Below are 70,163 nucleotides of genomic sequence, written 5' to 3'. Positions count from 1 at the left end.
CTCTTCTATAAAAACTACCCCTTGCCTATTTAAATTGAAGGAAAGAGAGTGGGACTGTTCCAAGATTTCAGGAATCCCCCAACAGTGTCTTTTGATTACTTCTGGCAGATAAAACAGGGCTGACTTATCAAATTTGCAGGCCTTGAGATTTGTAAGAAAAATGCAACATCAAATGAACCAAATCACATTTTAAAGAACAACAAACCCCCAAAGCAGACAAAACAGATCTAGACAATCAGTTCTCTCTCCCACACACTGTCTCCCCATCCTCCTACATTCCACAATATCTAGTTAGCCAGCCACAAGCTGTGCCTGTAGAGTAATTGCCTTCAGGATTCCTGGCTCAAGCTCCCCTGCCGACATTGTCCCACCCACCCTGTGTCACGGGGCCTGAGTCAGTGGCTCATCCTGGAACATTTGGGATCAGGACTGAAGGGACAATGATTCCACCAGGTGCTTTGCTTGGCAATGCTGTGAGGTCAAGTGTGCCATGGTTGGGTTTAGCTATCTATGAAGTGCAGAGCCTAAAGGAGCAAGGCTGGAGGGAGGGGAACAAGAAGGGCTTGCAAATTTCAGGTGATTCTGAGGGCTGGAGACGGTAAGCCTTGGGGATGGTGCAAGGGGAAGAGTGCTTTCATCTGATGACATCAAATGTTTTCATACATGCAGAGGGAAGGGCGGTCACTGAACTCTGAGGCCACTTGCATCTTGGGAACATTGTATTCCAGTCTCCCGGGCCCAGCGGCATGGCCTAGCGGCTAAAGTCCTCGCCTTGAATGCGCCGGGATCCCATATGGGCGCCGGTTCTAATCCCGGCAGCTCCACTTCTCATCCAGCTCCCTGTTTGTGGCCTGGGAAAGCAGTTGAGGATGGCCCAGAGAATTGGGACCCTGCACCCTTGTGGGAGACCTGGAGGAGGTTCCTGGTTCCTGGCTTTGGATCAGCACAGAACCGGCCGTTGCGCTCACTTGGAGAGTGAATCATCAGATGGAAGATCTTCCTCTCTGTCTCTCCTCCTCTCTCTGTATATCTGACTTTGTAATAAAAATAAATAAATCTTTAAAAAAATATTCTAGCCTCCCTCACACCTGCAGGAGGGCCTGACTAACACTGGGCAATCAACAAGCATGCATGGGTATCTGAGGGAATGGAAGGAGTCCACGTGAAAACAAGAGACCCCTCTCACGTAGCCAGCAAGGAGATTCCCAGGAAAGGGAACCATTTTAGGAAGTATGGACATCTAATAGGAGACTGATCATTTTGCTCATGAAACATGTGAGAGATGTGTATCCCAAGACAATTAGCTAGTAAATTTTCATAGTACAAGGTGAAAAGAAACAGAATAACTATTTATTTTTATTTACTTATTTAAACTTCTATTTGTTTACTTGAGGAGTGTAGAAACAAAGAGAGACAGATCTATCGAGAGTATGTTCCCTACTGGTTCACCGAATGCCTGCAGTGATGCACAGCTGAGGCTAAAGCTGGGTTTGCAGGAAACTCAATCCAGGTCTCATATTGGAGGCAGTTATTTATTTGCTTGAGCCATCACAACTGTCTTCTGGGGTCTATATTAGCAGAAAGTGGAAACTGGGAGCCAAAGACATGAATCCAACCTGCACAATTTCAATAATGGATGTTGGAGTCTCGCCGAATGTATTAGCTGCTATGCTAAATGCCTGCCACTAAACAATGCTTTAAAAAAAAGATTTATTTATTTTTATTGGAAAGGCAAATCAGATTTACAGAGAAAAAGAAAGAGAGAAAGATCTTCCATCTGCTGATTTACTCCCTAAATGACTGCAACAGTTGGAGCTGAGCCAATTGGAAGCCAGGAACCAGGAGCTTCTTCTGGGTATCCCATGTGGGTGCAGAGTCCCAAGACTTTGGGACCATCTACTACTGCTTTCTGAGGCCACAAGCAGGGAGCTGGATGGGAAGTGGAGAAGCCCGGACATGTACCAGGACTTACATGGGATCCTGGCACGTGCAACATGAGGATTTAGCCAGTGAGTCATCGCGCGGGGCCCTCAGCTGAACTTTGTATCCTATCGATTGTTCAGGAAAATTCTTACAGGCAGATTGAGACCATAGAGACAGTGACTTCAGAGGGAGTATGCAAAATTCAGTCAACTATAAACAATATTTCTACAAAATGCTTATGAATAAAATATTCCAGGTACTGTGATGAGAAGGACAGGGTCGTAAACATGTCCGTGGTAGTCCCTGAACCACAGATTTCAGCCTAGCGTAAAACACAGATGTTGTAAAAACAATGCAAAATTGGTCATGTGTTCCAGTAAACAAGAGTTTGGTGTTACACGAGTATATGGAAAGAGATCAGTACTACGTTATGGTCCCCATCCCTACCATGAAAACTCCTTAATATTCTGATTAGGTCTTTATAATTATCCTCATTCTACAGATGAAGAAACTGCAGTCTTGAGAGATCAAATGCCTTGCTCCAGATTACAACATCTTTATTTTTTTAAAAAAAGATCTGTTTATTTTTATTTGAAAGACAGATTTACAGAGAGGGAGAGACAAAGATCTTTTATTTGCTGCTTCATTCCCCAAATAGTTGCTTTGACCAGAGCTCAGCTGATCCGAAGCCAGAAGCCTCTTCAGGTTCTCCTACATGGGTGCAGGGGTCCAAGGGATTTGAGCCATCCTCTGCTGCTTTCCCATTTCATAAGCAGGGAAATGGATTGGGAGTGGAGCAGCCAGGACACAAACTGGCACCATTCTGGGATGCTGGCACTTGCAGGTGGAAGATTAGCCTGTTAAGCCACAATGCCAGCTGCTATGCCATCTTCAAATGGTAGAACTAGAATTCAGAGATCTGTTGGATACTCAAATATACCATCTTGTCAAAAATTATAAAAATTTAACTCTTTTTAAAAAAATATAATAGTTCAGAAGCCCAACATGATGGCTCAATTGGCTAATCCTCACCTTGCAAGTACTGGGATTCCATTCAGGCACTGATTTGAATCCCAGCTCCTCCACTTCCCATCCAGCTCCCTGTCTGTGATCTGGGAAAGCACTGGTGGATAGCCCAAAGCCTGTGACCCTGCACCCTCATGGGAGACCCAGACGAAGATCCGGGCTTCTGATTTTGGATTGGCTCATCTCTGAGCATTGCAACCAATTCGGGGAATGAACCAGCAGATGGAAGATCTTTGTCTCATTCTCTGTGAATCTGCCTTTCCAATAAAAGCGAATCTTAAAAAAGTAGCTGAATTATTTGAAAAGTGAAATCATAAAGGGAAAGATACAGATACCTCTGTCTGCTGGTTTACTTCCTAAATGGCCACAGTAGCCAGGTGTGGGACAGGCCAAAGCTAGAATCTGGGAACTCCAACCTACTCTCCAATTTAGGTGCCAAATGCCCAAGTGCTTTTATCAGCTTCAGCTGTATTCTCAGGTATTTAAGCAGGAAGCCGGATTGGAAGCAGAGCAGCGAATATCCAAAGTAGTACTCTGACACAGAAAGCTGGTGTCACAGACAGCAGTTCTTATCCACTGTGTCATAATGCCAGCTGTAAAGACTATCTTTTTGTAAAAATAATTTTTATTTATTTATCTTCATTTCCAAGGGAGGGAAGGAAGATGGGGAGGGAATCAGAGAGGGCAAGAGAGAGTGAGAGAAGAAGGAGAGGGAGAGAGAGAGAGAACAAAAGAGGCAAAGATCTTCATCTGCTGGTTCAACACCCAAACACCAAAGCCAGAGTGTGGAACTCACTCTGGGTTTCCATATGAGTGACAAGAAGCCAAGTAATGGAGTTATCACTCACTTCCTCACAGGATACAGATTATTAGCATGAAGATGGAATTGAGAATGAAGCTACAACCTCTTAACAGGAGGTCATATGCACAGAGCAGGGGGGAGGGACCCCAGAGTGGAGCAGGCAGACAGGAGGAGGCTTCTATTCCAACCCTGAAGACTCCCAGATCCTCACCAAGGACTATCAGTATGGGCACCAAGGACTACACCCCAATTGCCAAGGAGACTACGGGAAATTGGAGTGCCTTCGGAGGCCAAGAACTCTGAGGTCACCCATCTTCCATCTGGATCCACCACATGGGATGGAAAAAGTCCAAATCTTCCTCGCAGGATCCAAGGGCATCAGAACAACAGCTAGGAGCCAAGAGCGGCCTGCAGAAACAGAAGAACAGTAAACTTCTTTCGGGACTAGGGAGGGGAGCTTTCACTGGTCCTTGCTTGGTTCCAACTTTGGGTCCCCACCCTCTCTGGCAATGACCATCAGGATTGCTCCGGAAACCCCTCAAAACAAACAAACAAACAAACACAAAAACTAGAATAGCTAGACAGAGACCAACAAGGAAAGCTTAGAATCAGACAGGAAATGGTCAGCGTGGATTCACATATACGTTACTAGGTAGGACACAAAGATTAGTTACTCCTCACTGGGGTATTGAAGATTTCTCTGCACACCCCTCCTAAAACTGTTCTGCACCTAAACTGTTGACATATGTCTTGTTAGAGTTACAAGTCAGTCTAGACTACCCGAAAAAAAAGCCAGGTTCAGCAAAACTATGCTTCAATGCTATAAAACGCTAAATACTAAAATGAAAACAGACATGAGACAGCTGAAGAGTAATCTATAGCCATTTTAAGATGTATAGAACCCAGTTGTATATAAACTAAAATTGAAATGTCAAAGAAGGCACAGGATGTAGTTAAGAACTTGCATTTTTTTTAACATATTGGTTACTTAATACTATGTCAATTAACTCCATAACGTTATAAATTGTTGCTGATGTTATGTTGGGGCTTTAAATTGATCAGGATGATACCCTGCTGGCTCTACCTTCAGACCAGAGAAGGTCTCCCCAACAAGCCGTTGAACTTATCTGGACGATAAGATGCTGGACTCTATGTTTGGTATATGCTTGCAATGAAAGAATCTCAACTGAACTTGAACTGTGGTTATGCAACAAGGTGGAGGAATCCACCATGGGGGGAGGGTTTTGGGAGGGGTTGGGGGAATCCCAGAGCCTATGAAACTGTGTCACATAATGCAATGAAATTAATAATAAAAAATAAATAAAAATTTTTTTAAAAAAAGAAAATGAAGCTGAGACTGAAGCCTAGGTTCTACAGGACGGAATGCAGGTATCCCAAGTGGCATCTTAAATGCTAGGCCAACACTCACCCCAGAAGAAAAGCTTTGGGGTCACAAAATTGCAGTTTCCTTGTAGGCTCCAAAACTGGCTCAATCCAGAGGCTACTATGGTTGTTATCTCTGTGTCTCCATTTGCTGAAAGGGCTCTCCAGAGTTGCATGCTTCATGGCCATGCCAGCAGAAAGACCCTGCTTTGGGTAACCTGGAGATAGCTTTGTCTCACCTGCTTTTGGTGACATGCTCATCATTAAGGCTGTCAGGGAACCTTTAGGAACATGGGCCTAACCTATGACCACCTTTGGGTGGGCGTCAGTAGCAGCCCCATCTGAACCACACAGAATGAGCTCCTCATAGCAGAAAAAGGATTTTGTGACCACAAGAAAGGGAAGAGGTACTGAGTGGACAAAAACATGCCCACTGTGCTTCTCATTCACTCCACACCATTCTGGCTTTCCAGTTGGCCTACTCTCTGGTGCATACTTGAGGTCCAATGAATACTAAGAATGAATACTGAGGCTGGCGTGGTGGCTTAGTATCCTAAGCCTCTGCCTGTGGTGTTGGTGTCTCATAAGGGTGCCAGTTCGAGTTTCAGAAGCTCCACTTCTGATTGAGCTTTCTGATTATGGCCTCGAAAAGTAGTAGAGGGTGGCTCAAATCTTCGGGCCAATATCTACGCTCCTAGCTTCAGATCAGCTCACCCATGGCTGTTGCAGCTATCTGGGGAGTGAACCAGCAGATGGAAGATCTTTCTATCTCTCTTTCCTTCTCTCTCTGTAACTATGCCTTTCAAACACAAATAACAAATCTTTTTTTTTTAAAGAGTAGATCCTGTTTTGTGTCAAAGGATCACTTAATAACTAATATTTATGAAGTCCTCAAATTATTTGCTACACATCATTTAAGCCATCCTACATGAGGTCCTGTTCCAGGCTCAAGCATTAGAGCCTTTTTAAAAGACATTAGAATACTGAGTGGCCATTTTTTTTCTAACAGTTGAGACACAGCTTGGGCTGTCTGTACACCTTAATTGGAGCACCTGGGTTAAAACTCTAGCTCCATTCCCAATTCCAAATTCCTTCTCATATATACTCTGGAAGGCAGCAGGTGATGGCTCATGGACATTCCTTGCCTTTTATGTGGAAGATCTGAATTGGGTTCTCAACTGGTTTTAGCCTGGTCCAGCCATGGCCATTGTGGTTTGAGGAGTGAAGCAGCATCTAAGAACTCTCTCTCTCTTCCCCATCTCATCTCTCTTTCTATCTTTCAAATAATTAAAATCTTAAACCAAAAGGCATAATTCATGCTTTTAAAAAATTTATTTATGTGAAAACAGCAGGAAACAGAAGAGAGAGTTTCCATTTGCTCGTTATACCCCAAATGTCCTCAGGTCCCACTGGCTGGGGATAAAGCCAGGATCTAGGACTCAAGCCACGTTATTCACATGGTTGGAAGGGACACAATTACTTGAGATTTCAGCACTGCCTCCCAGGGTTTGCAATGTCAGAAAGCTGCAGTCAAGGGGTGGAGTTGAAATCCAATCCAGGTACTCTGAGGAGGAACATGAACATCTTAACCTCTAAGCCAAACACCTGTCCTAGGCCCTGTTCTTAAGGCACTCTGTTTAGCAGAGGAGACAAACATGTATTGGAATATAATAAAAGTATCAAAAGCATCTGAGGTCATCCAGAATAGGAAAATAACACTTAAAACTCAGTAACAACAACAACAACAACACGAATTAATTTAAAAACAGGCAATGAACTTGCATATTCCTTTTCCCAGAGAAGAAATACAAGAAACCAACAAGCACATGAAAGATGCTGAAAACAAACCTAAAGTGAGACACTACCTCACACCCAGTAGGATGGTTACAATATACAATCTAGAATGAATCTCCCTCCCCCGCAAGAAGTTTCAGTGAAGATGTGGAGAAATTGGAACCCTTGTACATTTCTGGTGGAAATGTAACATGGTACAGTCACTGTAGAAAACAGCTTGAAACCCTTCAACAAGATAAACAACATATTGTTTAAACCCTTGAACAATATAAACATAGAATTATCATATGACCCAGCAACTATACCTATAAGGGTTCTTTTAAAAGATCATGGAAAATATGCATTATGAAGAAAACCACGCATGGGTTCGAACAGTTTTTGCACCAAAATAATTGTACTTTTCAATACCATTTCCATGAACTTTTTGAACTATCCCATTGCCCCCAGAGAGTTAAAGGAAAGCAGAAAAATCAAACAGTGTATACCAATGCTCATAGCATTGATGTAGACAGCATGCAAAGGAGAAAACAATCCAAATATTCATTAGACTGGGTAAACGCACAGTGGTCAATCCGTACAAATCAATACTACTCAGCCATCAAAAGCCGTGACACACTGACACAGGTACCACACGTCGAACTTTAGACTTAGAAAATCTTAGTGAAAGAGGCCGGAGGCCAAATGTCACATGGTGTATGATCTCCACTGACATGAAATGTCCATATTAAGTAAATGCCTAGAGTCAGAAAGCAGATTGGTAGTTACCACGAAGCCAGGGGGCAGCGAGGTGTGGATAATGGAGAGTGACTACAGAACAGGGATGGAGTTGTGTTCTGAGAGAAAATATTTGACAAATAGAGATGATGCATGCACAGCATGATGAATGTATTAAACGCCATGATGCCTTTTAAGTGGTTACTCTTTTGTGACTCTCACCCCCTTCAGAAGCAAAAAAGGCAAATGAAGTTGTACATGAGCTAGAGCAAGCATATGAAAGATAGGCCAGAGGGGGGTGGTCATACATGTGTGGGGTCAGGAGAGTCTCTCTGGGCATTCAGATTGCCCCATGACAGATTTGGTCTGAGCTGCTGAGGCAAGTGCAGCTGTGTGCAGGGACCTGGAGTTCCTGTTTCATTTGAGTGCACAACCCACAAGAAGGCTCGAACTTCTGCTTTTCCCCACGGTGGTGGGCCTTCTCTTCAGGTTCAGGCCTCAGAGCACTGGTCGTGTTGGCTGGAGGTGTTGTCACGGTGTTTGTTACTTTCAGAGGCTGGGCTGAGGGTGATTATCAAAGGACTGCATGCTCCCTGCCTCTAGGGACCCTACAGGCCTGAGCAGCAGCCCAGAGACGACCAGTTTACTGGACAGAAAAACAAAGGTACCATTATCATATGGATAGAGCAGTGAAAAAGTAATTTTTTTTCATGCTGGCACAGAAAAACAGGAAGAAGACTTATTTCCTTTCTCATCTCAAATCCTGTCTGAGGGTTCTGTGGGCAACCGTGTCCACTGAACGCCACAGCAGTAAGCAGGGATCCCTCGAGGCTCCAGAACCTCTGCCTAGGTTTATTGACTGTTCATCCTCACCCTAGCTTATCCAGAGCTCTGCTGCAAACACTTGATGGCTGGTAGAAAGTAAGGGAGCAAAGTCCAAAAGGAGGTGGGGTTGTCGAGGATTTCAGCTCGCGGCTACCCCTGAGAGGAAGCCATTCAGGCTTGGCAAGTCAGGCCAGCTGGTCCGTAGCCAGGGCCAGAGTGTGCGGCAAAGGAAGTCACTGCTTGGCAGCACCAGAGTCTGTGTCACAGCAACAGCTGCAGTCCCTCTGCTTCGTTTCCAATCCAGTTCTCTGCTAATAATAATGAAAGTAGCAGAAAATGGCTCAATGCTTGGGTTCCTGCTACCCACGTGGGCAACCTGGACTGAGTCTTTGACAGCAGCCCAGACTATTCCAGCCTTTCAGGCATTCCGGAAGGAAACAGTTCCTGCACTTTCATCCCTCTCTCTCTCTCCCACCTCTTTTTTCCATCTCCTCTCACTCTCTCTCCCTCAAATCTCTTCCTCTTCCTCTCTGTCCCTTGGCACTCAAATAAGCAACATGTTTTTTTTTAAAGATCTATTTATTTCTATTGGAAAGTCAGATCTACAGAGAGGAAGATCTCCCATCTAATGATTCACTCCCCAAGTGACCACAACAGCCAGAACTGCGCTGATCTGAAGCTGGGAGCCCAGTGCCTCTTCCGGGTCTTCCATGTAGGTGCAGGGTCCCAAGGCTTTGGGCAGTCTTCGACTGCTTTTTCAAGCCATAAACAGGGAGCTGGATGGGAAGTGGGGCCACCGGGATTAGAACCGGCACCTACAAAGGATCCTAGAACATGCAAAGCTAGGACTTTTGCCACTAGGCTACTGTGCCGGGCCTGCAACTTTTTTTTAATAAAAAAATCACTATTTTGAGTTTTGGCTAGGTAATAACTGGGTAAACAATATATGCTGGCTCACTTAAAGTAGGCATTACTCAATCTATTGTATGGGGTCAATTGGAGTTTGGTCAACGTATGCGGTTGGTAGCACCACAGAATGCAAGTAGAAATGCAGATTTAAGGATTTTTTTTTTTCTTAAGCTTAACTTCAGTGTTCAATCAACAGATCCCTACTGATAAACAAATCATTAGAAATATTATCACTCCCTAATGAATAACGCCACCATAGAGTAAACAGAAGAGGTTTCTATGGTATTAGTGTATATTTGTAACAAGAAAGGATGGATTTATATCTATTGGGGAGGGGAGTCTCCCAGGAACCCCAAAGCAGCAAATGTGGCTGCCAAATCTGCACAGTTAACAGCTACTTATATAGTTGCAATTTACCAGCTTCATGTAACTAATGGTCTTCAGTCATAGTACTTACCCTTAGAACTGACATACAGGTGACTATGAGCACAAATGCAATGAGAACATTTCCTTCACTGTCCACTGAAGTTGCAAAAGGGAATCTAGAATGATTTGTAGCTGAAGTCCTGGTGCACAGAGGAGTGCCCACGGGTTCTACTTGTGTCATCTTTGAAACCCACCCAGACTTCCTGTCTCTGGCATGCATTGCTTCTTACCTGTGTTTATCTTATGGACTAGGCTGTGAGATCCTGAAGTGCAGGGACTGTATCAGCTTCTCCAGTGTTCTTTTTTTTTTTTCTTTTTTTAAAGATTTATTCATTTTATTACAGACAGATATACACAGAGGAGGAGAGACAGAGAGGAAGATCTTCCATCCGTTGTTTCACTCCCCAAGTGAGCCGCAACAGGCCGGTGCACGCCGATCCGATGCCGGGAACCTGGAACTTCTTCCGGGTCTCCCACGTGGGTGCAGGGTCCCAATGCATTGGGCCGTCCTCCACTGCTTTCCCAGGCCACAAACAGGGAGCTGGATGGGAAGTGGAGCTGCTGGGATTAGAACCGGCGCCCATATGGGATCCCGGGGCTTTCAAGGCGAGGACTTTAGCCGCTAGGCCACGCTGCTGGGCCCTCCAGTGTTCTTTTAGTGAGAGGAGGGAGGGAAGGGAATGAATGGGGAAGGGGGACTTGATTCTGGAGAGATTCCAGAAGACTTGCAATTCCATATAAAAAAGATAGTGGGCCCAAGAGCAGTAGTCTAGCGGTTAAAGTCCTTGCCTTGAACACGCCGGGATCCCATATGGGCATCAGTTCTAATCCCGGTGATCCCACTTCCCATCCAGCTCCCTGCTTGTGGCCTGGGAAGGCAGTTGAGGATGGCCCAAAGCCTTGGGACCCTGCACCTGCGTGGGAGACCGAGGAAACTCCTGGTTCCTGGTATTGGATTGGCTCAGCTCCAGCTGTTGCGGTCACTTGGGGAGTGAATCATTGGACGGAAGATCTTCCTCTTTGTCTTTCCTCCTCTCTGTGTAACTGATTTTGCTATAAAAATAAGTAAATCTTAAAAAAAAAAAAAAGATAGCAGGGGGTGGACAATTGGCACAGCAGTGAAATGCTACTTGGGATGTTCATATCTCCTATCGGACAGTGTGGGTCCAAGTCCTGCCTCTGCTTCTAACCTCAACTTCCTGCTAATGCATACCATAGGAGGCAGCAGGTGTCTGCTCAAGAGTATGGGGCTCTGCCATCCACATGGGAAACCCACACTGAGTTGGAAGGTAAGTGTGCATGTGTGTTTCTCTGCCTTCAAAAAAGAAAATAATAAAATAATAAAAACATTTTTAATAAACTCAACAAACGGTATGGATGTGAAAAAGTCAGAACCCTCACATACTGCTGGTGAGAATGTAAAATGTTGTAGTGGCTATGAAAAATAACCTGGCAATTTCCTCAAATGATTAAACTTCTGCACTGGGGTTATTTATAAAACAGTTGTCATATATGATCCTATGATTTTACTCCTATTTTACAAAAAGCACATTTCCACATAACAACTGGTAAAATAATATTTACATATATAAGGCTAATCAAAATAGTTAAAAGATGAAAATAATTGACATGTCCATAAGCTGAGAGGCATCCATACAGCAGTACATGATTTGCCATAAGAGAATAGAAGAATACATGCTGAACATGGATGAACTTTGAAAATTATGTTCTGAATTAAAGCAGAGGAATTAATGAATTAATTAGTTAATTCAGGAGTAGATATTTGGCCTTGTAGTTAAAACATCTACATCTCATATGGTTTTTCTGAATGATCAGGATTGCAATTAGATTTGAGGAGATTTGAGGAAAAGATATATCAAGGGGCTTCCCTGGATGGACCTCCAAAATGGGGAAGTAGTTGTACCTCTTGTGGATTTCCACAAAAAGGTATTCTTATTAATTTCATAATCAAGAAGATAGAAAGTCATATTTGTAATTAACCAGGAGCATTTCCTCTGGAGCCTCCCTCCTGGGAAAATCTCTTTCATAGGGATGATTATTTCCCAGGAGGGGCACTTCTCATCTGTGCTCAGTGAATGACCTGTCGCAACGTTCTCATTCCAGGGTGCTTCCCTGCCATCTCTCCTGGGAATGCTCCTTTGGTGCTGACAGAAAAGGAACCCAGGGCATTGGTTCCATCCTGGGTTCACCTGAAACAACACGAGCGTCACAATGCACAGGGAATCTTCCCTTCTGATGCACTGCAGAGGATTCTCTTTGAAGATCCTCCCATGCTCACTCCATCTCCTCCTGTGCTACTCCCCCGCAAAAAAATCCCACTGGATTGAAAAATCTCATCTAGGTAAGTGACCTAACAGTTGTCATTGGCAATCCGTTAGACATGAGATGATTCTCCTTATTGCTGTTGGACTGCATCTGAGGACCTGACACAGCACAGAGATGCTCTGAATGGTGGGATCACAATGGCCTGGGAAGGCAAGGGAAATGGTGCCAATATGTGAGCCTGTGAAACCTACCTGAGAGACCCTGAAGGTGTTCAGCTCTTTGCTTCAGCTTGGTCTAGTCCTGGCCATTGTAGCCATCTGGGGAGTGAACCAGTAGACTGAAATTCTGTCTTTTTCTTTCTCTAACTCTGCTTTTGATAAATATTAAAAAAATATTTTGAGAAATCTTTTAAAAACCAATAAAGTTGAACAACTTTTCAAAATTTATTTTTTTCTGGGCCCAGCGCGGTAGCCTAGTGGGTAAAGTCCTTGCTTTGCACGTGCTTGGATCCCATATCGGCACTGGTTTGTATCCTGGCAACCCCGCTTCCCATCCAGCTCCCTGCTTGTGGCTTGGGAAGGCAGTCAAGAACAGCCCAAAGCCTTGGGACCCTGTCCCGTATTGGAGCCAGGAGGCTCCTGGCTCCTGGCTCCTGGCTTCAGACCGGCGCAGCTCCAGTCACTGTGACCACTTTGGGAGTGAATCATCAGAAGATCTTCCTCTCTGTCTCTCCTCCTCTCTGTATATCTGACTTTCCAATAAAAATAAAATCACTCTTAAAAAAATGAAAAAAAGTATTTTTTCTTTAAATGTTAATGGAGACCACTGTCACACAGCCTTATAAATTGTTACTTAGTTTTCTTCTCTCTGTTGCTTTTTTTCCCCACTTCCCTTCCATAGAGTCCCTTTGTTAGGGTTTCTGAGAGTTCACTTATGAGTAAGTAAGCTAAGCTTGTGTTACATGCTGCAAATGAAATATTATGTTTATTCCACAGCTCCGATGCTGACCCCATGATCCATCTAATTAACACTTCAGCATAGTTTTTAAAAATCACTATGTAGGTGTGAGCATTTTAGCTATGACCAGACAACTGCAAATATATACAAGAACCACTATTTCGTACGTAGACCTTGAGAAGTCATTTTACCTTTCCAAGCCTCCAACAGCTCATCTGAAAAGCTAACTTACTTATTAGCATCATGTCAAATGGGTTTTGCGCAGGCCTGCTGTCTGAGGTGGACGGGAGCCCAGCCACTGGGTTTTGTCTCAGTTCCCCATGTGATTCTGAAGCACATTCAGAGCTGAGGCTTACTCCATTAGTGTGGATAAGTCTGTGAAAGAACAGTCGAGAAAGAGGTGTGATATCCATGAAAGAGATTATGAGCATTTGTAATGAGGCTGAAGAGATAAGTTAGGAAGAAAAATTCCACACACTTGTAACTGTTTATGATGACGCTTGCTCAGTGGGAAAACATCTAAGGCAGCCTTAGTTTTTACGTTGGTTGATTACCTCAGGTGGATATGGGTAACAAGTCTCTTTCCCAGTTGCCGCTCTCACTCTTTCTGCCAGATGCTTTTCTGTAAACTCAGAGACACAAAATGTGTGTCTGCTATAACAGTAGTGTTGTTAATGTGCAGGTTTTATGCAAGCACCAACTCATTGAGTCAGCCAGAGCTGGCTAAAGTCTTTCATATTCTTCAATTCCCCTTTTTAGATTTGTGCCTCTCAAGATCCTCTCATGATTGTGTGAGCTAAGTTCCACAAATAACTTCCTTATTAATAGTGGCTGTGCTTCTGCAATTGACTCTTCACCAATAAACCTACTGATTTCAAACATCTGAGGGTTAACCCCAGCGCAGTCTTTCATCTGTAGTGGTCGAGTTCAGATGGAGCTACTTGACACCATAGCAGAGTTGCTCTGTTGCAGCAGTCATCTGAAGTTACTCATTCAGTTTCGGTAGGAGAGATAGGCACCTGGCTAGAGAGCACCACCAGAACCCAGGCAGAAGCTACACTGACCTTTTTCTTCCTCGCAATTTTTTTATTTGTTTTTGTATGGTGACTTTGTCCCTGGCATATTTTCCCACTTAGGTAAGGAAAAAAAGTAATTATTTTTGTATTGCATTATTTAAGAGAGAAAAAAGGTCTGTATTTTCCTGGTGGAATGAAACACCTCAGAATGGCATATAAGGCAATTTAAAAACATTTTTTACATAAAGACCAATTATGGGGCCTGGCGGCGTGGCCTAGCAGCTAAAGTCCTCGCCTTGAACGCCCTGAGATCCCATATGGGCGCCGGTTCTAATCCCGGCAGCTCCACTTCCCATCCAGCTCCCTGCTTGTGGCCTGGGAAAGCAGTTGAGGATGGCCCAATGCATTGGGACCCTGCACCCGCGTTGGGAGACCCGGAAGAGGTTCCTGGTTCCCGGCATCGGATCGGCATAGCATCGACCCGTTGCGGCTCACTTGGGGAGTGAATCATCGGACGGAAGATCTTCCTCTCTGTCTCTCCTCCTCTCTGTATATCGGGCTTTGTAATAAAATAAATAAATCTTTTAAAAAAAAAAGACCAACTATGATAAATCTGTTCTCCATAGTATGGGGCTGTCACATTACTTTTGCAGATAATGCATATAAAAAATTCTGGAACTACTATACACTAGATAGATTTGCAATTCAGCCATTTAAAAAATAAAATGAAAGCATCCTGTGCATAAGAGGGCAAGAGGGGAATCCTGATTTCACAGCACTTTTCAGATAAGGTAACTGAGGCCCAGAAGGTTAGAACTGGCTTAAGGTCTCCAACATACTAAGGGTGAAGTTGGGGATTTGATCTCACCCTGTGAAGTACACATTCCCAACCAGGATGATATATAGCCTTTCATTGAACACACACACACACACACACACACACACGTAACCTTGATGCCTGAATGCAAACTATTACATTTCCTTAACCTAATCAGACTTATGTTTAGGTAGTAAGTCATTCGTATAATTTCATTTTCATAATACTAACTGTCCCCATTCCCTTACTTTCATTCCTAGAAATGAACTGCAGTGAGAGTAGGCTATGATAGTCCTACTTTATGTACAATGAATGTAACTTTTCACCTCCCCTTCTGATCTGTGAGCTCTTGAGGGAAAATGCCATGCGTTATTCATCATTCTCTCCTCTGTCCAGAGACTTTCTAAATTAGAATTCTGGTTCCTGACAAGCCTGATTTACTGCTTGAATGTCTTGGAAATTCTCTAAGAATGACCACAGTGGATATTCAAGGCCATTCCCATTAAGTTACATAGGCAGAATTAAATCTTAACTATTCTCACTGAGAACAAACACAACACTTAAACAATTCAGGTTCATTTTACTGTTAAAATGAAGTCTTTTCTTTGAAACAAATCAACTCGTCACCTGGAGAAAATGAATTTGTCTTTTTTTTTTTAATTGAGGTCATATGCATGGAGCGGGGGGGAGGGGGGGAGGGACCCCGGAGTGGAGTGGGTGCACAGGAGGCTTCTATCCCAACCCTGAAGACTCCCAGATCCTCACCAAGGATTATCAGTATGGGCACCAAGGACTAAATCCCAATTGCCAAGGAGACCATGGGGAATTGGAGTGCCTTCAGAGGCCAAGAACTCTGTGGTCACCCATCCCCCGTCTGGATCTACCACATGGGATGGAAAAAGTCCAAAATCTTCCTTGCAGGATCCAAGGGCATCAGAACAACAGCTAGGAGCCAAGAGCGGCCTGCAGAAACAGAAGAACAGTACACTTCCTTTGGGACTAGGGAGGGGAGCTTTCACTGGTCCTTGCTTGGTTCCAACTATGGGTCCCCACCCTCTCTGGCAATGACCATCAGGATCGCTCCGGAAACCCCTCAAAACAAACACAAAAACTAGAATAGCTAGACAGAGACCAACAAGGAAAGCTTAGAATCAGACAGGAAATGGTCAGCGTGGATTCACATATACCTTACTAGGTGGGACACAAAGATTAGTTAATCCTCACTGGGGTATTGAAGATTTCTCTGCACACCCCTCCTAAAACTGTTCTGCACCTAAACTGTTGACATATGTCTTGTTAGAGTTATAAGCCAGTCTATAGACTATCCGAAAAAAAAAAAAACCAGGTTCAGCAAAATTATGCTTCAATGCTATAAAATGCTAAATACTAAAATGAAAATAGACACAAGACAGCTGAAGAGAAACCTTATAGCCATTTTAAGGTGTATAGAAGCCGGTTGTGTATAAACTAAAATTGAAATGTCAATGAAGAAGTCACAGGACGTGGTTATGAACTTGCATTTTTTTTTTAACACATTGGTTACCCAATACCATGTCAAATTATTCCATAATGTTGTATTGTTGTTGATGTTATGTTGGGGCTATTAATTGATTGGGATGATATTCAGCCAGCTCTGCCTTTAGACCAGAGATGGTCTCCCCAACAAGCCGTTGAACTTATCTGGATGATAAGATGCTGGACTCTAAGCTTGGTATATGCCTGCAATGAAAGAATCTCAACTGAATTTGAACTGTAACACTGCAACAAGGTAGAGGAATCCACCATGGGGGGAGGGTTTTGGGAGGGGTTGGGGGAATCCCAGAGCCTATGAAACTGTGTCACATAATGCAATGTAATTAATAAAAAATAAAATAAAATGACAGGACCAAACTGCCCCTTATGCACAATAATGCTGAATGTAAATGGCTTAAACTCATCAGTCAAACGCCATAGATTGGAGGACTGGATCAAAAAACAAAACCCATCTATCTACTGCTTACAGGAGACACATCTCACCAACAAAGATCAGAGGAAATTGAAAGTGAAAGGATGGAAAAAGATATTTGAAGTAATTGGTAAGGAAAGATGTGCAGGTGTAGCCATTTTTATATCAGATGACATAGATTTTGATGTAAAGAGCATCAAAAGAGATGAAAAAGGATACCACATAATGATCAAAGGATGCATTCAGCAAGAAGAGATCAGCATAATAAATGTAAATACGCCAAATGCCAAAGCATCTAACTACATGAAATAAATATTAATGGGTTTAAAGGGAGAAACAGACTCCAATATGATTATAGTGGGAGACCTTAATACCCCATTAACATCAATGGACAGATCACAAAACCAGAAACTCAGCAAAGAAACAACAGAACTCACTCAAACTCTAGAGCAAATGGACTTAGCTGACATCTACCAAACCTTTCATCTTACGGATGGAGAATACACTTTTTTCTCATCAGTACATTGAACCTTCTCCAGAATTGATCATGTTATAGGTCACAAAACAAGTCTTAGCATATTTAAAAACGTTGAATTCATACCATGCATCTTCTCAGGCCATCAAGGAGTGAAGCTAGAGACCAAGAAGTCAAAACACCAAGACAGACCTGCAAACACATGGAGACTGAATAATATGTTACTAAATGAGCAGTGGGTTAGAGAGGAAATCAAAAGGGAAATTAAAAACTTGCTTGAAACAAATGTAGGCATCAACACAACATATCAAAACTTATGGGACACAATCAAGGTGGTGCTAAGAGGAAAGCGCATTTCAATCAGTGCTTATGTCAAGAAACTAGAAAAGCACCAAGTAAATCAGCTAACCTTACAGCTGAAGGAACTAGAAAAGCAACAACAAAGCAATCCCAAGATTAGTAGGAAAAAAGAAATCATTGAAATAAGGGAGGAAATAAACCAAATAGAGACCAAGAGAACTATGCATAAGATCAATGAACCAAAGAGCTGGTTCTTTGAGAAAATCAACAAAATAGACTCTCCACTAGCCCAACTAATCAAAAAAAGGAGGGAGAAGATACACATCCATAGTATCAGAGACGAGAAAGGAGATATAACAACAGATACTTCAGAAATACAAAGAATCATCAGGAACTATTACAAGCAACTATATATGAACAAATCAGAAGACCTAGAGGAGATGGATAGATTTTTGGACACATACAATCCACCAGAATTGAATCAAGAAGCAATTACTCTAAACAGCCCAGTAACATGCACTGAGATTGAACCAGTAATTAAAGCCCTCCCAACCAACAAAAGTCCTGGACCAGATGGCTTCACTGCTGAATTCTACCAAACGTTTCAAGAAGAACTTACCCCAATCCTACACAAGCTTTTTCAAACAATAGAAAGCCAGGCAATCCTTCCAAGCTCTTTCTATGAAGCTAGTATCACGTTAATACCAAAACCAGATAGAGAAACAACAGAAAAAGAGAACTACAGACCAATATCCTTGATGAATATAGATGCAAAGATGCTCAAAAAAATACTAGCCAACAGGATCCAGCAACACATCAACCAGATCATTCACCTGGACCAAGTGGGATTCATCCCAGGCATGCAGGGATGGTTCAACATTCGCAAAACAATAAATGTGATACATCACATCAACAAATTGAAAAATAAAAACCATATGATCCTCTCAATAGATGCAGAGAAGGCAGTTGAAAAAATCCAACACCACTTCATGCTGAAAACCCTAAGCAAGATTGGCATAGAAGGAACATTCTACAATACAATCAAAGCAATTTATGAAAAACCCAATGCCAGCATCATACTAAATGGGGAAAGATTGGAAGCCTTCCCACTAAAATCTGGAACTAGACAGGGATGTCCACTATCCCCACTCCTCTTCAATATAGTATTGGAAGTCCTTGCCAGAGCTATTAGGCAAGAAAAAGCAATTAGAGAAATACAAATTGGAAACGAGGAATTGAAATTATTGCTATTTGCAGATGACATGATTCTCTACATAGGAGAACCAAAAGACTATTGGAACTCATAAGAGACTTTGGCAGAGTAGCAGGATACAAAATTAGTGAACACAAATCGATGGCACTAGTGTATGCAAATAATCTCATGGATGAGAAAGAAATTGTAAGTACAGTCCCCTTTAAAATAGAGGAGAGGAATCTTAAATACCTAGGAATTAAATTAACTAAATATGTGAAAGACCTCTATGATGAAAACTATAAATCATTTAAAAAGGAAATAGAAGACCTTGAGAAATGGAGAACTTTACCATGTTCCTGGATTGGCAGGATCAACATTATCAAAATGACCATATTACCAAAATCAATTTACAGATTCAATGCAATCCCAATCAAAACCCCAACAACATTCTTCTCAGAAATAGAAAAGATGATACAAAAGTATCACGGAATCACAAAACACCACGAATAGCTAAAGCTATCCTGGAAAATAGAAATCAAGCTGGAGGAATCACAATTCCAGACCTCAAGACATACTACAGAGCAGTGGTTATCAAACCAGTCTGGTAATAATACAGAAACAGAGAAGAAGATCAGTGGAACAGAATAGAAACACCAGAAGGGAGCCCACACATGTATGTCAACTAATCTTTGACAAGAAAACTAAAAACAATCCAGGCAAAAATTCTGCTCTATTTAACAAATGGTGTTGGGACAACTGGTTAAGAAGCAAAACCCACACCTGTCACATTATAGAAAAATTAGCTCTAAATGGATCAAGGACCTAAATCTACACTCAGAAACCATCAAGCTATTAAAGGAAAACATAGGCAGCACACTCCAAGATATAGGAACAGGGAAAGACTTCTTGGAAATGATGCCCTAAGCAAAGGCAATCAAATCCAAAATGAACAAATGGGACTACATCAAACTGAAAAGCTTCTGTACAGCAAAAGAAACAATTAACAAAGTGAAGAAGCAACCAACAGAATAGGAGAAAATTTTTTGTGCACTACACAAGTGATAGGGGACTAATATCCAGGATTTACAAACAGATTCAGAAACCCAGGGGCAGAAAAACAAAACAAAAACAAAACAAACAAAAAAAACCCCTGTAATAAAATGGGCAAAAGAAATGAACAGACATTTCTCAAAAGAACAGATTCAAATGGCTAACAGACATATGAAAAGATGCTCAGGTTCCCTAGCCATAAGAGATGCAAATGAAAACCACGTTGAGCTACCACCTAACTCCAGTGAGACTGGCCTACATTCAGAACTCAACTAACAACACCAGCTGGCATGGATGTGGGGAGAAAGGCACCCTACCCTTCACTGCTGGTGGGAGTGTAGGCTAGTGCAACCACTGTGGAAATCAGTATGGAGAGTGCTTGGAACATTGCAAATAAGCCTGCCATATGACCCAGCTACCCTGCTCCTAGGAATATACCCAACAGAAGTGAAATCTACACGTGAGAAGGGGATCTGTAATCCTATATTTGCAGCAGCACAATCTGCAATAGCAAAGACATGGAAACAATCCAGATGTGTGTCCAAAGAGTGGTTAAAGAAACTGTGTTACATCTACCCCATGGAACATTATTCAGCTATTAAGAAGAATGAAATCATTCTATTTACAACCAGGTGGTCCCAACTACAGACCATTTTGCTCAGTGAAATGAGTCAATCACAAAAGAACAAATACCATATCTTCTCTCCTAATAATGAAACCAACATGGAAAGTGTAACTTCAATAATCTAATCCATACTGTTTTTTGTTTGTTTACTTTTTTGGTGGTATCCCATGTCATGTGTTTTGATCTTTTTTTTAATTTGTTTGGTTTATTTCAAATAATCTCTTTTCTCTAGTCGAAATCATCACGGACTCATGGATTATACAATGGCATCATTTTTCCCAAGAGACATTTGTGCTTCCTTTTTGTCACCCATGTGTTGGTTACTCAGCGCCGCATTTTTTCACGGAGCTGTAATTTGTTGTTGATGTTGTTGTTGTAGCTGTTCTAACTCACACCAGTTGTTGAGCTTGCTTCATGCCTTCTTACTTACGGAAATGTATAGTGATGGAGTACTGGGGTCTATCATATACAGATATGGGGGTAAATGGAAGATGCACCCGTTTCCAGACGAAAGATGGATCCCAATGAAATTGTTGGACATGCGTAGACAACGGGATGCTGGACTGTCTGACATTGCACCAACAATGTCGGGGTACACTTAAATAAGAGACTGAGAGAATTATGATTCCTTATGAAGGACTACACTGTTGTAACAAAATGGGAATAATCTGATGGGGGGTGGGAGTTTGGGGGGAAATCCCAGCCTATATGAAATTGTACCACATAATTCAAAACTCAAAATAAAAATATATTAGAAAAAGAAAAGAAAAGAAAAGAGATTGAAGAGGAGAACAATGGGGGAAGGGAAACCCCAGTGCCTATTAAACTGTGTTATAAAATAAAACATTTTTAAATAAATAAATAATTAAAAAAAGAAAGGACACAGGGAGAATAAAATGGTGTGCAAGACCAGGAATTAAAAAAATATCTTTTAGTTATCTATTTATATCGTTCATTCACGTTTCTTCATCTGCCTGTGCTTTTATGTAACTCCGACATCGGCTCTCTGAAATAATTAACTATTTTCCCCACCTTGCTTTTTTGCATTCAGCTCTTCAGCAGCATATTTATTGTTTCTAAATAGACATGCCTTGCTGGGAGAAAAGAGTTGAGAAATAGAGCTTTGTAGTACATATAAAAAATACTTCGTGCCTCGGGGCTTCATTCCATGCCCCATCCAGTAGTCAAGACGTATGGGAAGGGGTAATTAAGAGGTTCACGGTTACTGCCCCAGAAGAATAAAAATTTAATGGCATAAGTGATAAGAAATGATACCTTCACTTCACATGAACACAGACCACAACTGATGATGTTATCTTAATGGGCAATTTCATGACACACTTTCAAGCCTAAATTTATTGCCCCACTTTAAAAAAATATTTATTTTTATTGGAAAGTCAGATATACAGAGAGAAGAGAAAGACAGGAAGATCTCTGTCCATTGAACACAATGTGGCCACAATGGCCAGAGCTAAGCCAATCTGAAGGCAGGAGCCAGAAGATTCCTCCAAATCTCCCATGTAGGTGCAGGGTCCCAAGGCTTTGAGCCATCCTTGACTACTTTCCCAGGCCACAGGTAGGGAGCTGTATGGGAAGCGGGGCTGCCAGGTTTAGAACCAAAGCCCATAAGGGATCTCAGCAATTGCAAGGTGAGGACTTTAGCCACTAGGCTACTGTACTGGGCCCTATTTCCCCACTTGTATCTTGCCAACCAACAGGGCCAGTCAGTTTCTGCCTGAGGAAATACAAAACACTTCTTTCAAAAGTGTCTAAATTTTTTCCTTTAAAAATTTTATTAATTTGAGGTAAATATTTAACTGTATTTAACTGGAAGGCAGAATGAGACAAAGAGGAAAGAGGGTGATAGGTATGGACATAGAAGGAGAGTAAGGGGGAAGACAGGAAGAGAGAGAGAGATACTCAGAGAAAGAGAGAAAGATATTCTATGTACTGGTTCATTTCCTAAATAGCTGCAATATCTTGATCTGCTCTCAGCATCAGCCAGGAGCCAGGAACTCCATTGGGGATTTCCATATTGGTGGCAGGGCCCAAGAACTTGGGCCATCTTCTACTGCTTTCTTAGACACATTAACAGTGAGCTGGATAGAAAGCAGAGCAGCCAGGACTCAAGCCAGCACTAAATTAGGGACACAGCTTAACCCATTAACACAATTTAAGCCCAGAAGACATATCAGTAGTAATCAGCAACAAAGCAAGCACAAATGTAACTCAATTAAAAATAACTACAGTCACCAAAGGTTTTAGTTATCTGTTTCCACTATTTGGATGTTGATAATTTTTCCAAGGGAATAAAGGGTTTTGGGGAGAAAATGGATCACATGATTCATAAACTGCAATTCTTATACTTACCTGCAATGTTTTAAAAAGGATTTGTTGGGCCCAGTACAATGACTCAATTGGCTAACCCTCCCCCTCCAGTGCTGGGATCCCATATGGGCACCAGTTCATCTCTCATCTATTCCACTTCCCATCTAGCTCCCTGCTTGTGGCCTAGAAAAGAAATGGAAGATGGCCCAAGTCCTCAGGGCCCTGCCCCTATGTGGGAGACTTGGAGGAGGTTTCTGGCTTCAGTTCAGCTCAGTTCTGGCTATCATAACCATTTGGGGAGTGAACCAGTAAATATAGGATCTTTGTCTCTCCCATATGGGTTCCCAGCGCATGCAAGGTGAGGACTTTAGCCAGTAGGCTACCGTGCTGGGCCCTATTGCCCCACTTTTATCTGTCTTTCCAATAAAAAGAATCTTTCTTTAAAACTAATAAAGAAAAAGGATTTCTTTTTTTTTTTTTTTTTTTAAGATTTATTCATTTTATTACAGCCAGATATACACAGAGGAGAGACAGAGAGGAAGATCTTCCGTCCGATGACCCACTCCCCAAGTGAGCTGCAACGGGCCGATGCGCGCCGATCTGAAGCCGGGAACCCGGAACCTCCTCCGGGTCTCCCACGCGGGTGCAGGGTCCCAATGCATTGGGCCGTCCTCGACTGCTTTCCCAGGCCACAAGCAGGGAGCTGGATGGGAAGTGGAGCTGCTGGGATTAGAACCGGCGCCCATATGGGATCCCGGGGCTTTCAAGGCGAGGACTTTAGCCGCTAGGCCATGCCGCCGGGCTCAAGAAAAAGGATTTCTTGATCTCAAATTCCAACTATAGCTAGAAAATTGTACCCATATTTCCTATTCTATATTATGTCAAAGGTATTAATTTAGGAAGAAATTAATGTCTTAATTCAATGTACTGTCCCAAAGGATAAAAGTTTTCCATGAGATCTGCATATAAGAAAGGAATCTGTAATTCTGTATTTATAGCAGTACAATCTACAGTAACAAAGGCATGGAAACAACAGAGATTCCTGTCCAAAGAAGAGTGAGTGGATAAAGAAACAGAGGTACATCTACTCCATGGAATACTACTCAGCCATTAAAAAGAATGAAATTCTACCATTGTAATCAAATGGTTCCAGCTAGAGTCCATTATGCTCAGTGAAATGGGTCAATCCCAAAAGGACAAATATGATATGTTCTCCCTGATTTAAGGCAACCTTCATGGAAATATAATCAATAATCCTTTCAATATGCTTTTGCTGCAGTTCATGGGTTTTGATATTTTTATTTTCATTGCTTGAAATTCGATTTTCCCTTGTTAAATTCTTCAATGACTTCCAAATTTCCTCATATGGGCAGATAAATCTCTTTAGATCTACTTCTTGCTATGTTGTAGGAAATTTGCTTTTTATTAATTTAAACTAATGTGCAGGGTTTGCATTGCGAATGGCAGTGTAGAAGCCAGTTAAGACGCTCATGTCCCAGCTTTAGCGCAATAGCCTAGAGGCTAAATCTTTGCCTTGCATGCGCCAGGATCCCATGTGGGCACTAGTTTGTGTCCCCACTGCTCTGGTTCTCATCTACCTCTCTGTGGCCTGGGAAAGCAGATGAGGATGGCCCAAAGCTTTGGGACCCTGCACCCTGAGGGATCTGGAGGAAGCTCCTGGCTCCTGGCTTCAGATCAGCTCAGCTCCAGCCACCGCAGTCACTTGGGGAGTGAATCAACGGATGGAAGATCTTTTTCTCTGTCTCTCCTTCTCTCTGTACATTTGCCTCTGCCTTTCCAAATAAAAATAAATTAAAAAAAAAAAAGATGCTCATATCTTGTAGCAGTATACCTGAGTTCAATACTGTCCCAGCTCCCAACTCCAATTTCCTACTAATGCACACCTTGGCAGGCTGCAGTGATGACTCCAGTAACTGGGTTTCTACTAACCAGGAGGGAGCATGCAGGGAATCCTGAGTGCCCAGCCTCAGCATCAGCCAGAAAAACTGTGAGCATCTGAGGAATCAACCAGCAGAGGGCTCTCTATATATATATTTAATCATGTGTTGTAGGAAGGAAAAAGGGAGAGAAGAAGAGAAGTGAAGGATAATTCAGGGAATAAGAAAGAATAAGAAATGGGAAATTCAGAGTTCAGGATCACTACTTCAGACTGTGAAAGCTGCATCTCAATTTGTATCTGATATAATCATTAAATAAGTCAAAAACATTTGGGCCTAAGTGTTTAATTATAAGCAATTAAGTTTAGTTAAATGTACAACAGTATGGTGGGTGCCACTACTGTTACGTGGAAAATATATTCTTTATCCTGCCTTTAATATTACTGATGCGAAAATGACCCAAGAAAATCACAGCTGTGCTCGCTAGGTGCCAATCATCATGCAAAGGGGTCTACACATGTCTGCTGTCTTCCTTAAAACTTGCCATAAGCTTGTAACATGGGCATCATTACTATTACTACTAGATTTTGCTACTAGGGAAAACTTCCTCACCAGAAACCCAAGTCTTTTACCCTTGTCAAAAAATAAGGTACAGGGCCAGCTTATCTTCTAACTTGGAAGATAGTACAGATATACATGAAAAGTGAATACTAGAGCACCCCAGTTGAGTTACATTAGCTTGACGAGCTATTTGCCAAAACGTACCAAGCTGCTCCTCTTCCCTGCCGTCTACCTTCCCAGAGCCTCCAATCTCCTGCAGGTGACTTGAATAACATGTCTGGTGTGCTGGGGGAGGCCAGCTGCACTGTGAGCCTGCAGAGCCGTACCTGCCATGTGCAGAGGAGTTCTTCTAATCTTGCCCTCTGTCTTCCACACATCTGGGCACACTGAGAGCAAGGGTCGCCTCTTCAGCTGATGGCGTGGACACTGTCCCAGCCATCTTTGTTCTTCAGCAGTGGGCTGGCGCCATGTTCCACAAGGTGCTGGATCACCCCAAGATTCTTCCTCATGCAAGCCATCATCAGAGGAGTCCTAGGGTCAACCAGGACAAGCTGTCAGAGGGAAGGCAGCTGAGACAAGAGAAGTAAGTGGTCAGGTTTTCAGAAAATGTACATCCTTTGGCAATAGAAGATTCAGGAGTCTGGGAAGCAGGAAAATGGCTTGGACTGGTAAGTTGGCTGCCTTCTTTTGAGGAAGAAACAACCAGAGAGAAGGTGATTATGCTGAATATGTCCCTACTGAAGGGGTACCTGGGAGGCAAGGCTGCTCATTGCAGGGCTCCATCTTCGGGGTGGGGATGATGTACTTCATCTAAAGATGTAACTTACTCTTGCTTATTTAGATCAAGAATCACCCCAAAGCAGGGACTCCCTGATGCTCTGACCCTTACGAAATGCACAACCTCTAAAGAATCCGACATAGTGAGAAGCAAAAATGTTATTCGTCTAACAAACAGGATGAAATTGGTGTGGTGCCACAGAAACCCATGCTGACTCTGTAGTGGTCATGCATGACTACACGTGATAAAAACGATTAGTGCTCTCCACACGTATGCACATCTGTAATAGATGAAATTTGAATAAGTACAGTGAGTAAAGCAATGGCAATTGCTGAAATAGTAATTTAGCTCTATGTCCCCAGAAGAACATCACGTGGTGGGGGGCATATGTAGTTTAAGAACATTTGCAAATCACATTCTATACTGCATACTGTGCAGTGCCTTACAAGGGGAACCGATGGCCCCATCCAAACAGCTAACCCCACAAAGGCAGGAATAAAGTGCCCTGTATATCTCAACCACTACAAGGGAAAACTGGGGCAGTATGGTCCTACCACCGTGGAGCCTTGGTAGAGAACTTGGAGCTAAGAAAGGCTATCATGTCCAAAGAAATGGATGAAACACACACACACACACACAATCCCCACGTTTCCGGTGGGGGTGTGTGAGGCATCTTTATGAACCCTGCCTACCTACCAGCTGACCTTCTTCAGGCAGTCCACGGCTACCCCTCAGCGCAGCCAGGTAGTGTACCCAGTCCCGGTGGCCTATGGAGGGAACCTCATGCAGAGGGCGCTTCTGGTCTTGCTTCGCGGCCTTGATGTCCACGCCCAAGGCTTGCCAGATAGCTGAGAATGTCCAGACACCCGTGGGGGGTGGCACAGCACAGCACAGCACAGCACAGGAGGGTGTGACCGGCAACTCCTCCTGCAAGGGCCTGCACCCGGGCCCTCTGGCCCAAATTTGTAGAGGTGCCGACGGTTCCCGGGCCAGGACCGTCATCGCGGGCCAGGCTGGGAGAGGCTGAGAGCCTGGCACTGTGAAAACTGTTCCAGCGGCTCCCTTTCTTGATGGAGACCTGTCTCCCGCTTCTGTCCCAGCACCGCATCCGCTCCCAGCACCCTCCCATCCACTCCCTGCCCAGGCCAGGAAGATAATGTAATGTGCAGAGCAGGATGCTGATCCTTCAAGTGGGTGGGGGAGCAGGGCATGGCAAGCACTCTAAGGGGCCACTTTGTGGTGCGCTAAAACCTATTCAGGTGCGCTGGCTCCTGGCTCCGGACCCCTCTGTAATTCGAGAGTTGCCCTCTTCTCCACTCCCCAGCACGGGTGTGACTGGGACTCCACACGAAGGACAAGCACTGGGGGTGTGGCCCTACCGCAGAGCCCAGAAGCGCCACGGTGGGGCCGGCACGGCGGGGACCGAGTCCTCTGTGGAGGCAGTCGGACCGGAGCGCGGCCCGCTCTCCATCGCCAAGCCCTCCGCACTGGAGCCTGCATGACAGGCGTGTGCCTCAGGAGCCGACACCCAGGCTCGGCTTCCTCCAGCAGACTGCCCGACCCGCCGTGCTTAGCAGTGTCGTTTCGTGCTTCTCCCCGCTCTCCTACCCAGCCAGCCACCGCCTCCACCGGCACCGGCGGAGCTCGAAGGAACCCTGGGAAAGTTTCCCCTCCGAGGCTCGCCCCGACCGGAAGCCCGGACAAGGCGTGGCGCGCGACAGACGGCCGCGCCCCCCTGGAGTCGCATTTCTATTGGCAGCAATGGCTGACCGTCAGCGCACCCCTTCCGGTTTGCCCTTCTGGATTGGCTGTGGGAGCCATCCGTCGACTCGAGGCGGCGGGTCCTTAGCTCGGGTGCTGCAGGGTGGAGCTCGCAGAGGAAGTCGCGACTGTCAGGGTTCAGAGTCCAGGCTGGAGGAGGAGCTGGCCGGCTGGGGACGCTGGGCTTTGCGGCCAGCGGCAGCGGCGCCGGCGGCGTTGGTAGCTCCAGCCCGGAGCGCCATAGTGCGTGAGGCCGCAGACGTGGCGGGGAGTGCGGGTGGGGGTCCGCCGTGCGGGAAACTGAACCTAGGTGCCGGGGTTCCGGGCTCGGGGTGGGGCATTGGGTCTCCTGGGAAGAGCCGAGTCGGGCCCAGGCGGAGCGTGGAGGAACCGGGGCCGCCGCGGTCGGGAGTGGGCAGGTGCGGGGGCGCCACGGGTTGTGCGTCCGACAGGCTGGGGCGCCGGGTGAGCTCCAGCCAGGCGCTCGCCCCCACGCTGCTCCCGGGGCCCGGGAGGGGTGGCTGCAAGAGGAGGCACGGTAGACGTGGCCTCAGCTGCTGGCCAGCCAGACTTCCTTTTCTCCCAAGATGTTTTGACCTTGGGAGACTCATTTTATGCTGCCGCTTCTCCCGTCTTGTGGTAGTAGTCCCTCACCTCCTTGCCACAACAACAATTAAAGTGATGTGGGAAGGCCCTACCATTTGGAGGGCACGTTGAGGTCTGAAAAAGCTGGGTGATAGTAGAGACTAGTGTCTCTACCTGACCTAATTGCATACTGTTGACATCTTGATATATTCAGTTCCTTTAGAAGACAGAAAGGATTCTAGGCTAGCACCCTCTATTTTGTCATTGCGCTCTGTGGTTTGCAAAGCACTTGACATTAGTTATCCACAAACGACCCTGCAAAGCATCACGCTGGTGAGGAAATTGAGGCTTTGTGAAGTTAGTGATTTTTTTTCTTCCACCATGGAAGTACAAGCAATAACATCTCCTGAAAGGTAGATAGTATGCATTGAGTGTCTACTCGTGCCTGACACTGCAGAAATAAACGGAGGTAGGATAAAGGCAGATCTTTGGTAAGGCTCGTTGAAAGGAAGCCAGTTTGACTGATGCGCAGCGTGGATTTGGTTAGCTTAGTGAATATTATGACAGTCGCTGGAGACAGCCAAGTCTTTGTATCAGCTTTGATAAAGATGCAGTTTTTCATCATAACCTGTCATTCTCTTCCCTCCACCCCAAGCTCCAGGAAAGGAAGAGTAAAGGCGCTTGGAAATACAGAGAATTTTAGTGTGGGCAAAGCAGCGTTTTGACTGCTGCTGTTGGAATCAGGGCGGGTTGGAAACTGAAGTATCCAGAAGCATCATACTTTTTATCACTCCTCCTCCATCTCTCCATTCGATTCATAAATGATGTCACTTTTGTTTATGTCTCCAGTTTCCCTGTGTTGTATGCGGCATTGAGAGTTGACACTAGTATGAAACACTGCAAATGTTGGCTGCGTGGTCAGTGTTCCAGTTCCCATTCTGTTTCTCCTGTATTCTTTATAAACTACATTTCCCCTGCACTCCCCCACCCCCAGGTTGAATAACAGGAAGATGAAGCATGTGGCTGTCACACAGCTACTGTGTTTTTTGTGCAGCACAAGCTGGTGTGGAGAGGGGCTCTACACAGGAGCTAGCAGACAGATGGAGCTGTTCCTGAGGTCGTTCTGCTTTCCCAGTTGGGCTGTGGCTTTCTTTTGGACTGGCCTTAGGAGTTTGTGGCCTGATCTTCCCGTCTCATTTCCTGTGCAGTTGTCATTGATGAGGATGTCTTGCCTTTTGCTCATGTTGAATTTCATGAGCATTTCGGCTGTGGTCATTGGAGTGTTCAGCAGTGGACATGTTTCATGATTAATGAGCACACAGGCTTCAGTTTTGCTTTTCTGGCTGGGAAATGACTCCTAGAAACTTGTCTATCACCAAAACTTCTCAAGCCTTTTATCTTGCGCCTTTTGGAAACCAGTCTTCATTTGCGAAATACCTCCTGGAGCTTGATCTACTATTCCACAGAATAACTTTAAAACAGAACAAAAAGTAGCATCCCCCTCACTCCAGAAGAGTGACTCATACCGCACCCTTGACTCTTAAGGTTCTGCTAAAGACATGTTGCTCCTGTTGCTCTTTGTTTCTCCTACAGTCTTGGCAGACAGCATTGTTGCTATTTGTCTGTCCCCTTGGCCCAGTTTCTGCTGCTCTGAGGTCTTCACCTGCGCTTGCCTCGGTTGCTACAGCGACTTGCTGACTTGTTTTCCTGACTTCAGTTTGTTCATTCTCTGCCATTTTGCAGTTACTGTTCTTGAGTGTGAATTTAGTCTATGTAATGACATTGCCTGAAAGCAGGACGACACCCTGAATGGCCTACATGAGAAAGTCCAGTTTGATGAACGGTGTGTTGAAGGTCCTGTGTAGTTTAGCTCCAAATTCTTCCGGACGTTTCTCCCATCACTACTCATCTGTGAATCTCTTGTTCTGATGAAACCTAGCTGTTAGGCCACACCAAAGCTTTGTTACCTCTCTATATTTTCATGCATACTGTTTTTTCTGCCTAACTGAATCTTTCATGTCTCAAGGGCCAACTCTTTATAAAGCTTTTTTCAAGTTATTTAACTCTATTTGCTACCATGCCAATTTGTGGATGCATTTTTCTCCCAGTTATATTGCCTTATGTTTAATAATTTGTGTTTGTTTTGCTAGCTACCTTGTGGCAAGGCTTATTCATTTGTGTGTCCTCACTGTCTAAAATAATTCTTCTTCTTTAACACCCAAGTTACTGCCACGAGAAAGCCCTTAAGCAGTTCAAGATGAATCCAGGACTCAGTAGACACTTAAAAGTGGTCATGTAATGAATTGGCAATGGAGAAAGCCATTGAAATGTGTAAAAATATGTCCTGGACAGTAAATACTGATATTTGTATTGTTTTCTGCCTACCACTTTTTCTACCCTGGTGAGGAATGCAGAGTGAAACCCTTGCCCACCGTAATAAATGGGTGCTGTGTTTAGGGTGGTTCAAGGTGTGAAGTGCAGGACGTGGAGCCGATTGGCCTGGTCCTCTTTGGGTTTAGCGATTAAGCTGGATGTGGTGGCTGGCAGGGACCTGGCTTGGAGTCGAGAGTGACTGCCCAGGAGAGAGCTACAGGGATTGTTTTCTTTTTCTTTCTTTCTTTTTCCTTCCTTCCTTCCTTTGCTAATTGGAACAAAATGTTTTGAAGTTTTCCCACTTTGAGTCTGCAGGACTTGGTGTTACTTTCCCTTATATTTACATCTCCTAAATACTTTTTGCCCACTAGGTTTCTTTGCTTCTGAGATTTCACTAGTGCCTTTTTAAAAAGTGTTATATAAAAGATTCTTCAGGTTCTTAGAACTCGAATGAAAGCTGTCTGGATACAACATGGATAATGTTATGAACTTGGGAGTCAGAAGACCTAAGTTCTTTTTCTGACACTATCAGTTAGAAACTGTGTTGTGACTTAGAATGAGTTCTCTATAAGCCCCCTGACTTTATTCATATGTGTGTTTGAGAGACAGTTCCCATATGTTGGCTCCGGCCCCTCAGATGCCTGCAGCTGACAGGAGTAGGCTGAAGCTGAAAGTCACAAACTCAATAGTGGTCTCTCATCTGGGTTTTTCTCTTAGTAGGAAACTAGAGTGAGGAGTCCGAGATGTGTTAAACCCACATACATTGATATGGTCCACGAGTGTCTTAACCAGTAGCTGCACTGCTAGGTCAGATGCTTCCCCATGCCTCAGTTTAGTTGTGGCATACATGGAGGAGTGCTGTGAGGATCAACTGAAATTATAGAAAAGAACTGTAAGCACTGTAAGGTGGTTTAGGAAAGCAGCCTAAACTGTAGAAGGAAGCCCTCCCGTGCATTTGTGTATTTAGTTAGCAGTTGTTTGTGGAGCAAAGTGTGTTAGATGCTGGAATTAAGTAAGGTATGTTATATACATCTTTATGTAAGCTGTTGCTGTTAATACTGACAAACATTCAAACATGTTAATACAAATAACATACTTAAGTACATCATTATATAAATAATTGTTGTGGATGTAAGTTAAACAATACAATAAGGATGTATTAAAGATACTTTTTTGTTCAAAGAGCATTATATTTATAAAAACAGTTGTTCAAAGTATGTCAGAATGTTAGAGAGGTTTTATTACTGTTACGTGCTGCCTGGCTTGAGTGACTGCTGGAATTCAGGTCGCCTGTTAGGTTGGCCTCTCTTGTCAGGTGCTTCAGTCATCATAAAGAACTACACTGCCCAGGGCTCTGTTATCCACAGGCGATGGCAGAGGCCCAGTGTCTCGAGAGAGATCTTACAGAGGCCTCTTATCAGAAAAAAGTCAGAGGCTTGTGGGCAAAGTACCCGTGCAGTTAGGTAACTTGGTATATTACCTGGATTAACAATGTTAGGTGTGGTGTGTTTGTCAAGCACCTTGTGCTGCAGAGTTAGATTGATTAATTTTTTTAATTTAATTTACTTCATATATTCCCTCCAGGAATTCTGACCACTTAGTGTCTTCATTTTGTCCAGTTAGGTTTGCAATAGCTAAGTTTTAGAGGACTTTTTAGTGTGAAGTCTAGTGAGTAAAGGTAGGAGAAAAGAATATTATTTCGTGTCAATTTCCCCTGAGCCTAGGTTCAGTAGGGTTAGCTTTGCTGCAGTAACAGCTAGGCCCTCACAGTAATGCCCTCCTAAGAGGTGTAACAGTTGAGGAGTTTCTGTGTTTTGTGTTCTGTGTTTCTTGTCATGTAAGGACTTGGCTGCCACAGGCTCTTCTTTTTTGAACAGGTGGCTTCCAGAGATGACTGTCCTGGAAAATTAGGTGCCTAATTGACTAGAAGGCTAGAGAGCAGGGAGGACAAGCCTAGGAAGTGTGCATGCCATTTTGCTTACATGCCTTCTGTCGCCTAGCGCTCAGCTATAAGGTGGCATCTACCACATCCATGACAGGGAAGTCTGCGAAGGAAGAAGGGGAGCAATGGTCCTGGCCATAGAACCCGAAGCACTTAGTTTCACCTTCTGAATCTTTTGTTTATTCTTTTCCAGTAAGGAAAATTAAAACACGAAGCCCGGCGAGTAAAAGCGTAACAGAGGCAACCTGGCCTCCTCCTTCTCAGTACAAGTGCGGTGTCACACGGAGCACTTTGAGGGATGGAGAGTGAGACATGGTCTCTGCTTTCAGTGCACTCTAGAAGAGGAGTTGTAGTCATGTCTAAGCATTTATGTCTAGCTTAACTGATGAGAATCTGCCAGGGGATGTGACTAGATCATGACATTGGTTAGAGTGGAGTAGACCGTTGTGAAGATGAAGGGATTTAATGACCAGTGAGTGGCCAAATCCGAGTTAATGACCACTGTGAAGTCAGGCAGCAAAACCAGGGACCCATTGTGCTACTGGTCTGCTGAACCGGGAGGTGAAGTCTCAGAACTGGCAGATACACGTGGATCCTAGAGAGGGAGACTGAGAGTAGGGGACAGAGAAGTTGCACTGCCAAGGCAAGGCATCTCTGAAAGATCAAGGTGGGCAAAGATCTGTTTGACAATGATTTTTTATATAGTCTCAATTTTTTTTGTCTTTTATGTGAGGAAAATGACATGTCACTTGAAAGGCAGAGAGAAGGGAGAGAGAAAATGAATTTAGATCCACTGGTTTGGTCACTTCCCAAGTGATCACAACAGCCCTGTCTGGGCCAAGCCAAAATTTCCTATGTGAGTGACAAGGACCCAAGTACTTGGACCACCTTGTGCAGCCTTTTCAGGCCCATTAGCAGGTAGCTGGAGCAGAAGTGGAGTAAGCAGGACTCTTGGCATTCTGATGTGGGATGCCAGGGCTATAGCGGTAGCCTGATCCACACTGCCAACACCGCCCTTTGGCAGTTGACTTGTTGCTGTTAGCAGTTATAGGAGTCTTACAAATGCATACAAGTACCCACTTTGGTATGGAGGAGATTAGTTTGAGTGTCTCTAGTGCTCATGACTACTCATATAAGCTACCCATCAAACTATTCATATAGTTTGGAAAAACTCACAGCCATTTTAATCTCTTTCCATCCATAAGGTCACCTGGTTTGAACATGGCTTTTACTCCTATAGGTGTGTGTTTACATTTAACTTAGTTCCTTAAAGACACAGGTAGCTTCTGACAATAAGTCCTCTTTAAGAGAGCTGTAAAGTGTACTCTGAGTGTGAGGAGTAGGGCGCATCTCATTAGGTTTGGGTGACTTGTGAAGGAAGATTTTAGGAAAGATACAGCATTTGAATATCTTTGTTTTATAGTTACATTTCAGCTGCTGTTTTAAATACATACATTGATGGGCCTGGCACAATGGCTCAGTGGCTAAAGCCTCACCTTGCACACACCGGAGTCCCACGTGGGTGCCAGTTCACTTCCCATCCAACTCCTTGCTTGTGACCTGGGAAAACAGTAGAGGATGGCCCAAAACCTTGGGACCCTGCACCCACATGGGAGACCCAGAAGAGAATGCTGGCTTCTCGCTTCAGATTGGCTCAGCTCCAGCCATTGTGGCCACTTTGGAAGTGAATTATTGGACAGAAGATCTTCCTCACTGTCTCTCCTCTTTGTATGTCTGACTTTCCAATAAAAATAAAATAAATCCTTTTTAAAAAGATTATTTTTCATTGGAAAACCATAATTACAGAGAAGTAGAGACACAGAGAAGGATCCTCCATCCTCTGATTCACGCCCCAATTGGCTGCAATGGCTGGAGCTGAGCCACTCTGAATCCAGGATCCAGGAGACTCCTCCAGGTCTCCCATGAAAGTATAGGGTGTCAAGGCCCTGAACCATTCTCGACTGCCCTCCCAGGCCACAAGCAGGGACCTGAATGGGAAATGGAGCAGCCGGGACTGGAACCGGCATCCATCTGGGATCGATCCTGGTGCATGCAAAGCGAGGACTTCAGGCACTAGGCTATGGTGCCAGGCCCCTCAGTGTTTCTTAATAGGGCAGTGTTACAGTTAGTTGACTGGGAAAGGCTATTATACAACTTTTCTTACACTCTAGAAAAGTTGTAGTGTGTGTGTGTGTGTGTGTGTGTGTGTGTAACTGTTTCCAATAGCTAGATTTAGGAGTTTATTATAAATGTGGGTGGCCATCAGAACCCTTTATTGAGTCTAATGTTCCAATTGGTTATGTGTCTCTGTTGACTTTCAGAAGCTTTATATACGTCATCTGAGTTAACTAGTCAGCTTGGAAGGCCTGTGGTTAGCACCAATATCCGGGGACATATAAATATGAGTGAATTGGCTTAAATCTTAATCCTTTTAACCAACTTTTTAAAAGCTTTTAAGAGCTTTTCCTCTTCAGGCTAGTTTGGTAATAGATATTCTCCTTCTATTTCACTGAAACATTCCCTGTCTGTTGGTAGCTTTTACATCTCTCATTCTGGTTATAGATATCGGCAACTTCATTTTCTTTTTTTTTTTTAAATTATTTATTATTTAACTTCAGTAATTACATTGTATTATGTGACACAGTTACATAGATACTTGGGTTCTCCCCACCCCTCCCCAAACCCTCCCACCATGGTGGATTCCTCCACCTTGTTGCATAACCACAGCTCAAGTTCAGTTGAGATTTCCCCCATTGCAAGCATATACCAAACATAGAGTCCAGTATCTTATTGTCCCGTCAAGTTCAACGGCTTCTTAGGTATACCCTCTCTGGTCTGAAGACAGAGCCAGCAGAGTATCATCCCAGTCAATTGAAAGTTCCAACATACCATCAGCAAAAATTTACATCATTATGGAATTAATTGACATAGTAATGAGTAACCAATATGTTAAAAGTAAATGCGAGTTCCCAGCCACCTTCTGTGACCACCTCACCTATACTTCAATTTTAGTTTATACACAACATATAACATTCAAAACATAACATGTTATACATAACATCATATCATCTTAAATCAAGGCAAACATGTGGTATTTAACCTTTTGGGATTGGCTCATTTCCCTTAGCATTATGGTTTCCAGTTTGGCCCATTTGGCCAGAAAGAACTGCATTTTGTTTTTTTTAATAGCTGAGTAGTATTCCATGGAGTAGATGAACCATAGCTTTCTTATCCAATCCTCTGTTGATGGGCATTTTGGTTGTTTCCATGTTTTTGCAATTACTGATTGTGCTGCTATGAACATAGGAGTGCATGTTGGTTTCTCATAGAACAAGTGTTCTGGATATATTCCTAGGAGTGCTATTGCTGGATCATATGGTATGTTGAATTTGAGTTGTTTGAATATTCTCCATACTGATTTCCATAGAGGCTGTACCAGCCTGCAGCCCCACCAGCAGTGGAGTAGGGTTCCCTTTTCCCCGCAACCTCGCCAACAAGTGTCGTTGGTGCTTTTATTCATGTGGGCCAGTCTTACTGGCGTTAGGTGGTACCTCATTGATGTTTTAATTTGGATTTCCCTTATTGCCAGGGAACTTGAGCATTTTTTCATATGCTTATTTGCCATTTGGGTTTGTTCCTTTGTGAAGTGTTTGCCCATTTCCCGTGCCCATTTCTTGAGTGGCTTGTTTGTTTTGACATTTTGGTTGTTTTGTAGCTCTTTGTATATTCTGGAGATCAGCCCTCTATCACCTATGTCGTGTGCGAAGATCTTCTCCCATTCTGTGGGTTGCCTTTTTACTTTGTTGATTGTTTCTCTAGCTGTACAGAAGCTTCTTAGTTTGATGAGGTCCCAATTGTTTATTTTGGTCTTGATTTCTACTGCATCTGGAGTCTTTTTTAGGAAGTGAGGGCCTACCCCTAAGTGTTCCAGTGTGTTTCCAACATTTTCTTCCAAAAGTTTGAAGGTTTCTGGATGTAGGTTTAGATCTGTTATCCATTTAGATCTGATCTTAGTGTATGGTGAGAGATGTGGATCTATTTTTTTGTTTCTGCAGGCTATCAACCAGTTGTCCCAACAGCATTTATTGAACAGACCTTCCCATTTGCCTGGATTGTCGTTTGTCTTTTTGTCAAAGATTATTTGGCTGTATCTGTGTGGGTTTCCTTCTGGCGTTTCTATTTTGCTCCATTGATCTTCCTCTCTATCTTTGTGCCAGTACCACGCTGTTTTGATAACCACTGCCCTATAGTATGTCCAGAGGTCCGGAACTGTGATTCCCCCTGCTAACTTCCTGTTCTTCAGGATAGTTCTAGCTATCCGTGGTTTTTTGTGCTTCCAGATGAACCTTTGGATCATTGTTTCCAGTTCCATGAAGAATGTTTTGGGCAATTTGATTGGGATTGCGTTGAATGTATATATTGCTTTTGGCAGTATAGACATTTTAATGATATTGATTTTACCTATCCAGGAGCATGGGATGTTACTCCATCTTTTGAGGTCTTGTTAAATTGTTTTTTTAAGTAGTTTGTAGTTTTCTTCAAATAAGTCTTCTACATTTTTGGTTAGATTTATTCCCAGATATTTCATACTTTTCTCTGTTATTTTGAATGGTATCTTGCTGGTTAAGTCTTTTTCCATCTTGGGGCTGTTCGCATACACTATGGCTGTTGATTTTTGTTCATTAATTTTGTACCCTGCCACTCTACCAAACTCTCGTACAAGTTCTAGCAGTCTCTGTATTGAGTCTCTTGGCTCTTCTACATAAAGAATCATATCATCTGCGTATAGTGAGAGTTTAACTTCTTCGTTTCCCATTTGGATTCCTCTGATTTCTTTTTCTTGTCTTATGGCCTCAGCGAGTACCTCTAGGACTATGTTGAATAGTAGTGGAGAAAGTGGACATCCCTGTTTTGTTCCAGATCTCAGTGGGAAGGGTTCCAGCTTTTCTCCATTCAGTATGATGCTGGCGTTGGGTTTTTCATAATATGGCTTTAATTATGTTGTGGATTTTTCCATCTATGCCTACCTTGATTAGGGTTTTTAGTAGGAAGTGATGTTGGATTTTGTCGAAAGCTTTTTCTGCATCTATTGATACTATCATGTGATTCTTGTTTTTCAGTTTTTGGATGTGGTGTATCACATTTATAGATTTTCGAATGTTGAACCATCCCTGCATTCCAGGGATGAATCCTACTTGATCTGGATGAATGATCTGTCTGATGTGTTTTTGAATTCTGTTGGCTAGGATTTTGTTGAGAATCGGCAACTTCATTTTCAATGTGTAATTCAGGATCAAGACTTCTAGAAGGTATGAAAAGGAGAAAACTCAGTTCAGGATATTTAACTATCATTTTAAGATTCTCAAATTCTAAGGAGGAAATACTAAGAAATTCTGAGGAAGAAATACTAAGGAATTGTGAGATGACTGAAAGTTAGTGGACATAACAAAGAGGGAATGGGCTGGATGGGATTATCCACAAAATCACTCAGAATTAAGTATTGTTTACAGACTAGCTTGTAGAATCAATTGCCCATAACTAATGAGTACCCTCTTTCTTTTGCTTTTTGGTACAAAACAGTGAGACGGTTTAAGCGGAAGCAATTAACAGCCATCGAGTGCCAACATTTGGCTTGGAGTCATTTGGCTGTGACCCAGCCTTTCTGTCAGAGATGGACAAACAGAGATCCGAACCATGGTCTTTATCCTAGACCCAGAACAAAAAGAGGGAGGAGGGGTATGTCTTCCACAAAGTGTTTTGCATTTAAAAATCTTTTGTCTGTGTGAGCTTTCAGTATCTCCCATTTTAGATGTATTTGTAAATACGGCCTCTCTGATTTTGTAGTGTTGTTGAAGTAGTATAATATTTTTACCCATTATTTCTGTATTTTCCATAAAATGTGTGTGTGTGTGTGAGTGTGTGTGTGTGTGTGCTTTAAGATCCATTTATCTATATGGAAGGCAGAGTTACAGCGGGGTGGGCAGTTGGAGACAGCATGATAGAGATTGATTGCAATTTCATCTCTGGTTCATTCCCCACATGGTTGCAGTGCTCCAGCTTGGACTGTGATGAAATCAGGAGACTGAACGTCCATCTGCATGTCCCATAGACTGGCAGGGACCCAAGAACTCAGGCCATCTTCCCCTATTTTCCCTTGCATATTAGAAAGGAGCTGGACTGGAAGTGGATCAGCCAGGACTTCTGCAAATACTCCTATGTATGGTGCTGATTAACCCATGGCACCTCAGTGCCAGCTCCTAAAAATTCTGACTTGTTATAATGGTTGGTAAAAGCCTCAGTAACATGTTAAAATGAATTCATTAGCTTGCAGAATTATATAGTGATACGAGTTATGGCCAATATCACCATTGTTTCAGTCCAGAAATACTATGATTACTTGATTCATCATTAGTCTTCTTGGTCGAATCCATCACTGGATCTACCATGTTACTATTTTTTCTGTTGAAACATTCTCAGGTGTTTTCATGGTAGACTTGCCCTTTGTCACTGGTAACTGGTCCACTGCAGGGACTCTTCTCCTTGACTTTAGATTTTCTTTCTTCCGAGTCAATATATCCCGTTGATGTTCTTGACTCTGATTGTTTTCTGTAATGTCACAGTTGTGCTCAAGCACCTACAGTAAAATGTTTCTTTGTTCCTGTGGTGACCTCAAGGTCACACTTACCCATTACCTGATATTTGTTATTATTTAGGAAAGTTCCACTTTTTGCAATTTGTCTCACAATGCCTCTACCTAACAATTGAATGGAACTTTTTGTTCTTGCCCATTAATATAATCTAGGTTGCTTTACTTCTCTTTACTATATACTAATTTCACAATCCAATTAAAATAATCATCTATGAATATTATGTGTGTGTTTTACTTCTGCAAACCACTGACAACAATTGTATGAGGAAGTTTTAAGCCTAATTATATATTGTCTGATATTTAGCTTTTTTCATATGCCTGAAGCAGTTTTTTCTTTACTGACAGTGATTTTGTAAACATGGCCCTGGGCATATGTAGGTTCATAACTGTTGCTATGACTAAATTCAGCAGCTAGGAAATAATCATGATTTAACCCATGCATGTTGACCTCAGATCTCCGGGTTTCTACCTGATTGTCCTGGAATCAGTCATAACTGCTTTTATTTTTCCCAATACAGAAAAAAAATAGTCTATTTTAAAATTCTTTTGAAGTTTAACCATAGTTTCCTTCTCTCCATTCTCTTACTTTCCAAAGTGAGAATTTTGGGTGTTGCCATTTAGAAAAGAACCATATATTAGTGGAGTATTTAAATGCTTCATTAGAATTTTAAAATGAGTTTTGAGAATCTGAAAATGCTGAAATCACCATTTGCACTCCCTCACGTGCCTGAAAGATCTGGAGATCAGGGCCATACTGGTTTTCACTCCATAGTTGTCTTGGAATCACAGCTGCTCAGCCAAGTAAATAAACATGGAAGGGATTGGATAGCACTGTAACAGTATGAATTCTGATTCTCTTTTTCATTTAAAAATAATGTCAGGTTTACAGATTCTGAGTCCATACAAAGAATTTAACTCAATGAAATGAAAAATACATATAAATAGGGTTTCCTGAATCCTGATTTCATAAAGCATGTCTCTTTCCACCTAGCTGAACTTAGACCTCGTAATGACAGTCAGGCAAGGTGCAGCTTGTGACTGTGTGACTGTGAGCCATGCTTTTCTTTTTATCTGTCCATTTAGGTGTTCTGTGTATAGCATAGGACTCTGTACCTATATATATTGCAAGGTACAGTGTACGCCATCACACATCTGAAGACTGGTTTCTGTCTTTGTAATTATATAATAGAAACAGACCTTTAGATTATTTTTACATGTATTTATATAGTGGGCTCATAAATGTATTCCTATTTTTTCGTCTGTTAACATAGATAACTAAAACTTAGGTTGTCTTGTTGGGATCAAGGGCAGGTCAACAGTCACTGATGATTTCTTGTTTGTTTTGTGTGAGTTCTCCCTGCAGGTCGAGGATGTCAGAGACTCAGGTCTGAGTTCTTTCTAGCTGGCCAGCAACAGTGCACCAATGACATGGCCAAGAGTAGTTCTATTGGCCAGGACAACTATCAGGACTCTGAGGATGACATGACTGTTCCAGCTGAGAGCAGCTGTTCCCTCCCTCGGGAAGCTGACGGAGAAGTGAGACTGGGCTCCTCAACTTCTGCTCTGCCAATCAGGAAGCGGTCTCGATCCTTTGAGGAAGAGGACCATCACACTATGGAGACCAGCCAGCGGGATGAAGTTTCTAAAAAAATCCCTCGACGTCTTGCGTCCCTGTCATGCACAAGGCCTGGGAAGGCCAGACAGGAAGCAGAGGATTGCTTGTCACATCTCTCTGCAGAACCGGGAGAAACTGACCAAGATGTAGAGGACGTTGGTCCTGACCCCATTCCTGATCCCTGCTATGGGCTTCTTGGAGCCTTACACTGCGAAGACGCTCCAGGCCACATTTGTAGCCTGCCTAGGGAGGTTCTGAGACACATCTTTGCCTTTCTCCCTGTGGAGGACCTCTACTGCAGTGTGAGCTTGGTGTGCCACCTTTGGAGGGAGATTATCATTGACCCTCTGGTAAGAGCCAAGTATGTATGTTCATTTACTGCATGGTTCTGATTGGAGAATCTCATGTGGCCTTCTTGCTCAGTTCCTGTCAACACATACCTGTATTCTATTCGCAACACATGGTTTGCTGTGTCCTGGGAAGATTGTACCTTCCAGACCTCCCTCAGGTTGCTCTGATTCCATCACCCTACCTAAAAGGCCCTTCACGTCACTGTTGATATCTTACCTGTACTTTAAAGTGTAATTATTAAGGCTAGTTAACTAGTTCATCCCACTGAAGTAATCTGTTTGGTTTTTTTGTGCTATTATTGCACTTTGCACCTCAGCTACAGTTTTTCAGGTATTCTTTGAGAGAGCTTTCCTCTCCACTTCAGAATAGTAGCTCATTGATAGACTATTTGCTGAAAGCTTGTTGTAATTATGTTTAAATCACCACTGTAGTTTGCAATGGGACTGAGTTGCCTGAAGTGCCTTCTGACCTTGGTGCATTGGCAACAACCTATAGGAAAACATCTTGATAAGACATTAGTCATGTTACTGCTTTTACTCCCTGCCCTCTCCTTTGTTGTTCAGCTTTAGTTCATTCATCTCACATTGTAGTTGGCCTGGGAGGATGTTTTGCTTAGTTTGCACCAGGGTATGTCAAAAAGTTTGTGGGAAAATATAACTAAATGCTTTTGTGAGGAAAACACCTTTGAAATCCATGCATGTTTTGTTCATAATATGCAGTTTCCGTGAACTTTTTGAAGATCCTTCATATAGCTCTTCAACCATGGGAAATAAGTCAGAAAGGTAGAGGTTAGCTCTCCATTCATCTGTAATAACTTTAAAAAATTTTAGGAATGGAATGCAAGATAGACATGTTGATACTTGCCAGATTCTGTTCTAAGCACAAAAGATTTTGGAGGAAATTTTACTTCTAGCTTGTTTCTTTTTTAGGAGACTTAATTTCTAGGTTTTGAGAAATGTTCTGATTTTAGATACTGTGCCATGCTGTTTCTTTTTTAAAACTTTTTTTTTTAGTGTATTTATTTTTATTTGAAGGGCAAAGAGAGGGAGGGAGAGAGATCTGATATACTCCCAAATGTCTGCCACAACCAGGACAGGGCCAGGCTGAAGTTGGATGAGTCTCCCAAATGGGTGACAAGGACCCGGGTACTTGGGCCATCACTTGCTGCCTCCCAGGGTATGCATTAACAGGTAACTGGAGTAAGTTGCTGAGCTGGGGACTTGAACCAAGACTGTATTTGGGGATTCAGGTTTGCCAAGTGGCAACATGAGCATTGCACCAAATGTCTGCCCGAGTATGTCCTAATATTCCCTCTCCCCACTAAATTGAGATTTTTAATGTGAATTAAATAGTTGTAGATGGAAATAAGTGAGGATTTTCTTCAGTCTACTTTAGAAGATTTTTTTGGAGTTTGTTCCAACTTGTACTTATCTCATGAAATGTTAGAAAAATGCCATTTGGGGGAGTGAACCAGCGGATGGAAGCTCTCTCCCATTATCTCTTCTACCTGTAACTGCCTTTCGCATAAAAACAAAACACATCTTTTTTTAATGAGATTTATTCATTCATTTGACAGAGTCACGGAGAGGGAGAGGTAGAGGAAGAAATCATCCACCTTTTGGTTCACTCCCCAGTTGACTAAAATAACCAGGGCTGAGTAAGACCAAAGCCAAGAGCCAGGAGCTTCATCTGGATCTCCCCAGTGGGTGTGGGTTAACTAGCATTTGGGCCATGCTCTGCTGCTTTGCCAAGCCATTAGCAGGGAGTTAGAATACAAGTGGAACAGCCGGGACTCGAAAGAGCACCCAGTGGGGGCGCCGGTTAACCTGCTGCATCATGTAGCACCAGTTTGTTCTTTCCCTATTTTCTTGTGGAGTAACATTAAGTTGTTGATTTTGAATCTGTCTACTTTTTAAGCATTTATAACTGTAAAATTCCCTTTTATTACATTCCATAAATGTTGGTATGATATGTTTTCATTCTTTATATCAAGGTATTTTCTAATTTTCTCTATGATTTCTCCTCTCCTTTAACCCACTGGTTGGTTATTCTGTGATTTGTGTTGCTGGGGCCAACATTGTGCTTAGGGGGTGATGCCAGCATCCCATATGGATACCCATTTCAGCTGCTCCACTTTTCAACCCAGCTCTCCACTAACAGGAAAACACTTGAAAATGTCCCGTGTGGGAGTCCTGGAGGAAGTGCCCGGCTTTGGAAAAGCTCAGATCTGGTCATTGTGGCCATCTGGAGAGGGAACCAGTGGGTAGAAGATCTCTCTGTATCTGTAACTCAGTTTCAGATAAATAAATACAACTTTTAAAAAAATTGTTTAATTTCTATGTATTTGTGGATTGCCTAGTTTTCTTCTGCTGTTGATTTTATTTCACTGTTATTTTAAAAAGATACTTTGTGTAATTTCAGTCTCATAAAATTGGATTTATTTTATGACCTAACATGTGTTCTGTATATAATCCAGAAGAGGGTACATTCTGCTGCTGTTGGGTGGAGTGTTCTGCATGCATCTATTAGGTCTCATTAGTCTAACAACAGTGCTCAAGTCCCCTTTCCTTATTCACCAGAGTGGTTCTCCTAGTCTTGACATTGGGGTATTGAAATCTCCTGTTGTCATTGTATATCACCATTTCTCCCTTCAGTTCTGTCATTGTCTGTTTTGTATATTTAGAAGCTCTGATTTAGTGCATATTACCTGTGTTGCGTGAGTTGAGTATTATATATTGTCATTCTTTGTTTCTTATAGCAGTTGATGACTTACAGTTCATTTTTGCTTGTTATCTACAGGCATAGATTTTGTTATTTTATCCCCATTGAAATTCTCAGTTTTTAGTGTCTTGATGTTTCAAACAGAAAAAAGCAGTGTTGCTTTTCCCCAAGTCATATTACTTTGTGTAATATGTGTGCCTGATTTACTCAGCTTTGGAACTGTGAGCTAATCTTGGTAAAGGCCATTGGACCTGTTTATTTTTTAATTATACAGTTCGTCCCTTGGAAAAAGCTGTATCATCGATACCTGATGAATGAGGAGCAAGCTGTCAGCAAAGTGGATGGCATCCTGCTGAACTCGGGCATAGAAAAGGAGTCAGACTTGTGTGTGCTGAACCTCATACGGTGAGCTTTGTTTTCCTGTGAGGAAGGGATTTTGAAGTCCTTTCTCATACGTCAGTGCCGATGGACTCATCTATGCGTGTCTCACAGATTTACAGCCACCACAAAATGCTCCCCAAGCGTGGATCCTGGAAGGGCGCTGTGGAGTCTGCGAGACCATCCCCTCCGCCCCGAGGCAGAGGCCTGTGTGCGCCAACACCTGCCTGACCTCTACATTGCTGCTGGGGTATGCCAAGGGCCCGGGAGGAATTATGTGAGAAAGTGGACAGGTTTTCATTTGGAGAAAGTTTGTGACTCAAGATTATATAAATTTCAAAACCTTTAGTCTCTCAATGCTTTGAAACATTAATCTTGCCATTATTCCAGGTGGAGAAATAAAAGGCCATACCATTCCAGATTCAGATTTGGAAAGTTTGTAAAAACATTTCCTTTGTTTTCCCATTCTATTGAGGAATCCTTTCTGAAATACTCCTAAAACATGGTCATCTAGCCTTTGAGCATTTTTAATAATAGAATTGTTTTTTTATTTGTTTGTTTAAAAAGCACAATGCCAGTTCTGCTTCACTTCCCAAATGACCACAGTGGCCAAGACCCTAGAAATCCTTTTGGGTCTCCTGCTTGAGTTGGCAGGGGCTCAAGCACTTGAGCTATTGCTTGCTTGTTTGTTTTCAACGTTTTTTGGTTGTTGTTGTTTAAGATTTATTTATTTTATTACAAAGTCAGATATACAGAGGAGGAGAGACAGAGAGGAAGATCCTCCGTCCGATGATTCACTCCCCAAGTGAGCCGCAACGGCCGGTGCTGTGCCGATCCGAAGCCAGGAACCTGGAACCTCTTCCGCGTCTCCCACGTGAGTGCAGGGTCCCAAAGCTTTGGGCCGTCCTTGACTGCTTTCCCAGGCCACAAGCAGGGAGCTGGATGGGAAGTGGAGCTGCTGGGATTAGAACCGGTGCCCATATGGGATCCCGGGCATTCAAGGCGAGGACTTTAGCTGCCCTGTTTTCAATGTTTTAAAAAAATATTTATTTCGTTCAATTTTTTTTATCGGAAAGTCAGATTTACAGAGAGAAGGAGAGATAAAGGTCTTCAATCTGCTGGTTCACTCCCCAAGTGGCTGCAGCAGCCGGAGCTGAACTGATCTGAAGCTGGGAGCCAGGAGCCTCTTCTGGGTCTCATATGTCGGTGTAGGGTCCCAAGGCTCTGACCATCCTTGACTGCCTTCCCAGGCTACAAGCAAGGAGCTGGATGGGAAATGGAGCAGCCAGGATACAAACTGGCACCCACGTGGGATCCCAGTGCATACAAGGCGAGACTTCAGCCGCTAGGCTACTGCTCCAGGACCCCATTGCTTGTTCCTACCTATGCAGATTAGCAAGCAGCTGGATTAGAAGCAGAGTAGTTGGGACTTGAATTAGCACTCTGATAAAGGTTGGTGGCATCATAGATAGCTGTGTAATCCACTGTGTCACAACTAGCCCCAGAGTTTCTTTGCAAGATAGCCCATTGGAGAAACCGAGGCTCTGCTAAGGACATAAGTGAGGTAACAGGAAACTGGAAGTAGCCTCCCGCTTCCTGAATTTCACTCGTTCCAGTTCAGGGATTTTCACATTTTATCTGGATACTGTGTGCAGCCTCACCTGTATTCTGCTTGCCACAGCAGTTGGAATGCAAAACATCTGTGGGTTTGTTTCTGTGTTCTTTTAAGTGAAATGATGTCTGATAATGATGGAGTGGGTTTTCTTTAATAGTGTGGTTTTAGTGGGAGGTGCATGGGATTATCCATTCTTAAAATAGGTTCTGGGCCCAGCGGCTTGGCCTAGCAGCTAAAATCCTCGCCTTGAACGTGCTGGGATCACATATGGGCGCCAGTTCTAATCCCTGCAGCTCCACTTCCCATCCAGCTCCCTGCTTGTGGCCTGGAAAAGCAGTCGAGGATGGCCCAATGCTTTGGGACCCTGCACCCACGTGAGAGACCTGGAAGAGGTTCCTGGTTCCCGGCTTCGGATCGGCGCGCATCGGCCCGTTGTGGCCCACTTGGGGAGTGAATCATCGGATGGAATATCTTCCTCTCTGTCTCTCCTCCTCTCTCTGTATATCTGACTTTGCAATAAAAATAAATAAATCTTTAAAAAAAATAAAGGTTTATTTAAAAAAAAATAGGTTCTGTATTAGGTAGAATTTTACTGATGTAACAGTGGTATGTGTTAGTGAACATTTACTTAGAAATTGCGAAAAGGAGCACACTGTTGTCATACAACAAAATTTTAATGTTTAATAGTTACTTAATAGTTATTCAGTAATAAAAGAAATAGTAAATTAGCATTGTTGGTGTTCTTGGTTTCCTCTCCAAACACCATTTCCAGGTAGGCACTCATTAGCTAACTCCCTTCTTTGGACCCTACTGAGTACTTGTAGACCACAGAGTTCCCAGTGACCTAGAGAGGAGCAGTGGAAAAATGAGCTGGAATTCCTGTTGATAATGAGAAGGAATCTAGGGCAAAACAAAAGGTTCTCTGTTTCCCGCAGTTTGGTTTGTAGATGGCACCCAAACCCTGGACTTGCTTTCCTCGATGGCTTCCTGGTTTTTATTCATGTTTCTGGGTCTCTCTTCCCCATCCTGTGCACATCTCTCTGCAGGGCGTCAATGTCTGGGCTTTGGTAGCAGCCATGGTGCTCTTGTCCAGCAGTGTGAATGACATCCAGCAGCTGCTCTTCTGCTTCAGGAGACCCAGTTCCACAGTGACCATGCCAGACATCACTGAGACCTTGTACTGCATAGCTGTGCTTTTGTATGCCATGAGGGAGAAGGGCATTAACATCAGCAATAGGTAATAACCAGAGAGGAAGAGAGCATGTCCTGTACTTGGCACCAGCTCCAACCATGCTGCGTAGCACTGGCTCTTACTGCTTCTTTGAATGTTTGTATTTTTCGCTTACAGCTGGTATTCCTGTTGGCTGAGGAACATATCCTGGTTTTGTTCTCCCTTTGATGTTTATGTAGAAGTAGTTTCCTGGAATGATGTTCTCTAAGAATGCCTCTGTCACTTGCAGATGGATTTAAATTCATTTTTTTTGCATTTTTTTTTCCTATAAATTGGTGATTTGGTTTTTTTAGGATTTTTATTTATTTTTATCGGAAGGGCAGATTTGCAGAGAGAAGGAGAAATAGAGAAAGATCTTCCACCTGCTGGTTCACTCTCCCAAATGGCTAAAATGGCCAGAGCTGAGCCAAACTAAAGCCAGAAGTCAAGAGCTTCCTCCACATCTCCCATGTGGGTGCAGGGTCCTAAATCTTTTGGCCATCCTCCACTGCTCTCCCAAGCCGTAAGCAGGGAGCTGGATGGGAGTAGCTGGGACAAAAACTGGCATCCATCTGGGATGCCAGCAGTTGTAGGTAGAGGGTTAGACAATTGAGCCATCATCCTGGCCCCAAACTGGTGACGTTTTTTGACTTTTTGTTTTGAATGGAGATTCAGAGGTCATTTTTTTTTAACTTTTTGTTTTGATTGGAGGATCAGAAAGAACAAAAAGAGAACACATGTGTATACGCAGAAGCTAAATTTCCCACCAGCTGGTTCACTCCCTAAGTGCCTGCACTGACCTTCAGTTGGGTCAAAGCCAGAATCAAGAACTGAACGCAGATCTCCTTGTGGGTCATAGGAACCCAGTCACTTGAGCCATCACTGCTGCTTCTCAGGGTCTGCATTAGCCATAGGCTGCAGTAAGGTGCCAAATCTGATGTCAAAATCAGGTATTCTGATGTGGGACAAGGGCATCTTAACTGCTGGGCTAAATGTTTGCAATAAATGGTACAATTTTCAGAAATGGTGAGCAATTTAATTGTATCTGAAGAAAAAATAAGATACAGACTGTGACCGGAATTTGAAAATTTCTGTATTTACTTTTTTCCTATTAGGATTCACTACAACATTTTCTATTGCCTGTATCTTCAGGAGAATTCTAGTTCCCAGGACTCAGAAAGTAAAGAGGAGCCATCTGTTTGGCCCGGGTATGTATGCTGATACGTAATAGGTGTGCGTTTCCTCTCATCTTTAGGGAGTGGAGTTTTATTTTGGTTTTTTGTTTTAACAGCCTTATTGTGGCATAATTGATGCTATGGAAAATTCACTCACATTAAGACTGTAGACAAAGATTTTTAGTTAAACTTGCTGAATTGTTGCCATCGTGATCTAGTTTTATCCCCTTAAGGGCAGGCCTTTCAGAAATCTAAGTTTATCTGCTTCCAGCTGTTCCATTACTTCTTTCTTTTTTTCTCATGACTGTAGCAAGAAAACAACCATCCAACTTACACATGAACAACAATTGATTCTGAACCATAAGATGGAACCTCTTCAGGTGGTAAAAATTATGGCCTTTGCAGGTAAGGGAGCTCGCCTTAGGTTCTTGTGTGATGTGATATGTCACACATACTGTGTATGATACAATTTTTTCCTTTTTTAACTGCATTCCATCCCTGCTTCCTGGCAGGGCATCTTTTTTTGTTTTGGTTTGGTTTTTTGTTTGGTTTTGTTTTTTTAAGATTATATGTTTTAATTAGAAAGGCAGATTTACAAAGAAAAGGAGAGACAGAAAGATCTCCAATGTGCTGATTCACTCTCCAAATGGCCACAATGGCCAGAGCTGAACCGATCTGAAGCCACCAGGAGCTTCCTCCAGATCTCCCACCTGGGTGCAGGGTCCTAAGGCTTTAGCTTTCCTCCACTGCTCTCCCAGGCCACAAGCAGGGAGCTTGATGGGAAGTGGAGTAGGCGGGACATGAACTGGAGCCCATATGGGATTCCAGCACTTGGAGGTAAAGGATTAGGCAATTGAGCTATTGCGCAAACTCCTTTGTTTTTATTTTTATTTGCAAATCTGAGTTACAGAGAGAGAGAGAAAAAGGGAGATCGTCCATCCTCTGGTTCACTTGTTAGGTGGCCATGATGGCCAGGGCTAGGCCAGCCAAAGCAAGGAGCCAGGAGCTTCATTCAGTCTCCCACATGGGTGATATGGCCCAAACAGTTGGGCTGGCTTCTGCTTCCTTTCCCAGGCCATTTAGCAGGGAGCTGGATCAGAGGTGCTCAAACAAGCACCCACACAGAAATAATGCCAGCATTGTAGGCAGCAGCTTAACAGCTGCACCACCCCCCACCAGCCAGAGCATCTTTGATCTGTTATCAATGAACTTAGTGAAGTAATCTCAAAAGCAGTAGAATTCTTATCTAGACAGATGGTTGATGAGAACTAGCTTGTGGGTAGACTGCAGTGGGATTGGTTAATCCTTTCCGTCACCTGTCATTGGGTATGTATACTCGTATACTCAGATTATTTTTCAGAGGTGGCTCGTGTTACTCCCCTGCTTAGATAGTTTTAGTTTGCTTCCTGCTTTTGACAAGGGAGATTTTGAGGACCCTCCCTCCTTTGGTGCTGAGTTACTTTCCTAAGTAAATTGTGTGCCGTTTTCCTATCTCAGTCAGCTATGCTGCTTTACTTACAGCTGCCTGAAGTACTTGGCTACTATTTTATCTGAACTTTTGTTCCAGCTGTTTTCTTTAACTGGAACCCCTTCCTGCTTTTCTGCCTAAATATTCTACTAACAACAATAATTTCTTGTCTGCAGTGTGCATGGCTGGTCCTAACAGCATTCTATAAGGTTAATTATGTATACTTATTTTATAGATTAAAGATATTGAAACTCTGTGTGTGATTTGTTTAATTACATATAGCAAGTCCTTAGTAAAGCCAGAATGTGACACTGGCTCTTTCTGTCCAAAAATACACTTTTTTTTTCTTCATTTCTTCCTAGCTGGTTGTTTTCTTCTCAATAAGATTGCAATATATATATATTTAAATATACTCATAGTGATTAACATACAGTTGAACATGAAGTAAGTGCTCAGTAAATATTTATTAAATGAGTGGCAAGCATTTGATCCAGTTACGACTTCCATATGTTGTCTATGGGGGTGGCTGGCATCTGTACCAGCCTCGTGCTAATGCATATCATAGGAGATGGTGGAGATGGCTTAGGTAATTGGATTCCTGCCACCTACTTGGAAGCCTGGATGCAATTCTTAACTTCCTAGCCCTGGGCCCAGCCTGGGTCTCTTATGAACCGTGAAGAGCTCAAATGACTTGCTGTTTATTACTCAGCTAGGACTTACAGAACCAGGATCCTAGCCTTTGTTATATTCTGGCTTGATGTCTCCTGTTCTAAGTAATGCAACGTTTGTTCCTGTCTTGGCATCAGGCCAGTGGCAGGGTAAGTCTAGACACAACCTGGTTTGATTAGAAAGTCCTTGGGCCTGTTTTGCTGACCAGAGGATTACATTTTCTTCTCATGTCTTTCTCAGGCACTGGGAAGACCTCTACTCTTGTCAAGTATGCCGAGAAGTGGTCCAAGAGCAGGTTTCTCTACGTGACTTTCAACAAGAGCATTGCGAAACAAGCAGAGCTTGTCTTCCCCAGCAATGTCATCTGCAAAACCTTTCATTCCATGGCCTACGGACACATTGGGCGGAAGTGAGCATTAGTAATGCTGGCATGTTTGTCATGTGATTTTTTTTTTTTTTTGTATCACACATGAATCTACATCATGACAATAAGAAAATACAATGTTGTTATCTCCATTTACAGGCCAGAGATAAGTATATGATTTGGATAGATAGACTGAGATAGTGATTTATACTTCTCTATTATAAAAGTCTGTTACTTGCCATTGATAGTATCTTATTGAGGTACATTCTCAGTTATCTGTAATTGAGGCACTGAAAGTTGAAATGACTTAGTTGAAGTTTGAGGTCTCACAAATTTTGGTTAGTTTTAGATTTGGCCTTGGAAAGCTGGGGAGGTGGGGCACTCTGTATGGGTGTCCTTGCCCCAGCTTACCTGGTTGTGGAGGTTCTAAGGAATTTTGATGGTGCGGGAAGGGAACCTCTTGGAGGCTGGACCATATATTGGAATAGTAATTTCTGCTATGGGCTGATTTACCTTCTGTGGTATTGTATGTGAATTCCCAAAAGCCTGTTATAAGCTGTTTGAGTGAGAAGTATATCTAACTTTTCTGGCGTGGAAGAAGTTCTGTCTCATGTCTGGCACCTTGAGCTTCCTTGTGCTGTTGTTATAGACAGTGGGGATACTAAATGCTTCAGTGCTACAAAGTCAAATACTATTTATTTGGTATGTGCATTGCAGGTACCAGTTGAAAAAGAAGTTGAATCTCTTCAAGTTAACACCCTTCATGGTCAATTCGGTTCTTGCTGAAGGGAAAGGTGGATTCGTAAGGGCCAAGCTAGTGTGTAAGACTTTAGAAAACTTCTTTGCCTCGGCTGATGAAGAGCTGACCATCGATCATGTGCCTATTTGGTGTAAGAACACCCTAGGACAAAGAGTCATGGTGGAACAGAGTGAGAAATTGGTGAATATCCCTGTACCTTACCTGATACAGATGTGGGAATAAGGACAAGAATTGGCACAGTGTAGTAAGCTTTCTGTAGGAAGTTGCCGGTGGATGGTGAGACCGAAGCCCCAGAGCAATACCTGTGGGTTGCATGGTATTTTTTCCTCTGAAATACACTCTTGGACCTCTCACCTTGTCCTCTTCACAATTCCCCTATGTGACAGATAAAATACATGATTGACCTGTTCATGATTTATTAGAACTTCTTGTTGGATAGTCTGGTTGTAACACCTGATCTTACTTGATGACTAAGAATCTCTTTTTTTTTCTGTCATTCATTCTGCATAGATTTTGCTAACAGAAGAGTCTGTTATTTTTATCAAGACTTTTCATCATTTGCTACTTTTTATGAAATTCAGTATCAGTGCTAAATCTAGAAAAATGATTCATCAACTGTTTTAATCCCTATGCAGTGCTCTGTCATGGATTTGGTACCTCTCTCATTTTTCTTGGCACTGAAAACTACCCTCCATGGTGCTTAGAGGCTGTCAGGAAGCCTTAGGAGGTTAGGGAGGTGCCTGTCACGCACCATTCTGTGATGATGCTTTTGCTGTGAGTACTGTCTGTGGAAATGAAAGTGTGAGTTCAGGGTGCTCTGTCTTTTCCAAACTCTAAAACTATGAGTTAACCACATCATTTGCTTCCCAGAATGGTGTCCTTGAAGCAAGCCGACTCTGGGATAACATGCAGAAGCTGGGGGAATGCAAAGAAGAAGCTTACCAAATGACGCATGATGGTAGGCCGTTTTCCAGACATTGGTATCTGTCCGATAGAACTGTTTTCCTCCTGAGTTATGACTCATGCTATTCCCTTCTTTTAGGCTATTTGAAACTCTGGCAGCTGAGCAAGCCTGTGCTTGCCTCTTATGACGCCATCTTTGTGGATGAGGCCCAGGACTGTACCCCAGGTGATAAACTATTCAGGACATCTGTAGTCTCAAATACATAGAAACAGCATCATGATTATGTAAGAGGACATAAGTTGATGAAATAAGTTGATAATTATTGTTTGTGATAAAGAAGAGGAGCAAATGATACTTGGTCATTCAGAAATCCTTTTTACTTGAGTTAGGATTTCAGCTGTCCTTTTCCCACACCCAAGGCAGGCTTATTTCCTTCATATGTTTTGCTTATGATGTTCTTAAAATGTTGACAGAGTATATGTTAGTCACCAGCTGATAAGGGCTCTAGGCTCATCCGGATAGCGAAAATTCTGTGTAGTATATTTTTCAAGTAGCTTAATGTTTTAGAAACCCAACACAACTTTTTGGTGTTAGTTAACACAATTTACCTTAATTTCTGTTTGCCTGTATATCTTCTTAGTAGTAATAATTTTCATCCAGGAAGTAAAAATAATCTGCATTCCTAGGACCAGGAAAATTCATTTTCTATTATAAAATTATTTCTTTTGAGTGAATGGAGCGAATGTGCCTCTGTGGCAGGAAAAGGCAACTTTGTTGTCCTGCATACTTCATACTTCTCAACTTTCCTGCTTTCTTGCTCACAGCTATCATGAATATAGTTCTGTCTCAGCCATGTGGGAAGATCTTTGTAGGGGACCCACACCAGCAGATCTATACGTTCCGTGGTGCAGTCAACGCTTTGTTCACGGTCCCCCACACTCATGTCTTCTATCTCACACAGGTAAGAGTGCTGTTTGCTCTGAGTCCCCAGAAGTGTACAAGCAAGCCTTTGATTTTTCCTGCTAGCTTTATTATGTGCCAAGCACTGTGCAAGACATTATGAAAGGTCATGGAATATGCAAATCCTTTTTCTTTTTTTTTAAAAAAGATTTATTTATTTTGGTTGGAAAGGCAGATTTACAGAGAGAAGAAGATATAGAAAGATCTTCCTTCTGCTGGTTCATTCCCCAAGTAGCTGCAATAGCCAGAGCTGAGCCAGTCTAAAGCCAGGAGCCGGGAGCTTCTTCTGGGTCTTCCACAAAAGTGTAGAGTTTCAAGGTTTTGGGCTGTCCTCTACTGTTGAAGTGGAGCAGCCAGAACATGAACCAGCATCCATATGGGATCCCAGCGTGTACAAGGCAAGGATTTAGCCACCGAGCTGTCATGCTGGGCTGCAGCATTTGGTTGTCAGAGGGCCTGCAAAGTTGGGGTTCTTTTGTACAGTATTGATAGTCACACTGATAGTGCAAAGCAGTGATATGTAAAAATGCTGGCAGCTACCATGAATCAAGGTGTTGTCACCAAATTAAACTAGAAGTGTTATATTCTTCAACACATTCAGGGTAAAAATAAAATCCAGCAACTCAAGACTGTCTTTGGTGGTAAACATGCAAAATTAATAGTTATGGACCCATTAGTATGTTTCAGTATTCTGTTGAAGTGAGAGGTGTGCCCGGAGAAATTTTGCTGCAGACTGAAGCTTGGGGAGTAGAGGAAGAGAAACCCTATTGCAGTTGAGTTGTGAACTGAACTGGCTGCTTTTTCTTACAATTTCTTTTACTTAAAAAAAAACACTGAAAGATCAACTCTAATTATTCAGACTTAAGTACTTGGCATTAAGATAATTGAAATGAGCTGTGTGACTTTAAGAAAAACTATGAGTGTTTGCTGCCACAGATGAAATTATTGCATTCAAGTGAAATTAAAATTTGGAAAACTTATGTGAATCACAGTGAGCTTGGCAGCTCCTAGATCCTTAAGTAGATGAAAATTTGATAAACATCTTTCCCGTTGTACCTGCACATCTGTGAGAAGCTGTATTTCTTCATGAACTTTAGCCTGGACAGTATATCGCAATAGTGGAATCAGCTTGGAGTAGTTACTTTTTCTGTGGACACTGTTGCTCTAGAACAGTTACAGATATACAGAAACATTGAGAAGTCAATTTCCCCTATTATTAGTATGTTGTTTTAGTGTGGAGCACTTGGCCACAAATACTGAACCAGTACTGACACATAATTATAAACCAAAGTCATAGTTCATTCAGATTTGCTTACTTTTAAGTAGTATTTTTAGCTACTCCAGGATTTTGTTCACTACCTTGTATCCTGACCACCTTGTATGTGGTCATGTCTTCCTAGACTCTTTGGTTGATTTGTTTTCTTCTCTGAGAGAGAGAGAGAGTGATCAATCCATTTTCCATCTACTAGTTCACTCCCAAAAAGTCAGCAACAGCCATTGCTAGCCCAGGTCAAAATCAGGGGCCAGGAACTCCATCCTGGTCTTGCGTGTATGTGGCAGGGCTCCAAGCACACAGACCACCTACTGCCACTCAGGATGCATTCACAGGGAACTGTATTGAAAGCAGAGACGCCAGGACTCAGACTCACAGTCCTGTATGGAATGGGGTGTCCCAAGAAGCAACTTTTCCTGCTGTGCCACAATGCTCATCCCTACCTTAATTCTTCTCAACTGATAGTTTTTCAACCTTTCCAATTGAGTTTATGGACTGAACAATTTTAAGAAATATTTTGTAGTGTTCCCTATACTGGAATTTGTCTGACGTTGTTTTCTCATTGTTAGACTAAAGCTATGGGTTTTAGGAGGAAGACCACAGAAGCATAGTGCTATTTCATCACATGCATTAGAGGTCATTAATGTGGTTTATAATGACATTTGCTGGTCTCTCCACAATGGTCATTCTTTTCCCCTGCCTTTTTCTATTGTATGCTTTGGAAGGAAACTCCTATACTTAGCTCATATCCTAGAAATAAATGTTGGAGTATTTAAATAAATTGTTTGAAATTAGAAATAGAGTCCTCACTTATTATTTATTTACTCATTTGTTTATTCAGATACATATTTCAGTATAGACTAATGAGTATTCATTTTATGATTTGGGTTATGATTTACACAAGAGTGGTAATATAGCAACAAAAATAATGCTTCTTGAAAAATCTGATTTTCTGGGGCCAGCAGTGTGGTTATGCTGCTTCCATGCAAGCATCTCATGTGTGTGCTGGTTCAAGTCCCAGCTGCTCTGTCTGTAGTCCAACTCCCTATTGGTAGGCTTAGGAAAATAGCAGAGGGCCCTTTACCATCTACATGGAAGATTTGAATGGAGTCCTAGACTCCTGGCTTCAACCTGTCCCAGCCCTGATTACTAAGGCCTTTTGGAGGCAATGGACCATTGATGAAAGATCATTCTGTCTGACTCTCCCTCTCTGTCTCTTTTTTCTTCCCTTTCTCTTTGTAATCGTGCCTTTCAAGTAAATGAGTAATTTTTTTAAATTTTTTTAAAAAGTCTAGTTTTTCTTTGACCGGTTATTTAGTGAAGCATGTATGTGCTGTTGACCAAAGGATGTGATACTTTTCTACCTTAATTTTATGAATATATAGGAAAAGGGTGATAAATATATGCATTTTGGGAAGAACAGATGTAGCTGGAACGTTCAAGAAAGTAGGTTTGTGAACTGAGCTTTGAAGACTAGGGAATGATTTTGATAGGTGAGTGGGACTTCCAGGTTGATTCAAATCAGCAGGGGGCAGGGGTGTATTGGGAATGCTCAGGTAATGATCCTTCTTGTGGCTGGTAAATACAAGGAAGTGAGTTTAACAATAATCTTTATAATAAACGGAGAAATTGCCCCTCTCTATATATTATACTTTTTGTATAATTTATAGTTCACAAAGTTTGATTTGGAAAAAGTAGATTTGCTTAAAAGAAGTTTGCTTCTTGTATTGGGAATAATGAAAAGTAATGGTTGTTCAGATTGTTCCAAGGATCTTAAAAATGAGCCCATAGCTTAATTCTGCGTTTATTGCTCTTATTTGGAGTGTTGTGGAAAGTAGGGTACTAAGGGGAAGATTTACTAAAAGTATTTGGGAAAAATTACCTGGCAGAAATAGACAGAAATTTGCTTTGGGAAGAGATCAGGTAAAAAGTCCAAAAACCTCAAGCATGAAGTTCAGATTGTTAACTAAGTTGGTAACCAAGGTTAAAAACTAAGTAAGTAAATAAATATGTAGGATGGTGTAAAAATTGTCAGGATTTTGAGGAAAGGGATGAGGAAAATAAATTAGGCAGAATTATAGCGAGAAGGAGAGAGAAAGATCTCCCATCCTCTGGCTCACTCCCCAAATGGCTACTGACAGTAGTTGTTGCTGGGTTCCCATATTGGTGTAAAATGGTTTTTCAGTAGGCAGTTTTCAACTCCCCTTTCAATGTAGGGTGGTCAGACCTTGGCAGTGATAGAAACGTGTGCCATTTGTCAGCATGGGTTGATAACTCCTTTTGTTGTTTTCTAACAGAGCTTTAGGTTTGGTGTGGAAATAGCATATGTGGGAGCTACTATCTTGGATGTCTGTAAGAGAGTAAGGAAAAAGACTTTGGTTGGAGGAAATCATCAGAGTAAGATTTTCCATTTCGCTTATTTGTTACAAAAAAATAGTTTTCTTTTTTATTTTGAGTTACCATAGAGTTTGTATTTTCCCCCTAAAGGTGGCATTAGAGGTGATACAAAGGGGCAAGTGGCCCTGTTGTGCCGCACCAATGCCAATGTGTTTGATGAAGCTGTACGGGTGACTGAAGAAGTATCATCAAGGATACATTTGATTGGGGTAAGAGTACATTTCTGTTGACTATTTCCTGTGCAAAATATTTGCAGACAAGTATGTCCAATAAAAATACTCAGTTGGGATTATTACACCAGAAGACATTGGAGGTTTTTGACTCTTTATCAGACTACACCATGACTACAGTACCCTTGGCCATTCTCATTATACTAGTGAAATATTCATGTGAAATTAGACCCAATAAGGAGTGAGCATCTTCCACTCTTTAGAAACCCAATACCCTTTAACCCCGGACTACTCAAATGGGGCTGTTAGCTACCCGAAACTTCTGATTGTGTGTTGTCACTTAGTATTAAGTACAGTTGAACCGGCAACACACTGGAAAGCACCATTTATTCTTAAACACATGAAACTAAATACCTGGGTTCTAGCTCTGGCTCTGTCACTAACCTTGTGTGGCTTGGGGCAAGTCACAACTTGTGTGTGCCTCATTCTCTCCATCTCTAAAATAAAAATAATTCCTTTTCTTTACCTGTTTCACAGGGAAAACTTTCACAGAAAGACTAAATGACATGTTGAATTTTTAACTGAATCAAAGGGATGTGACTAAAAGACTCGATCATGTACAGAAAAATATTTTTGAGGGCCTACTAGGTAATAAGCACTCAAATATAGTCAGTGAATCTTCAGAGGTATTTTAAGGTTTTTATTTATACAAATCATATAACTTTGACATGGAAAATGTGGAAACTGAAAGGGAAAAAAACAGTTCCAGTATTTCATATAAGAATTCTCATTTTTGCTAATTATTTTTGTCTTTGTCCTTACAGATGTGCATTTTTGCATAATTAAAGTTATGGTGTGCAAAAAAATGTATGCTGTTTTTCATTCAACATGTAAACATATTTTCTTTCATTCCTGCTTTAATAGTTATATAGTATTTCACCTAATGGAGATAGCATAATTTAGCCATTCTCATTACTGTAAGAGAATGCTATTTTGGGAATATCATCCATGAAGGGAATGCATTAAAGTGAGTTGTTCTCTTCCCTTCTCTTACATCCATTGATTATCTGTAGCATGTGTCATAATACTTGATCTCACATTTGGTTGTGAATTGCAATGTATACTGTCTTATTTCAGTTTCTGTTGTATGTCAGTGTTTTATGTGTCCCTTACCCAAAGATAAAAAGCCTTTGGGGTGTGGAGCCCTTGTCATGCCAGTCTTCAGTGTGGGGCCTGGCACTTGTGAGTACTGGAGGCAGGTACTTCCTAGGTGGAACAGGCCTGACCTGTGGTACAGGCAGGTTCTTTCCTGTAAAGCCATGGAATAATCCGGATTCTATAGACAGACATTCTCTAGTTCTTGTAAGAAACAGTGGTAAGTATTCAAGCTCAATAATTTGTATTCTTTGAAACTATTTTGTGTTCCTGTAAGATAGACTTAAATCACCCTTGTACTGATGGGACAGCCACGTACAGCAAGGAATGTCTTTTAAAAAATTAAAAAGCTATAGGAAGAGTGTGACTTAACCACCAAAACTTGGTAATTTTGAGTTTTGGGTGGTAATTTGTACTTGTTAAAGTTTCCTGCTTTCTGCCTATCCGTTGGATATAACTGGAGATCTGTTCCCAAGAAACCATCTCATTTCAGAATCCTATCACTGCATTTGTTTCGTAAAATAGCAAGAACAAAAAATTAATCATAAAACAAAAAAACAAAAATCCCACCAAAAAAACTTTTTCAGGGGATTAAGTCATTTGGATTGGACAGAATCATTGATATTTGGACCCTTCTTCAGCCAGAGGAAGAACGGAAGAAACGTGAGTACCACCTGGCTCTGGTGCGATAGAAGGAAGCACTCAGCGACAGGGATGGGCAAGGAACAGGCCAGTTCCGAGTCAGTGTTCTTGTGTCTTCCCAGAGACCGAGCACTAATGCTACTCTTTTCCTATAAAGAGTAGGATGTCTCAGGTCTCCTGTTTTCAGAGATCCTGGCAGATTTTTTTTCCAGATCTTTCTCCCAACAGTCTCATTTCTTTCTGATATTGGTCCCTTAGGCTGTCTAGCTCCACATCTTTCAGTCTTCCTGGGCAACTTTACACACTGATAATGTCCATGTTGGGCCCCAAAAGATAACCTGTGAGATTTCTGTAACGGTTGTTATTTTTACTTTTTTCTTTGACTGCACTGAACCAAATCCCTGTGAAGTAGGTGAGGTTCTCAAGGGTAGGGCTGTCAATCCTCAGCTGGAGACGGAGAGGCTACTACACTGACATGCCCAGGAGCACACAGAGTTAGTGATGCAGTCAGGACTAGAACCTGGGTCTCCTGACTTCAAGACCACCTGCTCTCATGCTGTTGGCTAGGAATGTGCAGCTACTGCTACCGGTTCTTAGTGTGGCCTCCATCATGGTAACCCATGTGTGTGTGTTCTCCTTAGGGAACCTCATCATTAAAGACAGATTTATCAGAAGATGGGTGCACAAAGAAGGCTTTAGTGGCTTCAAGAGGTATGTCACTGCTGCCGAGGACAAGGAGCTTGAAGCAAAGATTGCAGTAGTTGAGAAGTATAACATCAGGATTCCAGAACTAGTTGAAAGGATAGAAAAATGCCATATAGAAGACTTGGACTTTGCAGGTAAGAAGAAAAAAATGATTCTTTCCTTTTGCAAAAGGAGGAGTAGATGGTCTTTGATATTTGTTGAATTTTTATTCATTTTCATTTTATATGAAAGTTGGCATGGAGAGAGAGCAAAGGAGTGATGGAAAGGCAGGTGTTGTACACATTGGTTCATCTCACAATGTCCATAATAGCTACAGTTGGACCAGATTGAACCTAACAGTCCAATAGGCCAGTCCAGGTCACCCGTGTGAGTGGCACAGACCCAAGGACTTGAGCCACCACCTATTGCCTCTCGGGCTATGCATTAGTAGCAGTCGGAAGTGGAGTAGCCAAGGTTTGAACTGCTCACTACATATCTGATACAAATGTCCCCATCAGCAGCTTGACTGCAATGCTACATGCCCACCTCTGTTTTTTAATGTTTCTTACCTGTGTGAATATCTGTGACCTGCGTAGGTGTGTTGTTAAAGAGAAAGGAAGAGAACTCTCATCCTTTCTTAAGTTCTCTGTTTTTTGTATCTCCACATCTGTGGAATGGGATTTTTCTCGCCACAGCTCTGCCTCATGTAATTTTAGGTGAGCCCTGCAACCCTAGTTTGGACCTGTGGCCCTTTATATTTAAAATAGACTTGGGGAAATTCATGATGGACACACATTATGAATCTAGAGGGGAGAACAGAGGGGAGGGGAGGGAATTGGAGGGAGTATCAAAAAGCAATTAAAAAAAAAAGAGGGAGTATGTAAAGTTACTTGGGCTTCTAGAATATGATTCTTGGGTTACTCCTGCCACTCAGTTTGTAATTCTCCCCTCTTTCTTTCTTTCAACGTTAATTCTTCCCTCTTTCTTCCTTTTCCCACAAAACTGTACATAGCCAAGAAAACAGATTTAAAGAATAAAAGAGGAGCATATATTTTTTCCTTCCCTTATTTCTTTGCCTGTGAAACTCCCATTTAACTGTGCTGTGTTTTTGTCCTAGAGTACATTTTGGGCACCGTGCACAAAGCCAAAGGCTTGGAGTTTGATACTGTGCATGTTTTAGATGACTTTGTGAAAGTGCCTTGTGCCAGGCATAATCTTGCCCAACTGCCCCACTTCAGAGTTGGTAAGGAAGATTGGTCACTCTTCATTTGGGTGCTCTAACTAATTCAGCATGTAAGGGTTGCCAGAGATGCTTCCTTTTGTCTGCTTTGATTTCTCCTGGATGTTTTGGCCTCCTGGAAGGTGGAGGCCCAAATACCTGCTATTCCTGTTTTTATCAAAATCAAGCGTCCACAGGGTCCACTTTTCTTGGTGCTAGTTATAAGGCTGTTACATTTATAATGGACCTATTTAACACATATCTGCTATTCAGCTTTGAGTTTTTCCCTATCAGATATAAAAGCTTTGAACATGGTTTGTCTGCTTACCAAGCTGTTTTCCTTTAATTTATTCTACTCACTAAAGAGATTATAAAATAATAAAGGGAAAAAAATAGTAAACGTTGTCATTGTCATTTTAACAAAAGCTGGTTGTTAACTGTGGATTCAGCATTGCAGATGTAGTATACATTGGAGTGCTGAAAATATAAATACTCCACATCTCTTATTTTTGGCAAATATGGTCATAAAGGGCGGGAGTCATGAAATATATCGGCTGTTCATGTTTTCTAAATATTTGTTTACATATTTGAAAATTAGAGTTACAGTGAGAGAAGCAGAGAAATCTTTCATCGACTGGTTCACTCCCCAGATAGCCACGAGGCTGAGGCTGAGCCAGGTGGAAGCCAGAAGCTTTCTTCAGCGTGGCTGAGCCAGGTGGAAGCCAGAAGTTTTCTTCAGTTCTCCCACAAGGCAGCAAGGGTCTTTTCATTGTTTTACTGAGGCCATGAGCTGGGAGCTGGATCAGAAGTGGAACAGCTGTTTTGTTTTGCTTTGTTTTTGAGATCTGTTTATTTTTTTAATTGGAAAGGCAGATTTACAGAGAAGGAGAGACAAACAGAAAGATCTTTCGTCCTCTGGTTCACTCACCAAACGTCCACAATGGCCAGAGCTGAGCCGATCTGAAGCCAGGAGCCAGGAGCTGCTTCTGGGTTTCCCACACAGGCACAGTGTTCCAAGGCTTTGGGCCATTCTCTGCTGCTTTCCCAGGCCACAAGCAGGGAGCTGGATGGGAAGTGTAGCAGCCAGGACACAAATGATGCCCATATGGGATTCTGGTGTCACCAACTGGGCCAGTGTGTCGGGCCCAAGATTTTTTGTCTTTTCTACTGCTACCTTTTGCTCCACTGATTTATGCTTTCTCGCTTTTGTTTTGCTTTGGTTGAATTTTGCATAGCACCTTCATTGATAATTAATTTGCATATCAGATTGCACTTATTTAAATTACCTAATTCACTAGCTGTTAGTCTTGTCACAGATCAGCTGCTCTTTATTAATTTCTTGCTGTTATCATAGGCATACAGACAGAAGAGAAAGTATAAGGCGGGAAGTAGAGTGTCATGAATGTTTTTCTTCCCTGGACATCTTGTGCTGACCTCAGACATTGCCAGGTTAGGCTACATCAGTCCAGACAAACAGTGGAAGAAGATGGGAAGAGAGTGAGCGTTAGAGGTGAAGAGACTCGGATCCAACTGTGGACCTTTGATTACCCTGGCCTCACCTGTGCCAGTGGCATATTTCCCCCTCCTGTTGTAACCATTGTGAGCAGAACTGGGATTTACAGACATGACTGTCCATCTGGCACACCATAGGTACTGAATAAACGATTCACACGGTCCTGTTATTTCCATAGCAGGTCCATTTATTTGCAAGGTTTTTGTTTGGGGAATTATCATTTGTAGGAGAAATTTGTACATGTAGGCTAGCAAGTCTTAAGTGGTATTTGTGAGAGTCGGGCATTGAGTGTGGGACTATAGCCATTTAGGTATTTAGGTGAAAACTCAAGATTTTCTGAGTAAGTTTTTGAGTTGATTTTTCCCTGTTACTTTTTTTTTTAAGAGTCATTTTCTGAAGATGAGTGGAATTTACTGTACGTTGCAGTAACTCGAGCCAAGAAACGTCTCATCATGACCAAATCATTAGAAAACATTTTGACTTTGGCTGGGGTAAGAGAAACGAGTAGCATGAGTTAATTTGACAATGTTTGAAGTTTATTTTATTTATTTGATACCAGGTCAACCTGTATGTCTTCAAAGGTTTTTGGATCAGAATTGTAAGTTGAAAGTGGAGACTGATTATGGAATAGTTGTGCGAGACATGTTCTAATCAAAGAAACAAAAATATGCTTTGCTAAATTATTTCTCTAATGCAATTTTTTAAAAAAGATTTATTTAATTTTACCGGAAAGTCAGATGAATATAGAGAAGAGGAGAGACAGAGAGGAAGATCTTCCATCTACTGATTTACTCCCCAAGTGGTCGCAGTGGCCAGAGTTGAGCCAATCCAAAGCCAGGAGCCCGGAGCCTCTTCCATGTCTCCCACGCGGATGCAGGATCCCAAAGCTTTTGGACCTTGACTGCTTTCCTAGGCCACAAGCAGGGAGCTGGATGGGAAGCAGGGCAGGTGGTACACGAACCGGCCCCCATATGGGATTCTGGCACTTGCAAGGCAAGAACTTTAGCCACTAGGCTATCGGGCTGGGCCTTCCCTAGTACAGTTTTAAAAGATTTGCTTAAAATACCAGCCACATTAATCTATTTCTTAATTTTTACTTTGATTAATTAGTTCTTAACACTCAGTAGGAAGAAAATAATTTTCTGTGTCTAATCCTCCTTCCTCCCATTCCCTAGTCCCTCTTGAAATGACAGTTGCTGCTCCCACGCGTAGACTTGCCCAAACACTGTGTCCTTGCCAGGAAGGAAGTACTCAGACAGCAAGTCTTAGTCACAGGCTAGGACTCTCGTCCCATAAAGAAGCCTCTCAACTCTCTTTTTCTGTCTTTCCTGCGTTTTCATGAGATAGACTGTGGATAACTTAATCTTCTCAACTTTATGGAAACTAGAACAAAAATTTGAATTAATAGTTCATATCTTGTCCATCTTTCCTAAAAGACACTTAAGCTTGATACTGAAACATAAGTGTGAAAGTTGACAGTCTCCTTCCTTAGTTATCTGGGAAACCTAAGCATGCAATCTACCCAAAGTACTAAATTGTGTTATTTTGTCAAGCAGGTGAGTGCTAGATGCTCTAGAGTTTTTGCATTGCTACTGAACCCTTTTAAGCTTCAGACTGGGAAAGGATATGCAAAGTCTTAGGTTTTAAATAATGACAAAACAGAACTTGACACTTATCATAGGTCAAAAGTGGTGAGATTATAAGTTGAAGAAACAGTACATTGGGTGACCACATCCAAAGCACCCTGTATTTATTTACTGTATACATCTCTGAGAAAAACTTAGACCTTCCTTTTTTTCTATAACCATAAAGCCTTTTCCATGTTTTAGAGAATTTGTAATATGTAACCTTTACTACCCAATCCCTAATTATATTTACATGATTGTCTCAAAAGTGTCTTTTTATAATTGAGCTCAAATCAGGATGCAAATAAACATTTGGTTGTTGGTCACTTAAATTAATTTTCAGCAGCCTGAGTCCTTCCTCTCTTTCTTCGATGGCCCTGTCCTATCACAGAAACTCAGTCAAATGTCTTATGGAATGTTCCACCTTCTAGATTTGCTTCCTGGTGTGGCTTTATCATTTGCTCTTTTACTGTTGCCTATCCTAGATTTCCTGTAACTGGAGGTTAGATGTAGGCATTTGATTAGAGCCAAGCTTCTCTGTTTAGACTAGAATGTTCCATAGTGGAAAGGGCTTTGTGTTTTGAATATCATCACATCAGAAGGCTTATATTGTTAGATTACATGTCTCCCTTTTAGTGATGCGAAGATTGTTCATCTTTTTGTAAATCCTTATTTTTTAAAACAAAACCCAAAGCTTCATACTGATAATTTCAATCCAAATTTTAACTTGAACTTTTTTCCATTAATATAACAGGAGTATGTAAAACAGTACCAACGGTTAAAATGATAATGTAGTGAGCATGTACTAAATCTGCAAATGACATCACAGCCCTCCTCCGTGCTATCTGGTGACCCCTATGGTCATGCGCTTTCTCATTCCTGAGATTTCGTAGCTTCTAAACTCAGCTTGGTCGTGTTTTCTCATCTGTTCCACCAATAGGAGAACTGAAAGCAAGTGTTGTGCATGTGTTGTGTTCATTTTCCTGGGATTGATAAAGCTGCACTGTGTCCCATGTGGGAGACTTGGAGTTCCTGGCGTACACGTTTTGCCTGGTGCAGCTCTAGCTGTCTTAACAGCTGAGCCAAATACCTACCCCAAAATAAACTATTTTTATTTCCATTTTTTGGTGAGTTTTTTGAAGTACCTTGAAAGACTTTTTTAAAACATTTGGAAACTTGTTGCTTGTTTACTCATACAGGAAAATCCATTTCTCAATCAAACAAAAATGTAGAATCGACAGAAACACTTCCCCATATTAAGAAAGCATTAGGAAACATCTCTGTTTACTGGAAGCCCCAGCGAAACTGCCTTTTTGTGTGAACAGATGTTTTTAAGTCTGAAAATGTTGTATGGAGTACAGCACTTCTGCTTTTTTATTTATCACAGCTTATGAATACATTTGAGGAATCCTGTTTCAGAAGTGCCTTGGTCTAGCCTCTGCTCAGAAAGGAGAGTCATAAAGGGGTATTGAAGACTTTGGAATATGGGGCCAGGATAATTTAGAGGCTATGAGAACATGTGGAGATTGGTAGTCACGTTAGTGGTGTTTTATTTTTTAATTTAGTTTTTAAAAACTTATTATTTATGTATTTGAAAGGCAGAGAAGCAGAGATGGAGAAGAGGGGAGAGGGGAAAGAGAAATCCTCTATCAGTTGGTTAACCCCCTACAAATGGCCACAACAGCTGGAGCTGGACCAGGCAAAAAGCGGAAGCCAGAATTCCGAGTCTCCCAACATGGGACACGGTGCTTGAGCCATCATCTGCTGCTTGCCAGGCACATCAGCAAAAGCTGGATCAGAAGTGAGGCAGCCACAGCTCTAGCATCTCAATCTGGGATGCAGGCGTTCTACCCTGTGACTTATCCTCTGCACTACAATGCCTGCCCTGGTGGTGATATTTTAAAGATGGAATGTGAGCCTTTTGTTCTCTGCTACCTAGAATTATCCATTACCCTGTAACCAAGATTCTCCTTTTTCCTCTGACCTCAGAGAATATGGCTGACAAAATCATCACTAGAAGGCTTTCTGTTCATCCTGTAGGAAAGCCAAGGGCATCGTCTGAAGTGCTAAGTGACACAGTTACACTAGTTTCTCAAAGCCTCCCTACAGAAATGTAAATCCTTATTTTAATTTTAATTATTTTATTATTATTATTAATTGTGTTTTTTTCTGAGAGAGAGTAAGCACTCCTGTCTATTGATACACTATCCAAATATCTACAACATTCAGAATCCATTCAACCCAGGTCTCCAATGCAGGTTCAAGAATTCAGTTACCTGAGTCATCACCCTAGCAGCTCGATTTCTCTGTTAGAAAATTGGAGTCAGGAGCTGGAACCAGCTGCTGATACCTGTAGGATGCAGGTATCAGAACCACTAGCATGACCTCTAGGCCAAATACTTGCCCCAGAATCTTAGATTCTTAATCCAGACTTCACAAGCACATTGGTAGTACCTGACATGCAATTGATGCTGCACATGCGTTTGTTGAAAACAGCTTTTTCCCATTTGGTGACTGGTCATAGTGAAAGCTCAAGCCCTGGTCAGGTATGGTTCTCACCCTGGTTCTTCCGGTCACTGCTTTGTTACCTGAGTCATGTAACTTAAGTGTTCTGTGCTTTGATTTTTGTTACCTTATAAAACTAGTATAAGGGAATAATTGAACTTCAAAGAGTGATTTTTTTTACAGACTAAGTAAATACTAGTTGTTATTTTATCACATTGAAATTTAAAAGTTTTTTTTTTTTTTAAAGAATTCTATTTATTTGAAAGTCAGTTACAGAGGAAAAGAGAGTGGGAGATCTTCCATACAGTGGTTTACTCCCCAAATGGCCACAAGAGGCTGGAACTCTACCAGGCCAAAGCCGTGAGCTTCTTGTTCTCCCACGTGGGTGCAGGGGCCAAAGCATCTTCACCTGCTTTCCCGGGTACATTAGGCAGGGAGCTGGATCAGAGGCGGAATGTCGGGTACTCAGACTGGCACTGATATGGAATGTCATCATCCCAGGCATTAGCTTTCCTCACTATACCGCAAAACTCACCCTGAGGTTTTAGATACAGCTCTAATCAGATTTACCTTCCAGAGCTCTGTAAGGCCCAGCTTTTTTTTTTCACAGTACATGTAATTTATGTAACGTGCACTATGTTCATAGCACATGCTCTGCATACTGACTATATCCATGCCGCATATACACAGAATACATACTGTGCATGGTATACTTACACAGTTTTCAGAATGCAGGGATTTTACCTGCTATTTTCACTCTAATGCTGCTGTGAGTATGCAGTACGGTCGTCCAAGCCTACATGTCATGTGATATGTCCACAAAATAAAGGAGAAAGGAGGCTCAGTTAGTTTCTAATAAGCTGGGCATGGAAGAGATTTGCAAATATATGAAAAACTACTACTCTTCTCACCGTATTTTTTTCTTCTGAAAAATATAGTTATTTTAAATAAAAGCAAATATGTAGTGGACTCACCATTTTTTAAATGAATTGATATTTTAAAAATTTCTTGGTTTATACTTACAAGATGATAAATATTAATGTCACATACACAAAAGTTGCGTAGAGCCCATAATGTTTAGTAGCATAAAGGGTGCTGAAACCCAAACATTTATGTTCTCTGCTACAGTGCTGTTCAAAGTGTAGGTTGTAGTTTACTAATTATTTGCAAAATTAATTTAGTATGTTATGACAAGTTTAAAAGAAAAAAGGCCAGTGTTGTGACAAAGAGGGTAAAGCCCGCTGCCTGTGACACTATTCTGCCATATAACTTTGTCTTTCAAATAAATCTCCTTTTTAAAAAGTAAAATGGCATATAATCTCAAAGATAACAGCATATTTAAGTCAGTAGCTGGGAATTCAGTCTGTATCTCCCATATGGATGGCATGAACCTAATTACTTGAGTCATTTTGCTGCCTTCTGAGGTCTGTATTAGCTAGAAGCTGAATTAGGAGCTGGAACTAGATAGTTCACTAGGGGATGCAGGTGCTATAAGTGCTAGGCTAAGTCCCTGCTTCTCAACTACTTACACATGAATGGATGTGTGTGTATATGGACTTGTACTGGTAAGTCAAAGCAGTTTGAAACCCCAGCCCTGCAAAAACTCTTGTGGTAGGCAGGAAATATGTACAGGGATGCTCATTTTTGTATTGTGAGAAATAGTTTAGAAATCTAAATTTAACCTATGAGTGCATAAATAATATGTAAAAGAATGATGGCTGAATCCTGTATAGTGCATGAGGAAAATGAACCAGCTGAGAAGGAAACCAAAAATATGACTATTACATGTATATATTCACAAGCAAACTTCTATAGAAAGCCTTTTGCTTTTGGACATGGATTAAACTTTAAGCTATTTTACAATGGATCACAAAGAAGACAAACCAAAAAGATAGTGGAGATGGCAGTCAGAGACTTCAAAAATTCTGTTTTATTATAAAAGGGGGTTTCCCTCCCCAGTAGTTGCTTGTTGGAGCTTAAATATAGCAGAGGTATTATTATTCCCTTTCTGTCTCTTTCCTTCTTAGGAGTACTTATTGCAAGCAGAGCTGACAAGCAACGTTTTAAAAACAGGAGTGGTTCGTTGCTGTGTGGGGCAGTGCAACAATGCCATCCCTGTTGACACCGTTCTCACCATGAAGAAACTCCCCATCACTTACGTATGTACTCTCGGTGACAGTACCTGCTGTCTGTGGAACTTTAGTCATTTACACTCTGTTACTCCTAGGCTATGTGTTACCTGGATGGTAGATGAGAGATGAAAGGGAACTTGGTGTAATCCTCCTTTTGTTTGTTTGTTTGTTTGTTTGTTTGTTTTTTAGTGCTTTTCATACAGAAGGTACAAGAGATAGGAGCTCTCCCTGTGTGTCAGAGGCAGATTAATGAAGAGTCAGGATATGTAATACTGTCTTTGTATATATTGTTATTGCTGGGAAATAGGACATGTTAGAGAATAATCATTTACCTGGAGGGCCCCATTCGGTTTATCTGATTCTTTATGTCTTGTTGAGATAAAAGTGTGCTTTCTGCTTTAAGGGAGTTGAGAAGAGTTGAATCTGCCCTGGATAATAGCGTTATGGGAAGTATCACCTCAAGAGAGTTTGCACTGGTCTGAAAACATCAGATCATAAGACATTGTCCCTTGGCAGCTGTAACAGATCAGTAGATTTTTTTGGTAGAAAGTCTTTATTCTTTGACTGTTTCCTTACCTCTTTTTTCTTTCTCCATCCCTGCAGAGCAACAGAAAGGAAAACAGTGGTGGCTACCTTTGCCACTCCTGCGCGGAGCAGCGTATTGGGCCTTTGGCATTCCTGACTGCCTCCCCAGAGCAGGTGCGCTCCATGGAACGCACGGTGGAAAACATAGTGCTCCCCAGACATGAAGCCCTGCTCTTCCTTGTCTTTTAATGCTGGGACATCTCCATGGTGCAGGGTGGCTTGCTGTGGACTCCACCTGTCGACAGAAGTTTCTGTGGGCTGCAGTTCCCCTGCACCTGAGACTCTGAATTCAACCACAGAGCATTTTCTGAAGAAGAAACAAAACAGAGTTGGACCTGCTGTTTCTCATTCCCTACAGCTAGTCGGTTTCCATGTTCCTATCCTCTGTATGCACATCACGTCAGGGAAGAAGAGGAGGATCTTTTGATAAAAAAAACAAAAAACAAAAACACTTTATGTATTTAAACTTTTATTACAGGATTTCAATTAAACAGGCATTGCAGCACTGGCATGCCACTGTAACACCTGGTTTCCTCTCTTTTTTCAGCAGCTGACTGTTCACACCAAGCAGACTGTGTGAGCTTTAATGTTTAGGGCAATAACCGGCACACCAAAGATGACACTTCTGTACCATGAGGAATGACCCACTGATAAAACCTGCTGTCATGTTTGTAACGATGAGTTTTGCAGTTTAAACTGTGAGGGCACATAATACATAGAACGATAAGTA

The 70,163-nt window shown here is 42.2% G+C and overlaps 1 protein-coding gene across 3 annotated transcripts; it reads left to right on the top strand.

The window, feature by feature from the left end:
- The first annotated feature begins 27,890 nt into the window (after positions 1–27,890).
- On the top strand, positions 27,891–69,884 carry FBH1 (F-box DNA helicase 1). Of its 3 annotated transcripts, none has more exons than XM_058669522.1 (21): positions 27,891–28,104; positions 38,275–38,430; positions 40,707–41,308; positions 44,305–44,435; positions 44,523–44,658; positions 47,070–47,260; positions 48,349–48,441; positions 48,719–48,813; positions 50,786–50,954; positions 51,627–51,849; positions 52,540–52,627; positions 52,712–52,798; positions 53,398–53,534; positions 57,104–57,203; positions 57,294–57,412; positions 59,116–59,191; positions 59,812–60,009; positions 60,972–61,097; positions 62,971–63,077; positions 68,744–68,875; positions 69,452–69,884. In XM_058669522.1, the coding sequence occupies exons 3-21, from the start codon at positions 40,772–40,774 to the stop codon at positions 69,620–69,622; spliced, it is 2,916 nt and encodes a 971-aa protein (XP_058525505.1). In that variant the 5' UTR covers positions 27,891–28,104; positions 38,275–38,430; positions 40,707–40,771; the 3' UTR covers positions 69,623–69,884. The 3 variants fall into 3 exon arrangements, with proteins under 3 accessions (XP_058525505.1, XP_004588551.1, XP_058525504.1); XM_004588494.4 differs by having other exon boundaries at positions 27,908–28,037; XM_058669521.1 differs by lacking the exon at positions 60,972–61,097 and having other exon boundaries at positions 27,908–28,037.
- Positions 69,885–70,163: the final 279 nt, after the last annotated feature.

The sequence above is a fragment of the Ochotona princeps genome, chromosome 10, assembly GCF_030435755.1.
Source record: "Ochotona princeps isolate mOchPri1 chromosome 10, mOchPri1.hap1, whole genome shotgun sequence".
In the NCBI taxonomy this organism is placed as follows: domain Eukaryota; kingdom Metazoa; phylum Chordata; class Mammalia; order Lagomorpha; family Ochotonidae; genus Ochotona; species Ochotona princeps.
The sequence above is the reverse complement of the archived record's forward strand: the minus strand, read 5'-3'. Positions and strand labels throughout refer to the sequence as shown.

Excerpts from the sequence above, each read along its gene's own strand:
- FBH1 (XM_004588494.4), top strand. Across the intron at positions 50,955-51,626 it reads TACGGACACATTGGGCGGAA|GTACCAGTTGAAAAAGAAGT; the intron begins GTGAGCATTAGT and ends TGTGCATTGCAG. Across the intron at positions 52,799-53,397 it reads GGCCCAGGACTGTACCCCAG|CTATCATGAATATAGTTCTG; the intron begins GTGATAAACTAT and ends TCTTGCTCACAG.